The 72089-nt window shown below is 44.3% G+C and overlaps 3 protein-coding genes across 4 annotated transcripts; 2 read left to right on the top strand and 1 right to left on the bottom strand.

Annotated features, from left to right (window-relative positions):
- The first annotated feature begins 1043 nt into the window (after positions 1-1043).
- On the top strand, positions 1044-7587 carry zgc:101566 (Transmembrane protein 263-B-like). 2 transcript variants are annotated; one of them, XM_035643207.2, is made up of 4 exons: positions 1066-1170; positions 2453-2551; positions 3963-4174; positions 5702-7587. In XM_035643207.2, exons 3-4 carry the CDS (start codon positions 4090-4092, stop codon positions 5980-5982), a joined length of 366 nt encoding a protein of 121 aa, XP_035499100.1. In that variant the 5' UTR covers positions 1066-1170; positions 2453-2551; positions 3963-4089; the 3' UTR covers positions 5983-7587. The 2 variants fall into 2 exon arrangements, with proteins under 2 accessions (XP_035499099.1, XP_035499100.1); XM_035643206.2 differs by lacking the exon at positions 2453-2551 and having other exon boundaries at positions 1044-1170; positions 3963-4092.
- Positions 7588-27548: 19961 nt separating this feature from the next.
- LOC118315697 (carbohydrate sulfotransferase 1-like) lies at positions 27549-63691 on the bottom strand. Its single transcript, XM_035643173.2, has 6 exons — positions 63432-63691; positions 49897-50275; positions 48052-48265; positions 47230-47456; positions 42965-43182; positions 27549-30158 (listed from the first exon to the last, which is right to left on the bottom strand). The coding sequence occupies exons 2-6, from the start codon at positions 50224-50226 to the stop codon at positions 29822-29824; spliced, it is 1326 nt and encodes a 441-aa protein (XP_035499066.1). The 5' UTR covers positions 50227-50275; positions 63432-63691; the 3' UTR covers positions 27549-29821.
- On the top strand, positions 37213-39112 carry LOC124850134. The gene is made up of 2 exons (XM_047333425.1): positions 37213-38504; positions 38654-39112. Exons 1-2 carry the CDS (start codon positions 37512-37514, stop codon positions 38798-38800), a joined length of 1140 nt encoding a protein of 379 aa, XP_047189381.1. The 5' UTR covers positions 37213-37511; the 3' UTR covers positions 38801-39112.
- Positions 63692-72089: the final 8398 nt, after the last annotated feature.

Below are 72089 nucleotides of genomic sequence, written 5' to 3'. Positions count from 1 at the left end.
CGGTTTGCTACATGTCGTGTAGACCTTTTAGTTGGATTTTGTTTTTTTGTGTGAAACATCGTAAGTTTGTTTTCTTTTCTATTTAAAGAAAAGAAGACTACGTTAAGTGCACCTCTGCATTTGGTTCCTGCGTTCCTGCTCGTGACACCAGGAAAGGATTTGCCAATATGTCAAAGTTTAAAAAAGACACAGGTGTAAAGGCAGATGTCCAGCTTCGGTCACTGTCTGGTCTGGGCAAGCGACCGCTCTAAAGTAACAATATCATCAATGTCTACATGGTCTAATGCAGCCCAATTCAAGAGCAACAATTTGCTGTAGTGATGTCACAAAAGTTACATTTTATCTTTTATATTCAGGGTCACAGGTTGTAGCTTGTATTGAATGGGAACGTGTTATTAATGGTGTGTCAAACCCCAGCACATCCCAGGGATAAGCCATTTAATGAGGTTTTGTAATTAGTCTCCCATTCAGTCTTAAAATTTTCATTAATCTAGTTAAATCAAGGAGGAGAATAAGTCTGGCAGTGAGGTGAGAAAAACTGTTTCCAATTCAAATCAACCAGTGTCCACCAGACACACTGCATATAAACATCCACTGCCCAAGGGAGAACATTTCAAGCAGAAAAAAGACAAAGCCGAATGGTTTTATGAAAGTACATTTATAAATGAAGGTAGTTATATATTCACAATCATTTCTGAATCATTTGGCCCATCTTAGAGAAGAAATGATTTTTAAAATAAGGAACAAGGGCTTAAGAGGCATAAATCAAAAAGCAAGAAACAAGAAATATATTTGTAGATTTCCTTTCACACTCCTGGCAGACGCCCCCCATTTGTTTCCCTAACAGCACTGTAGAGTCAAAATGTCCTCTCTCTGAATGTGGCAGATATTGCATGTGACTTTACCGGCAGTCTCTTTATACCCCACCCCTGCATTCATCTGCGATTCACGTTGACGTATCAAGTTAGCCAGTCAGACGAAATCCGAAGTGACGAAGTGCTGACGCCGTGCGGCCAAGTACCCTCATTACGGTTGCCAGCACCCTCAGTTAACAACACGACGTCACTTCCCCTCTCAGGTTGACTTGACAGCACAACAACAGAGGAAGGAGCGATAAATGCTTACAGAGGAGAAACCTGTTTAAACAGCAGCTACGGTGACGGAATGAAGGTAGGAGAGGGTGCTTGGTTTCATTTGAGCCTCTTCTGACAACAGCTGGAGCTGGAGAGACACAGCTGCTGATATTGTAACGTTACAGTGTGTCAGGTCAACACACCGTGCTCTCCGTGTGCGCTCACGATATACCTTTGTGTATATTGTAGATTTCGTTTTCTTAGTCGTTTGTTTGTTTATTGTGCTCTCTCTCTCTCTCGCACACACTCTCTCACTTGTGTGTGTGTGTGTGTGTGTGTGTTTGTTTGTGTGTGTGTGTGTGTGTGTGCGTGCGTGCATGTTACACGCTAGAATTTAGCCTCATGCAAAACGAGCGCTCCCCATGTTCCAGACTCCTTGCTCTGATCTCTGGTAATGTGAGCATCGTGAGCTGCCCATTGCTGCTGCGTTGTGCGAAAAACATGAAGGAGTTTAATCGTTAGCACGTGTATGGTTAATTAGTCTGACAAATATTATGGCAGTACTAGAATTTGTAATTTTGTGGCAATAATGTAATCAAAATTACATTAAAAAGGATGAGATGATAAAACAACTTCATGAACATTTAAGACTATGTATTCTATCATCCCATTCAATGTCGTGCTTAAGTGGAAAGAATGATGATGAAACTTGAAATTTGTAACATGACATAATTCCCTATTTCAACAATATGGTAGAAAAACCGTTCAAACACAGTTTTATGCAAAGCACATTTAACATTCATATTTTGAGTCAATACAACACACAGCAGTAACAACTAAACCCTAACTGAACTAGTTTGTGAGGTGCAACTAATGACTGCTCATGAAGATCGTCATCATTAGATGCTGTGCAGGCGTAATATTACCTTTTTTTTGAACATGCCAAAAGATGTTCGATAAAACACAAGCGTTGGCATGCTCTTTAAACAATAAAGCAACACAAAATAATTATTTCTCACATAAATATAGCAATTAAAAAATGGCTTGTCATGCAACGATGCATTCTGAGCAATGATGATAATGTTAAATAATAATACATATAAATAAATAATAAACATATTTTATTACTTTTATGCAAATGTAGGATTCCAAATCATGTTTTTCAGTATGAAATCCCAGCACTTAAATCATGGAACTTTAACTAATGAAGATATTTAAGATTTTTACTGTTACAGAAGAAATCCACCCAACACAGTCGCCAATGCCACCCACAGCAAAGAACGCCGCCACCACTACTATTGAAAGATGTAAAATATTTATTATTATATTAATTCTGTAAAGCATGCTTATCTCATTCGTATTTTCAAACTGCTTCACAGGACAGCAGGCAACAAGTGAACCACCTGACCACTGGCATGTCCTTTGTTTTCCACTCCTGATAAACCTTTTTGCTAAAGTGGCCAATCCAGTAAGCAAAGGTAAAGTAATACTCAACAAAGCCAGAAGCAAGCAGTAACAACAACAGCGGGCTGATGTTAATGCTATGAGCCTGGAGATGTAAAGTCTGGCCTACCCTAAAGGGATAGTTCAGTGATTTTGAAGTGGGGTTTTATGAGGTACTTATGCATAGTTATCATGATGGTGATCAGTGCTGTCATTTTAGAGTTTGGAGAAGTGAAAGTAGCGAAAGTCAGTCCTACTGTTTCAGAGGAGACCACCGAAAAATGTCTTTCTTGCCACATTTTTAAATGCTTACCCAAAGAAAAAATAGCTGTTCAATTGTACACTAAATAATATATTTTTTTCACTGTTTTAGTTTTCAAGCTTACTTGCGAATCACTCTGCAAATCAGCTGTTTGACTCAGAGGTACCGTGGCTCATTCAAGAGACACAAGAAAACAAAAATGAGTGAATATGAAAGTGACAAAGACATGCCATACACTGTGGACATAAGAGGATACCTTTATGAACCATAGTATTCAGTGAGTTGGAGTAGTAATACATGGCCGGAGTACGCATGAAAAAAAAGTGCAAAAATAATCGGCTGTCTGGCGGCAAACTAAAGCGTAAGTTCCTCATTCAACCCTGCTTCAAAATCACTGAAATATCCCTTTAAAGTAGACCATACTCTACATCTCCAGGCTCAGGACTGGATAACAAAGGACATATCAGTGGTCAGGTGGTTCACTTGTTGCCTGCTGTCCTTTGAAGTAGTTTGAAAATTGGAATGATATATATGCATGCTTTACAGAATTAATATAATAATAAATATTTTTTTACTACTGGCGGCAACGTTCTTTGCTGTGGGTACCGTTGGTGACTGTGTTGGGTGGATTTCTAATGTGACAGTAAAAATCTTAAATATCTTCATTGGTTAAAGTTCCCTGATTTAAGTGCTGGGAGTTCATACTGAAAAACATGGTTTGTTATCCCACATTTGCATAAAAATGATAGCAATATGTTTTTAATCACATTATTCAAACATTATCATAATTATTATTAGCTGCAGCTCACAGTGCATCGCTGCATGGCATTACACAATAAGCTTTAAGATCTGAATGGAATTTAAAACTTAAACTGAAAAAAAAAATAATGTTTGAAAGTTTTAACTAATTGCTGAACATTTTAAAGACTTTCAAAGGGTCAAGTGTGTCTATTTAATAATATGCCAAAATAATTGCAAGAAAAAAAATAATAAAAAGAGATATCAACATATTTATAGTTGCTGCTGCCCAGCCATCGCACCAATAAACGCAAAAAAGCTGAGCAATAATTCTGTTTAGAATTATCAGTTACGGACTGTTACTGTAACATTGTACATAATTATTTTCCAGAATTAAGGTGAACTATTTGGGCTCTGTAGTATTAACAGTTCATGGTGTCTTTCAGGTGGTGACTTCACAGCAGGAAGTGGAGGAGGAGAGTTGCTTATCTCCTATTGACTTCAACAACCATCACAGATGTGAGGTCAAAGAACAAGAGGGAATCCCCCCCTACTCCCAAGAGGAACAGTCACATGGTGAGGAACAACATCCTCACAGCTCCTGGGTCCCAGCCGGATCGTTGTTTCAAGTCTTCTTCAATACAGCATGATGTTCACGGTATGCATAGGGGTACCGGTCCAATCAGTGTATGTTTTGCGGGTGTAGATGGACATGCAGCGGGCGAGCTCTCAGTCAGGCACACCCCACGAACTTCCAAATATGGTTACTTCTGTATTCAAAACAACAAGATGGCGCTGGTGAAAAAAATAAATGAGGCTTCAAAATGGTAGTTCACAAGTAGCAGGGGATTGAACCCCCGACTTCCTGGTTGGTGGATACCTCCTGAGCCACAGCTGTGTGTTTGTCAAAATGGCCGATACCAATGAATCCAATGGAGCCACTATCAGCTCTGAACATTATCACAGGGGCCAAACATGTTTTTCTGAGGAAGATGAAGTGTCAACTGCCAAGTACAGGAAAAATTACCTGTATCACTGCTCGTTTTGTTAAGTGGTAGAGTGTCATGCTGCTGACAGTGCTTCTGCTCTCTTATCTCTCTGTTCGGGGCCGTCCAGGTCCACTGGATTCTAGATGAGGTCAAATTAACACTAAACAAGTGAAAACAGTGAAAACAACTAAAAACTGGAATGTTTTACATTGAGGGATGGGGAGTTAATGGTAATTCCTTTAAAATAACTTGATGTTGCTCTGAAATTCTGCTGTTTAAATGGTGGTCTTAAGCCTTGGACACACTACACGATTTTCAGAAGTCATCAGATTGCTGTACCGTTCATACTACACGACGTGCTGTCTTGTAATGGCAGGCTTTCAGTTGTTGTGCTGTTCACACTACGTGTCTCATCTGCGATCGCGCGACGATCTTTCACCGGGAGAAGTCTCCAAAGCATGTTTTTCTAGAAAAGAAGCAAGAAGTGACACTGGAAAATATGCAATACACGCCGAAACAGAAATTGTTTGTCACTTTCACAATAGACGTAAAAAATAAAACTGTTCAATATATTGCAGGATACTCTTATGTTGACAGGTCAGAAACAGGAAGTAGTTTGAGCGGACGCTCTGCGGACAGAGAGATATAACTTGACGGGTTAATATGTGGTTCCGCATCAAAGCCAGCTCGAGGTTACGCTCATCATTTGTTGCAGTGAAAATGCACAACACACGGCAAAGGCAGATAATATGGGAGAAGAGTGCTATTGTACTACAGTACTCAATGCCTCTCACATCACAGCTCACACTGCAAGAGATGGGTTCTCTACGCTGGTTCCTCAACTTGTCCAGATATTGCTAGATATCTGAAAACGTCGGCGAGGCCTCGGTGAATCACTTTGATGGCATCGTTGGTAGTTCACACAGCGATCAAATGCCGATTTGCGTGGCCCAATTTCACGCTGATTTTCCTCCGACTTGCTGTAACTCCAGGATTCGTCGGCAAGTTTAAAATCGGGCTTAAAATCGTGTAGTGTGAACTCGCCATTACTGGGCCAAAAAGGTCAAGGGATGCTAGCTGCAGTGTCTTATGTAATGACAGCTGGATACAATGATTTTTATTTGATCTGCTAGTGGGATTACAGTTTTATAAGGGATCCTCTAGTGTCTTAATGTCTGTCTCTGTCTCTGTCTCAGACACAGATAAGGAACACCCCAGGCCAGAAGGAAGAGTCATGTGGAGAGTGGGTGGCGGCCTGTACAGTATGACACGAAACGTTGTTGGTGCAACACTAGGGGGTGTTGCATGGGTAGGAACTAAAAGTTTTGAGCTCACCAAGACGGCTGTGACCAGTGTGCCAGCAGCCAGTGTAGGACTGGTCAAGGGGAGTGTCTCCGTGGTTACAGGAAGTGTCGGAGCAGTGGGATCTGCGGTGGCAAGTAAAGTCACACCAAGGAAGAAGGACAAAGCTGACTGATGGGGTGTGTGTGTGTGTGTGTGTGTGTGTGTGTGTGTGTGTGTGTGTGTGTGTGTGTGTGTGTGTGTGTGTGTGTGTGTGTGTGTGTGTGTGTGTGTGTGTGTGTGTGTGTGTGTGTGTGTGTGTGTGTGTGTGTGTGTGTGGACAAAATACCTCAAAAATTTCCATCATAGTTCTTCTGATTTCAGAGCAGTGTATGCACTCAACAGCTAGATGATTGACAGCTTTTGTCAATGGTGAAACAAGTATTCAATACTGGAGGGAAGAGAACATTTTAACCTTAAGTAAAAAATGTCCCATAGTGCATGGAACACATGACAGAAAACTATTTTTGAATCAAAGCTGAATAAATAATTGTAAAAATGTGTCCTTCAAAATTGTCCCTCAACGCAACAGGAGCTGAGTGCTGGTTACGCAAAACAAAAGGGATTTTTAGAATACTCTTAGTATAAAACAAAAGAAATTCTGCAAAATGTTGTGTTTTGTGAGTTTGGGATCATATTATTTTTCCTGACAGAGAGACTGTTTAGGTATGGGTACATCCCAATGGGAATAAAGAATGAGTGATACAGGGTTACATGTATATTACTAAGAACTCTGGGTACAGCTCACTTTGTATAAATTTGTTTTGACTTGCTGTTATGTGGTCAGTGTCCAGAACAGATTTATTTACACTGTGAAAAAAAACATCATATTCTTCACATTTCTACAACAGGATTGGAAAGTGCAAAGTTAGTATGACCCTCTGACAGACACAACTAAGGCCCTGTTCACACCTGGTATGAACAACTCCAAGTAGAGGTGTGAATAATCACTCTGACTACATAGGAGGTTGTCTGGGACACGTGGTCAGATCCCTTTAGCAGTGGAAAGGTGAATGTGTACTTGCTTACGATGAAGGACCGCCTACTCAGCTGACGTTCTCTGACCTGCTACAGTGTCTCAATGAACTGAAAATATATTTTCTCTTCTCAGCTTCTCACATCGATTTATTTGTGACGATCACAACAATATTAACACTGACCGACACTTTGTTTTTTAAATCTTTTTCTACCATTTCAAATGAGTAAAATCTCTCTCTCTCTCTCTCCCTCTCCCTCTCCCTCCCTCTCTTTCTCTCTCTCTCTCTCTCTCTCTCTCTCTCACAAACACATTTTGGATGTACAGACGCACCTTCTGTCAAAGTCACCCTGGCTATACGTGTTTATTTGCATATGGACTAGGGAAGTGAGAAATAATCACAGGTGGTCACTGGAGACACATTCCAAGTGTGAACTGACATACTGAGAGCTGTCCACTCAGGATTACCTGAGATGCATGTTACTAACAGGTCTGAACAGGGCCTCTGAGAATTTTACGCAGGTATAGAATTATCATAATTATACCTTAACTTCATATACTTCCAGATTAAGTCAACTTGAGTTTAAGGAGATAAATCCTTCAAGGATTCACTGACATTTTGAATTTCTATCATTGTTTGAACTAGAAACTATTTATTTAATCATTAATTTATTTATTCATTTAAAAAGAAAAGTATTTCGTGAATTTGATGAAACCTGTTTATGCCCCTGTGTCCTAACGAAATAAAGATCTGATGTATTTTGAGTTTTCGGCATTCTGTTAGCATAAGTTGAACGAGTTGACAGAGAAGAAGCAGCTGATATTAAAATACATGTTTGATCAGAGACAGTTGATGGGTAAATGCAGTATATCTTGTGCTCTAATGTAGAAGGGAATGGGAACAGCAGAGTTGTCCCACCATGGAAAATAATAATAATTTTATTTATTTATATAGTACCTTTTAGAAGTCGCTTCACAAAGTGCTTTCACAAAAACATGTAAATCACAGACAATTAAAATCAGCATTCCAAAAATAATAGTTTTCAGGTCACATCTGAATTAAAAAATAAATATATATTATAAAGACAATATAAAAAGATGACATCACATAAAAGCAAGTCTATAGAAATTAAAGTGGGTTTTTAAAAGTGACTTAGAAGAAGGCACAGACTCTGCCAGGCTTATTTCTTCAGGCAGGCTGTTCGAAAGTCAAGGGGCATTGATGGAAAAAGCTTGATCACCCTTACATTTGAGCCTCGCCTTTGGAACAACTAGTAAAGACTTACCTGAGGATCAAAGGCTGCGAGCTGGCTTGTAGGGGATCAGCATTTCATTCATGTAGCTTGGAGCAAGACCAAGCTGTGCTTTAAAAGTAATTTGTAAAATCTTAAAATCAATTCTAAAATGGATGGGGAGCCAATGAAGTGAAGCTAAAACTGGGTTGTGTGATACCTTCTATTTAAACCAGTGAGAAGCCTAGCTGCAGAGTTTTGGACCAGTTGGAGGCGGGCAAGGGATTTTTTTGTTGACACCAGAGAGGAGGGAGTTGCAGTAGTCTAGGCGGGAGAAAATGAGGGTGTGGTTAAGTTTTACTAGGTCGGGGTGTGAGAGCACTGGTTTGATTTTTGAGATGATTTTTAACTGGTGGAAAACATGATTGAACAACTTTTTTAATATGTGTATCAAAGGTTAGGGAAGAGTTGATATATACGCCAAGGTTTCTGGCAACAGGCTTGATAACTTGAGGCTGATTGAGTTAAACGTAGGGGGGTTTGGTGGGTGGAAGACAATGATTTCTGATTTGGAATGATTTAGTTGTAGGTAGTTTTGAGCCATCCCACTGGTCACATCATCTAGACAGGCTAAAACAGCAGCTAGGCTTCGTGAATCTCTGAGTGGAAGGTATATCTTTGTGTCATCTGCATAACAGTGAAAGGAGACATTGTAGCATTCTGACCAAGTGGGAGATGAAGTTTACTAACTAAGTTTGAGAACAAGGGCCACGCCTCAAACTCTGATCATTTCCGTACAGAATCTATTTAAGCTCACATGTTCCGTCTCCTCCCTCTTTGACTCAGTTGTCGCGCGACACTCACAGACTGACGAACTTTGAACCTCCAACAGCATGGACCTAGAACTCCAGCGAAACCCATCCGACAGCGACCCTTTCGAGGACAACCTTGAACCCCCCAAAGTTCCGGAGTCTCCTCCACCCACAGCTCCCCCACCCCCGCCAGATTCCCCTTTTTTACGATCCGAAATACACCTACCCGGTCATCCAGAATGCTCATCCTTCAGGAATTCCAACGTTGTTGGCCCGACAGGGGAAGACCTCACCACCGACATCCCACAGGCGACCCTTCTCCCAGAGAAATCTCCCCGGCTCGCTCCAGGAGCCGGCACGACAGACGAGGCAAACAGGACCCAAGCTCGACTCAGCTACACTGAAGCCATTCTCCACCGCTAAATATAGCAGACTGGACCATTGGTCGGCTGAGAGCCGCACTCTGCAGACAAAAAATACCTTTCCAATGCTCTGACAAAAAAGGCAAACTTTTAAAGACTTACCTAAGGATCAACAGCCTAATTCCCACCTCAAACTTCTCCATGCATACACAACCATCGACCACGCCACCAACCTCATTCCCCTCGCAGGCCAAGGAGCCTGGCTTTCAAAAGTGGACATCACCAGCCCTTTTCAAGGTCCTCCCCATCCACCCCGACTACTGGCACCTCTTCTGTGTCCTTTAGAAGGGCGCTTACTTTTTTAGCAGTGCATCTGATTTTCGGTTGTAAGAGCAGCCCAAAAATTTTCGACTCTTTGTCTGAAGCACTATGCTGGATCTTGACCTACAAACTCCCATTCATCATCCACCTACTGGACGACTTCCTTACCGTCACCCCACCTTCTTCACCCCCAGCACACGGGCTTACCACTATCACCACAGCATTCAGAGAACACGGTGTCCCCCTCGCCATGGAGTAGACAGCAGCACCCAGCACCTCTCTGGAATTCCTCGGAATCAACCAAAACTCAGCCTCCCTCCTTGCATCCCTGCCCCCCAAGAAAATCAATCGGATCTCCCTCTTAATTTCCAACTTCCTCCTGGCCTCCAGCTGCACAAAAAAGCAACTTTTCTCACTGCTGGGTCACCTATAATTGTAATCCGCATCATTCCCCAAGGTCAATCCTTTTTGTCACACCTCCTGACTCACTCTCTCGTTTCTCCTTCCAGAAATTCAGACAATTGGCGCTGGCCTCCGACCCTCTTCCAACTCCGGTCCGACCGTTTTCAGCCACCATCTTCAACTAACCCAACAATTAGAAAATGTGGCCACCATTTCAGCATCGCTCCCTGCACACTTTCATCATATTTGACTGGTTGGAACTGCTTCAAAGCTTTCCACACCTCTCTAAACATCCCGTTCCCGTCACAAGACGTATTGACCATTTCCAACTTCATCACCTATGCCCATTCCTTTCTTTTTGTCAAAACCACCACTATACGAGTCTACATCAGTGGAAAAAACTTCCTATTTAAACTGTCTTCGGGATCACCATGCCAAGCTACGTCTCACCCGCACATCTGCATGCTTCTCAAAGGTTTACGTAAAGCCGAACCACATCCAGAGCCTAAACGCTCACCACTCACCTTAGATCTCCTCTCACGCTGCATCAGAACCCTTCGCTCAGGCTATCTGACCCCTCTGATAGATAAAGCCTTAGAATCCATGTTCCTCCTGGCATTCTTCGGTTTCCTCGCTGCTCAGAGTTCACTACTACTACCCTCGACTTCCACCCGGACGGACACATCACCATCTCCGGCATTTCCATCTGTTCCCGGATGTTTCCCGATATGCTTATCTTTAACCTCAAACACAGCAAGACCAATCAGTACGCTCCGACTCAACCCATCTACTTTTTTCGACTACACTCATACACAAGTCCATACGAACCTATCTGCGACCAAGTCAACATAAGACTAGCCAGCATGGCTTCACCCCATGACCCGCTATTCATCATAGAGTCAGGCCAAGCCGCCACTTGTTTCTGGTTCCATTATCACCTACGCCAGATCCTCCTCAGATCTGGAATTCCCCCCGAGTCATATTCCATATTAGTCTTCTTCCGCCTCCAAGCAGGGAATCCCGGATCACATGATTAAAAATTCATGGGCGCTGGTCATCCACAGCCTACCTCGACCCACACGACATCAGAAACACTCACATGTAACTGTCCATCTGTCATGATCTTGTGTTTTCATTTCCTGTTTCATTTTGAATTAGTTCCTTGTGTTGTTTCACTTCCTGTCCTGTGTCTCCTGCCCCTGTGATTGTCTGCACCTGTTCCTAATGTGTCTCACCTGTGTTCAATTTGCCCTGCCCTCCTTGTGTGTATTTAGTCTCTGTGCTTCCCTTTGTCAGTGTTGGTTCGTCTGTTTTTTTCTTGTTGTCTGGCTCGGTCTTTTCCTGTCTGTTCCTGCTATTTGCCCCGGTCTGTTTTTGCATTTTTTTCCCCCTGGCTCCAGTATTTGGATTATCGTTTGTTTGCTACATTTGGTGGACACCTTTAGTTGTATGCTGGTTTTTGTTTTATTATTAAACATCCTTTTTTTCATCACCTTTGCATTTGGGTCCAGTTCCTGCTCAACCCTGACAGTACGAACCAACCACAAAATGGACCCAGAAGCTGATTTTTTTGATTTCGATCTCCGTGTGTTAATTTACACCCTTACGTGTATTCATGGACAATTTACAAGGGACTTAGGATGGGAATCCAAGGAAGGGTGTCTGCGCAGGGCACTCAGGGAAGTTTCCCAGAGGCCCTGGTTGAGGAGTTCGTTGCCTGGCTGGCTCAAGGACTTTTTGAATACTCCGGACTCCCAGCCAGCCTCCCAGTGTGTCATCCAGCCAGCACCCCACTTGGCTGGCATCAGTCCTGTTAGCTTCCAGCGAGCACCCCAGTTGGCTAGCATCAGGCCTGCTAGCACCCAGCCAGCCTCCCAGTGTGCCATCCAGCCAGCACCCCAGTTGGCTAGCATCAGGCCTGCTAGCATCCAGCAAGCACCCCAGTTGGCTAGCATCAGGCCTGCCAGCATCCGGCCAGCCTCCTGGTGTGCCATCCGGCCAGCACCCCAGTTGGCTGGCATCAGGCCTGCTAGCATCAGGGTTCAGTGTGTACAGCCGGTCTCCACGTCGTCAGTCGGAGGACCAATCGACACGTTCCCCGTCGGTGGTTCAGCCGACGTCTGCTCCTCCTCGTCCTCAGTCGGTAGGGCAAAGAGTGGCGTTTCGGTTGAGGAGATTTATGAAATGATACGAGAATTCCGGGGATTTCTGCTTGCTTACCTCCAGCCGTCCTCCATGTCCCCAGTCGGTGGGCCGATCGACACGTTCCCCGTCGGTGGTCCGGCTGACGTCTGCTCCTCCTCGTCTTCAGTTGATGGACCGATTGACACGTTCCCAGTTGGTGGTCCGGCCGACGTCTGCTCCTCGTCCCCAGTCGATGGACCGATCGACACGTTCTCCGTTGGTGGTCCAGCCGACGTCTGCTCCTCGTCCCCAGTCGACGGACCGATTGACACGTTCTCCGTTGGTGGTCCGCCCGACGTCTGCCCCTCGTCCCCAGTCGGTGGGCCGATCGACACGTTCCCTGTCGGTGGTCCGGCTGACGTCTGCTCCTCCTCATCTTCAGTCGATGGACCGATTGACACGTTCTTCGTCGGTGGTCCAGTCGACATCTGCTGCTCCTCGTCGCCCATTGGAGGACCGATCGACACGTTCCCCAGGTGGTCTGGCCGACGCCTGCTCCTCATCTTCAGTCGATGGACCGATCGACACGTTCTTTCTTCGGTGGTCCAGTCGACATCTGCTCCTCCTCGTCTGCTCCACGTTGCCAGTCGATGGACCGATTGACACGTTCTCCGTTGGTGGTCCTGCCGACGTCTGCTCCTCATCCCCAGTCGGTGGACCGATCGACACGTTCCCCGTCAGTGGTCCGGCAGACGTCTGCTCCTCGTCCCCAGTCGGTGGGCTGATCGACATGTTCCCCGTCGGTGGTCCGGCTGACGTCTGCTCCTCCTCATCTTCAGTCGATGGACCGATCAACACGTTCTTCGTCAGTGGTCGGGTCGACGTCTGCCCCTCCTCCTCTCCAGTCGAAGGACCGATCGACGCGTTCCTTGTCGGTGGTCCGGTCGACGTCTGCCCCTCCTCATCTCCAGTCGAAGGATTGATCGACGCCCCGCTCGTCAGTGGTCCTGTTGACGTCTGCCAATCCACGTTGCCAGTCGGTGGGCTGATCGACGCGCCGCTCGTCAGTGGTCCTGTTGACGTATGCCCCTCCACGTCGCCAGTCGGTGGGCTGATCGACGTGTCCCTCGTCGGTGGTATGACCGTCACCTGCTCCACGTCCCCGGACGGTGGGCCGATTCCGCGTGTTCCTCGTTGGTGGTCCAACCGTCACCTGCTCCACGTCCCCGGATGGTGGGCCGATCGACGTCTGCTCCTCGTCCCCAGTCGGTGGGCCGATCGACACGTTCCCCGTCGGTGGTCCGGCTGACGTCTGCTCCTCCTCATCTTCAGTCGATGGACCAATTGACATGTTCTTCGTCGGTGGTCCAGTCGACATCTGCTCCTCCTCGTCGCCCGTCGGAGGACCGATCGACACGTTCCCCATCGGTGGTCTGGCCGACGTCTGCTCCTCCTCGTCTTCAGTTGATGGACCGATTGACACGTTCCCAGTTGGTGATCCGGCCGACGTCTGCTCCTCGTCCCCAGTCGATGGACCGATCGACACGTTCTCCGTTGGTGGTCCAGCCGACGTCTGCTCCTCGTCCCCAGTCGACGGACCGATTGACACGTTCTCCGTTGGTGGTCCGCCCGACGTCTGCCCCTCGTCCCCAGTCGGTGGACCGATCGACACGTTCTTTCTTCGGTGGTCCAGTCGACATCTGCTCCTCCTCGTCTGCTCCACGTTGCCAGTCGATGGACCGATTGACACGTTCTCCGTTGGTGGTCCTGCCGACGTCTGCTCCTCATCCCCAGTCGGTGGACCGATCGACACGTTCCCCGTCAGTGGTCCGGCCGACATCTGCTCCTCGTCCCCAGTCGGTGGGCTGATCGACATGTTCCCCGTCGGTGGTCCGGCTGACGTCTGCTCCTCCTCATCTTCAGTCGATGGACCGATCAACACGTTCTTCGTCAGTGGTCCGGTCGACGTCTGCCCCTCCTCCTCTCCAGTCGAAGGACCGATCGACACGTTCCCCATCGGTGGTCTGGCCGACGTCTGCTCCTCCTCGTCTTCAGTTGATGGACCGATCGACACGTTCCCTGTCGGTGGTCCGGCTGACGTCTGCTCCTCCTCATCTTCAGTCGATGGACCGATTGACACGTTCTTCGTCGGTGGTCCAGTCGACATCTGCTGCTCCTCGTCGCCCATTGGAGGACCGATCGACACGTTCCCCAGGTGGTCTGGCCGACGCCTGCTCCTCATCTTCAGTCGATGGACCGATCGACATGTTCTTTCTTCGGTGGTCCAGTCGACATCTGCTCCTCCTCGTCTGCTCCACGTTGCCAGTCGATGGACCGATTGACACGTTCTCCGTTGGTGGTCCTCCCGACGTCTGCTCCTCATCCCCAGTCGGTGGACCGATCGACACGTTCCCCGTCAGTGGTCCGGCCGACGTCTGCTCCTCGTCCCCAGTCGGTGGGCTGATCGACATGTTCCCCGTCGGTGGTCCGGCTGACGTCTGCTCCTCCTCATCTTCAGTCGATGGACCGATCAACACGTTCTTCGTCAGTGGTCCGGTCGACGTCTGCCCCTCCTCCTCTCCAGTCGAAGGACCGATCGACGCGTTCCTTGTCGGTGGTCCGGTCGACGTCTGCCCCTCCTCGTCTCCAGTCGAAGGATCGATCGACACGCCGCTCGTCAGTGGTCCTGTAGACGTCTGCCCTTCCACGTTGCCAGTCGGTGGGCTGATCGTCGGTGGTCCGACCGTCGCCTGCTCCATGTCCCTTGTCGGTGGTCCGACCAACACCTGCTCCACGTCTGCAGTCGGAGGGTTGATCGACGCGTCCCTCGTCGGTGGTCCGACCAACGCCTGCTCCACGTCGCCAGTCGGAGGGCCGATCGACGCGTCGCTCGTCGGTGGTCCCCCAGAACTGCCGTGCCTGCCTGCAAGGCCTCTTGGCCGTCCCCCAGAACTGTCGTGCCTGCCTACAAGGCCTCTTGGCCGTCCCCCAGAACTGTCGTGCTTGCCTGCAAGGCCTCTTGGCTGTCCCCCAGAACTGTCGTGCCTGCCTGCAAGGCCACCGGGCCTTCCCCCAGAACTGTCGTGCCTGCCTGCAAGACCACCGGCCCTTCCCCCAGAACTGTCGTGCCTGCCTGCAAGGCCACCGGGCCTTCCCCAGAATTGTCGTGCCTGCCTGCAAGGCCACCGGGCCTTCCCCCAGAACTGCTACGCCTGCATGGCCGGCCTCCGGGCCGTCCCCCAGAGCCCCTACACCTGCTGAAACCCCCCAGCAAAACCCATGTCCAGTTCCCCAGTGACAGTTTTTTCAGTCCGTCCTGGCCCCCTTCCACCCACCCTGCTCTGTGTAGATTTCTTTTTTGGACTGTCTGGAATTTGGTCCTTAAGAGGGGGGTCATGATCTTTTGTTTTCATTTCCTGTTTTATTTTGAATTAGTTCCTTGTGTTGTTTCACTTCATGTCCTGTGTCTAGTTTCTGGTGTCTTGTTTTTCCTGTGTCTCCTGCCCTACATTTCGTGGACACCTTTAGTTGTATGCTGGTTTTTGTTTTATTATTAAACATCCTTTTTTTCATCACCTTTGCATTTGGGTCCAGTTCCTGCTCAACCCTGACACCATCTGAGGCTCTTTAGGGGGTTTTCCAGAACCTCAACAAAGAGACTGCACCCCCATCCAGAGTCTCACACCCCCGGTTCCATCCCGTATCATTACCATCCATCCCACATCCTACCATCCTTCTGACCTCATCCCTCGACCCTTCATCCCTCATCCTTCGACCCCTCGACCCTTCATCCCTCGACCCCTCAACCCTTCATCCCTCATCCCTCAACCCTTCACCCCCCACCCCTTTTTTCCCCCCTCAGCGCAATATTCAAACTGTAATAAAATCATTGTTGTTCCAAAGCTGGAGGCGTGGTCATTGTTAGTGAACATATAAAATGGAGAATAAAATTGGGCCTAGAATTGAACCTTGCGGCAAACCATAGGTAACCTGGGATGTAGATGAGGAGCTGTTGCCAATGGTGACCGATCAATATTCTGTCTAAAACATAGGAATAAAACCAACTTAGTGCAGTGTCCCTGATGCCAACCTAGGTTTTAAGCCGATCAATTGCGTCAAAAGTAGTGGCAAAAGCTGCACTCAAATCTATAAGAATTAAAATGGCACTTTGGCCTTTGTCTGCTGCTAATAAAAGGTCATTGGTGACTTTTAAACGTGCAGTTTCTGTGCTATGTAATGACCTAAAACCTGATAAAAGAATAACCTCTAAAAATATCAAATGTGGACTTAAAATCTAAAATTTGGGTAGACAACACCTTTTCTAAAACTTTGGCTAAAAACGGGAGTTTGGAAATTGGTCAAAAATTTTTAGGAACAGATGGGTTCAGGTTGGATTTCTTTAAAAGTGGTTGGACTACAGCATGTTTACTGGGTCAAACCATAGTAACATTTTCCTTTAAAGATTTTCTGGGGATGACATCAAGGGCGCACAAAGTTGTTTTCATTCTGGCTAAAAGACTGGTTCAAAGCTGCTTAAATAGTGTAGTGTGCAAAGTAAGTCATCTGGTGGAGAGATTTGTTTCCTAATTTCCTGCACTCTGTTATTAAAGAACTGTAGAAAACTTAGATTAGGTGATGCGTCAGTAAAATGGTCACTGATTGGGCTAAAAACAGTGTTTAAGACCTGAAATAAAATTCTGGGGTTGGAGTGTTAGGTTGAAATTAGATTGGAAAAATAAAATCTTCTTGCTTCCTTAACTGCCAGTTGATAATATTTAAGTGTGTCCTTCCAAATCTGCTAAAATGCTTGAAGACCAGTTTTCTTACATTTTTTTTTTTTTTTCATTTCTGCGGCACTTTCTTAAATGTATTAGTGGAATCATTTAGCCAAGTCTGGGGGGGTCTGTTGTGATTTTTATTTTTGTAGGGAGCAACACAGTCAAGAGAAGTTTGACATACATTACTAAAAAGAGAGACCAGTTCTTCTGTATTAAGATTTGGATCAACGGCAGTTAAAAAAGCAGGAGTAAAAAGTTTAGTGAATTTGATGGCTGACTGTGAATTAAGAACGCAGAACCGAGTGGGTGTGCTGTGATTGGTGGGAGGGGGGGGATAAAACTATGTTAAAGAAAATCGCTTTGTGGTCTGACAGATATCCTTGGTTAAAACATTATTGGGGCTAAGACAATTGTGAATGACCAGGTCCAAGGTGTGACCTTTGGAGTGTGTGGGTTATTGAATTAACTGGGTAAGATTAAAAGATTCAAGGGTGTCCATAAAATCACTAACAAGGGATTGACTGGGCCAACAGACATGAATGTTAAAATCACCTAAAATAAGAATTCCATGGACTTAGAATTGGGTCATTAATACAGCGCACAAAAAAATGACTGGCGAGCGATGTATGCGATTTCACATTCGCATACACCATTGCGCGAAGATTTAAATCTCTTGAGGCTCAAGAGGATCTGCTCTCGCAGGAAAAACAGCTCTGCTGCTCAAGGGTTATTTTTGTGCTCGTGGTGCACTTTTCACATTAGCGCGAGAGGCAGATCCGCTGCTCGTGGAGCACTTCCTACGCTCGCGGAGAAAGTTTTTGACACTTTGGGGGCGGGGCCTCTGGACTTTAAGTGACAGCTCTTAGGCAATCTGGAGTTGCCAGGTTGGATTTTCACGTAGGTAGGATACTGTTGGCAAGGCGAGAGACAGTGGCCGCATCGGCAGTGTGATATCTTCGTATATCAATGATCAGCACTCAGGCATTTCCACTTCTAGTGACTTTATTCAGGGAGCTGGCAGAACATCATAACATGCCCAATGTGGGGGTAAAGCCCCTCATGCCTCCAGCCATATACACTCTCTCTGCACCTGGCTATACGCAATTCCCTTGAGTATACTCCTAGAGCCTTCTACTGGCCCGGGACTGTTATAACATATAATTAGTCCCTTCATGACAGGCAGGACGAGAGTCAACGGACGGTAATATTCGCTATTCATACATTTTCAAGTAGGCTGTAGCTGTCAAAAACGGCTTGATAGCTACGTTTTGTTAGCTACCTGTAAAACTTATCAATCTTTTTTGCATGTATAACATCAACCCTGTAATGGACAGTCAAGCTATAAACACAATTTTTCAGAGTCTATTTTGACAGCTACAGCCTACTTGAAAATGTATGAATAGCGAATATTACCGTGATCATTTATATACAAAGATATCACACTGCAGATGCGACCTGCAAGCAACCCCCTGCCCCTCCCAGTCAGTCTATGTTGATGGAGGTAGGTCAAATCTGGGGGGGTTGCTTCAGTGAGGGAACTGCAGTCATCGTGTGCCAGGTTTCAGTGATAATAAAAAAGTCCAAGTTATTAAAAGTGATAAAATCATGACATATAAACGATTAAGTGGTAAGAGAACGGCTATTTAAAAGGCCAATATTTACAGGGATGCTATTAAAACTAATGGTTGTGCAAGATTGTAGGCGGATTGTGATTAAATTATTTGTGTTAGCTGCAGAGGGGTGTGAAGATGTGCATTTTACAGTGGGCCTGAGATAAACAATAGTGGAAATGTGTGATGGTTTGTTGGGGTTGGCTGGTACAGGAGAAGGCAGGGGGGCGTGTCTGTGGGATGTAAACAGTCATGCTGAATGCTGAACAGCGTGCCTGATGTTAGCAGCTAGAATGTAGCTGCCCTGTTTGTTTGGGTGAAGTCCGTCAGTCCTGAATACAGATGGCCGATTCCAGAATAAATTAAAATTGTCAATAAAGTTAAAACCAAAGTCTCTGCAGGCGGACTGGAGCCAGGTGTTCTCTGCAGTCCAGAGTAAGAAGGAGCCCACTGATGAACACCGGCAGATCACAGTCTTGTAGACAGCCGAGCAGTTTTTTAAACTCCTTTTTTACCAACTCTGAACCACGGAGGGAGTCGTTGGTACCTACATGAACCACAACATGCCTAATCGAAGAGGGGAGTGATTTTAGTAGCCCTGGGAGTAAGTGGGGGATCTTCGTGATTGGGGCTCCGGGGATACAGTGTGTGATGGCGTTAAAAAAGCGGATATTCCGTGTGATGGAGTCCCCCACTATGAGGGTTGTTGGGGGGAACAGTGGACGTGGAGGGCTTGGATTCTCCGGGATTGAGGATGGTCGATGATCCACCGGCGCAGCTGCTTCTAATCCAGGATGACGACCACTGGATCGTCGGATCACAGCCTTCCTAAGAAGCTTCCAACGTGAGGCTGAAGTTTTCGCCTGTGATGACAGCTGATGAGCCCAAATGGGGAGGTCCTAGGTGCCGTTTGTCAACAGCGGGGTAGACGCCGATTCCGAGTCGGATTTCATAGTCTTGCTGGTCGCAAGTTGCAACGGTACCGAGCCGTTGCCCCTGGACTCCGGGCTAATGTGCACCGCCAGGGAGCCATGGGTGCTAAGCCCACAAAGGGATGATTATTTTGACTTTCGTCCGGCGGGGTCAGAGCCTCGAAGCAGTTTAAGAGACTGATTGGAGTAGGCGAGGTAGATTTTGGTGTATATAGCAACACCATGTGGCCATCCACAATGCTCTTTCTCCAAAGCAATTCCTCAAACAGCAGTTCACACGTACAACAGGCAAAAATGCCCCCACACAAGACCATGTTTTTTTTTAATATCAGTGTATGAAATAGGATCTGTTATTTAACGTCATCTTTGACATCAGTTACTTGTACAGCCCTGTATCTTAAGGATCACTAAACTAAAATATAAAAAATATAGGCAAAATTAATCACAAGGTGTCCGATTGACGTGATTGTTTGTGAAGATCATGCAACATTTTTGGTTTTCAGATTTTGCACCCGGAGCTGCAATGTCTCATCTTTGATGTCATAGAGTAAGGAGTGGTTGTAAAGATGAGGAGCTGATTTTGGAATGTTTAAAAGTGTTATTTGTACTTTTGGTATTGATGCATAGCCAGCGTAAAAATTAGCAGCTGTTTACTTACCAAACTATAAGAAATGTAGAGCTCAGCATAAAAATGTATTCCTTCCCTCAACAAGTCCTGCCTTCGGTGGAAGAAAGAAACGCCCACAACAAAGGCCTGTTGCATCACGTTCTGATAGCACTATAGCATCCAGTCTGCTCTGAAGAAGTAGTGCTACTCTGAGAATGTATAACAACCTCTTATCCTGTAAAAACAAAGATGCCTATAGCTCATACAAAAAGTAACTTTAAAGATTAGTGGGATAGATTGAAGCATATTTTCTGCAGGAAACGTTTGAATTCTATAGATAATCAATAGACTGAAATACAGCAGAGTAGCACAAAATAGACTATCATATGTACATTTTGCGTCACAGACTAACAAACTAAAAATGTCATAACTTTAAAAAAAAAATACAAATCATTTTTTGGCAGGTTATACTGTATAAGCAATATCAAGCTTTTTGTGTTTGTGTATGTGGGTGTATGTGCATGAGAGAGAGACAACGCAATAAATGTCAATTAAAAAAGTCCCCACCAAAGTTCAAACCAAATCTCCCGCGAGTTACAGCAAAGTTGAACTGTTTGGCTTCCCTCACACAACTTAACCAGTTTGTTTTCACTGTGAAACTACAGGCTTTATTATTGTTGTGTTAGACAGTGAATTATTGAGAGTTCTCTACATTACATTTATAATGTCTAAAAACACACGTTGACTGACGTTGGCTCAGAATTCATAAGATAGAGTTGGCTGCCCACAGAGAATTGAGATCAGTGATTTATTTTATTTTTCGTGTATGTGCCCAATAACACAGCAATATAACACTATTCAAAATGTCAATGCAAAATGTAAATTTAAGATGTAATTTGTTTATGGAGTTTGTAGACCAAATCAGAGCAGTACACTTTATTATAGGTCCATGACTTCATGAAATAATTCCCCTGAAAGAGGTAGTTGATTTGTTTGAGGGAAAATAGAGACAGTGTTCATTTCATACAAGCCCATTCATTCCAATTATTTGTCTGTGTTACCAAATAATATTTAAGCAAATATATACAGTAACAGCTCAGCTGAACATACAAAAATGAAACAAACCAGTGGGCAAGCAAACATTTCTTCATGCAGGAAGAAAACAAACATTTCAGTCGAAATTAATAACTAACATTTGTTGTGGTTTGAAGTGAGCTTTTCTCTCGTGGAAATTAAAATTTTCCTATCATAAGCTTCCAGACATACTCAAAACTATGTATTTGTCCTGTAAAATGAAGTGTTTATTCCAGTGCTGGAAGGCGGATGTTGTTCTGTGTCGTCTAGCTGTTTGTTAATACAAAGTCTAAAACAGTTTGAGCTCAGACCATATCACTGCTGTATTTTGTAAACTTTCTTTTGGAGTCTGTCTGCCAAAACATCTGCAGATGGCCTGAGACATGAGGTCAGAGTTAAAAATAGGTGACCAACCTGAGGCCTGAACTACGAAGCGAGGTTAATCTACTTCGATTCAACGCGGGGTTAACCACAAACCTTGAGGTTGACAAAATCGGGCTGCCCGACTTTGATGTAAACGGTACTACGAAGGTGGTTATGATGTTTGTCTGTCAAGTCGGCGGTAACTGACCCGGAGTAAGTGGGCTTGGAAGAGCGCGTGGTTAAAGGGGGCGTGTTCAGCAGCGCAGGTCCTTGCAGCGTATATCTCAGAGGAAGAGCGCACAGTGATTCTGAGGAGATATTAGAGTTTAAATAAGCTTTAACGGTGAAATGTGACCCGTGGCAGCAGCAGAGTCCGAGAGGCTTGTTAACAACACACATTGTCAACAGAGTAAATTCACGAGAAAAGTGATTTTTAATCATATTTAATCTAGAATCTTAATTAATAGCTAATATGATTGAGATGTCAGGACACGCGGGCTACAATATCTGAAAACAATTAGGGTACTTGAATTATAGTCTCCACTTCTGAAATCAGCCCGTTACTCGCTGATGAATGAAGACACTGAGATACAGTCTCTGATTGACACTGTCTCTCGTTGATGAGTCCCAGCTGCAGCTACTCCAGAGCTATAATCAGCTGTTTATTAAAAATGTATCATGGTCATAACATTCAACACTGCACTTTTTAGCCCGTAAACAATTGTGTGACAGACAGACAGATTTCTTGCAACATTAGTAAAGTGTCTCCAGCAGTGGAGAGTACATGTGTAACGGAGTATAAGAGGACTTGGTTAAATGAATGCAAAAGTAGCGCAACTGCGCCCTCTGCTGGTACAACGGCAGTGCATAATACTGTGGTTTGGCGATAGACCTGCGCAGACTAATGGAGAATGTATGGAGGTAGGTTGCATATTTTGACACGGTCTGGGATATTTTATTTTGTGAGTTGGTAAATGTTATACATTATAAATTTTCATGTGGTGTATTTTTAATAACTCTAATGAACTGTGAGTCCAGCCTATTAGTAGTTTAGTCCTTAAAAGAATATTTTAATATTTTTACTTTGGTGATTCTCTTCATCATTCCATTGTTTTGCCCTGTGTTGCAGGGAATTAATCAATAAATACACCTGTGATCCACCTGGTCGTCTGTGGTGTGTAGAAGGATCAGATCTCAACATCTACAGTAGTGACCCGTCACACATGTACAGTACATTACATCCTGCTGCCCTTATATATAAAATGTACGTCTGAAAATTATCTTCTTTTCTATGAGGATCACAAAACATATGTATGATAGGGGTAGTTATAAGAAAATCATAATACAGACAGAATTATGGTCTTAGAAATTTGAGGGAAAATTATTATGAACCCAGTCATAATTTGCCCTAGGGCACCAAAATGGCTAGAGCCGGCCCTGCGCACACCTACATATCTATCAAACTGTTAACACATATGCATACTTGGGCATGCAACAAAATAACTCTGTTAGCTTGCTTAATCGTTTCACACCTCTTAAAACAGATGGAAACTTTGGCAGTATTAGCCAGGTAGAGGAGGAAAATAAAAGTCATTATTCAGGACGACTCGGCAGGAACGGGGTCCTTCACAGAAGATGCACCGCGGAGCTCAGCAATGAATAATGTATGCGTGAATGAACAAACGCTGGTGTGGTAAATGAACCTCCCGATATGTTTCAGTTACATTGGGGGCATGTTTACCTGTTTACCAAGTCTAGAGAGACATTTTATAGCTGATAAGCTAATGTGCTAGCGGTTAGTAGCGCATGCTAATGCTAATCGATTCTATTGTAGTATGTGCATTGTTTATGTTGGATTTTCAGTGATATTTACTGTTGTTATTATTTTGATTATTTTCCAGATACCATACATACATACAACCATAACTATGTACAAGTGTACCTTAAAATGTCCTCACTTTGAAAATGCCATATTCCTGGTAGGTTTGGTTCATGGCACCAACAGACTTCAGGCTGGAGATATGTTTGCCGTTGATATTTCATTCACGCGGGTGGCTTAATTTTTTTGTTTTCTGAGGGCACTCCAGACCCGTTTTGCTACGGCCGAACTCAAAACTCATATCGGGTCGAACCTGTCCATGTTTGTAATGCCTCTGCCGTGTTTCGTGCCTGTCGAAGCATCCCTGACCCAGTAAAAGACACTTCCCAGTTTGTGGCGAATCACGCTTCGCCACGGCCACGCCTTTGGACGTGGACTATAAAACCCTATGTACCGTTTGATTGGGAAGGTCTCATCTACACGTCGCCCAAGTTTGAGGTGGATTCGATTAACCGCCAAGGATTAAGTGTTAAAAGTACGACACCTTTGATTTTCCATTTTTTTGCCATCAAAAATCAAAATGGTCGACTACTGGTTGGACAGAGCTAATGGCTCCAAGAGGGTTTTTTGTAGTTCAGCAGGAGACACACTAGTCGACCGAATTTCGTTCATCTAAGTCAAATTTAAAGGGCGGGGCCATGATTTTGAAATGTTGTAGGGGGCGCTATGTAGCAATTTTGACCCAATTGGACAAAAGAGCAATTTCAGACATTACATATTGCCACTCTGAACATGTCTCCCAAGTTTGGTGAGACACAGATCATCCCAAGTGCCTCAAACCTGTATTCGTATTTGATGGTGAACACGGTGTCACCATGGCAACAGCGTTTGACACATGGTCAAAACTTTCACAGTACAATATCAGCCACCTCTCACAACTAAGCTGACCAAATTTGAGGTTTCTCCAGTGAACCTGCAAGGCAGAGGGCGTAAAAGTAAAATTTGGCCATTAAGTGGCGCTATGACCTATGTCCAATATTGACGTAGATGTGTTTAGGGCGGGACTGTTATCATGTCTGAGAAGTTTGGGTCAGCTCTGACCATGTACCTTTGATTTGGAGCAACTTCCTGTTCATGGCGAATCACGCTTCTCCACGGCCATGGCTTTCTACGTAGACTAAAATATTTGATATAGTTTGATCAGGAAGGTCTCCTCTACGTGTTGCCCAAGTTTGAGGCAAATCTGATTAACTGCCTAGGAGGAGTTCGTCAAAGTGCGACACCTGCCATTCGCCACTTTCGCCAAGGTAAAATCTAAATGTCTGACTTCCGGTTGGGTGGAGCTAATTGCTCCAAGAGGCTTTTTGGTAGGTTGTCGGGAGGTACATGAGCCGACTGAATTTGATTCTTCTACGTCAAATTTTAAGGCGTTGGAATTTACTTTGAAATGTTGTAGGGGGCGCTATGGAGCCACTTTGACACAATTGGACAAAAGACACATCTGACATATCGACGTGCTACTCTGAACATGTCTGCCTCAAATATGTATTTGTATTTGATGGCGAATGATGCGTCACCATGGCAACAGCGTTTGACACATGGTCAAAATTTTCACAGTGTAATATCAGTCACATCTCACAACTAAGCTGACCAAATTTGAGGTCGCTCCAGTGAACCTGCCAGGCACAGGATGTAAAAGTAACAATTTTAAAGTCCTCTTGCCATTAGGTGGCGCTATGACCTATGTCCAATATTAACATGGGAATCTGTTCAGGGCAGGACGGTTATCATTCCTGAGAAATTTACTAGAGATATGTCCAAATATGGTTGAGTTATGATGTTCATAATTTTGCTAGCCGTTAGCACGTATTGTCCGACACCCCCCGGGGAGGGTGTTTTGGACGAAACGTCACAGAATTTTTTATATGACATCGACCAATTGTTATAACTGTTGTGAGTAAGTTTGAAGTGGATCAGATGAATCTGCGATGCAGGGGAAATAAAAGTAGGATTTGTCACGTTATGTTGCCAGTAGGTGGCACTATGACCTATGGTCAATATTAACATGGTGTTGTGTTGAGTGCGGGACTGGTACGATGTCTGAGAAGTCTCGCACAGATTGGACCATGCACCTTTGATTTAAAGCAGATGCTATATGCCAACTAAAACACAAATTAACGCAAGGTGGCGCTATGGAGCCCTTGGGTCTCAACATTGGCCGGGCCTCTGGGTCTGAGTAGCGGAAGCAATTTCCGATTTCAATTTTCTCGCATTTTTGCATATGGGAACAGCCTGCAAAATGAGCGAACGATGCTGACCAAGAATAATAATAATAATAATAATAATAATCCTTACGGAAACAATAAGGCCTTGCACCTCGGTGCATGCGGCCCCTGGTGCATGCATGCCCCGGGTCCGCGCACCACGTGCTCGGGCCCTAATAATAATCCTTACAAAAACAATAGGGCCTTGCACCTCGGTGCATGCGGAACCCTGGTGCATTCTGCACTGGGGACTGCGCACCTCGGTGCTCGGGCCCTCATTATAATAATCCTTACAGAAACAATAGGGCCCACATTCCCTCAACCAGTTTTCCAGTCATTCACATCTGCACCTTCCTTGCAGCTTGTTCCAGTACCTTCTCTCCCAAAACTCATTAATGACAGCGAGAGAGTTCATGGATCTGAAAATGGCCTTGGATCATTTACTGAAAACACACGTAGAGTTATATCTGAACATTATAAGTATAGATTGCTGATGGAGCAGCTGGTGTTGGAGGAAGCCTGTCTCATCGCACAGTCATGCCGACATCATGCTCAACCATACATCGCCTGCTGCGATGCAAGCCCTGCAGCAGGCATATGGACAGCCAAATCAGCTCGCCCAAGGGGAAATCGCTGCCATATTGAATTCCCCTGATGTTAAAGCAGGGGATCCAAAGGCTTTCCAGAGTTTCGCCATACGTGTTGACTTGCTGGTAGGGATGCTCTCTTCCCTAGAGGGCCCAAACGGAATAGAGCTAATGTCAACAGGCCACATGGATAGGCTTCTCAGTAAGCTTCCAAGACATCTGAGGGACAGCTTCATAGAGCACCTGCAGGTACGTGGTTGACTGAAGACGCAGAGCCTCAACCCATATAATCTTAGATTCCTCACAGAGTGGCTTAAGGTTAAAGCTGAGGCACAATGATTATCAGCCAAAATGTGTCAACGAAAACAGACAGAAAAGCCTTTTATGGCAAGAAAGGACAAGAACACAGCTGTACGAAAGATAAAGACCCTGCCAGTGACCATCTATCATGGTAGCGACACATCAGACACCGAACCTGTGCGGCCAGCAGTCGCACCAGTCACGTGTACGCTAAAGAAGCCATGTAGTGAGTGTCAAGAGCTCCACCTACATGCCATCGCTAAACCAAGCTCAGGTGTCTACCTCATCAATCCACTGGGGGGAGCCTCATTCAGCCCAACCAAGCAGGTTACCAGTGTCTATTTGTAGGTTGTTCCAGTCACTATGAGTAACGGAAATAAGTCATTGCATATGTAACCCACATTAAAATATAAGACAAAAGCAGATAATTTGGCAAAAATTTGGTGGGAATAATTCAAATTATGCCTATGAAAAATGTGATGACGCTTCCCCTTTAAGAGACGCGTTGCCTTTTATTGCCATGCTCCTGTCAGAGCAGAGCAGAGGAGAAGGGAAAATGAGAAGCAAAGAGTGAAAAGTGTTAAAAAGAGTTGGTTTATAACCTGGAAAATAATACCTACCTACTTGGTATTTCCTGGGGACCATGTTTACATGAACCGCCACGGTTTTGGTCAGGTTTTTTTGCTCCTGTTTGAAGTTTGGTCAGAAAGACATTCTTCCGTTATGTGGGAGACAACACATACGCCTGTGAGCACCGGACACAAGATGGCGAGCCAACCCACAGACTTCCTAAAGATTGGATTATTAGTTAATTCACTGCCAGAGTGGTCGGAATGTTGGATCTTTTCTTTTTCTTTTGAACTGAACTGAACTGAATTGGAAACATAAGTTAATACTGTTTTCATAATTGTCAATATTTTGATTTGAGGTATAATATTGTTTCATTTTATTTTCATTTTGAATTTGGAAATGGTGAAAACATTTTCCTACATATGAAACTAGGGAAAAAGATTCAACTCAAGCAAATAATGAAACCAAAATAGGTTCAACCTATTAACATAAAAATAAGACAGTTAGTTAAAGACCTGTCTAACAAAACATAAAGTCTTTAATTTAATTAATTCATCCAACCTGGGTGAACTATCTCAAATAAAACTACTTCTAATTTAGGTGAAAAATCTAAAATAGGGGGAATTGAGTTTTATTTGCAATTTCTTGATACCTGCAGGATATGATCTTTATTTGAATATCTGTTATATGTATTGTCTTTGTTTACCTTCAGTAAAGTGCCAGCTTTATATTTCAAGAACCAGGTCTCTGGTCTATTTTTAAACTCTCACCCCACTCCATAAGAACCTAGAACTGGTCCAGTGGCGTAAATTGTGTGTTATTGGCAGACGCTAGTGCTACACATACATAGCTATATGGGATGATGGCGCTGAACGTACCATGATTCTGTCAGAGGCAGCACACCATCTTGGGCTGGCCAGAGAACATGAGACAATGGCCCTTAGGACAATAAGGCAGGACATTGTTCACATCAAAGGGGCAGCAGTCAGTTTCCACATTGCATCACTGGGTCAACCTGGCAAGGAACAAGTTTCTACAGGGGCATTCTCTGCCAACTGCTTGGCATTGGCTGAACAATCATATCCAATGCATGCCTTGCAGAAGTGCTATTGCCATCTTAGAGGAGTCCCAATTCAGCCCTTCACCAATGTGCAGTCACTTCTCCTTATCCGAGCCAATAACACCCACTTGATCGTCGCGAGGGAACCAGTACGCCTTAGCCCCAAGGGTGGATCAGCAGCAGTGAACACGGAGCTTGGCTTGGCGCTTCAGGGACCTGATGGACTCATGTCACACCAAGTGCCCACCAATTGTTACTTTACATACTGCAAACCGGCTCCAGATGATGTTCACCAGCATGTGGAGCGTTCGTGGCAGCTGGATGTCTTGCCAGTCAGGAGTGAGAAAGTAGCAACACGGTTGCGTCAAGATCAGGAGGCTGTTAATCTATTGGAGGAGCGCACAGTTTGTGTGAAGGATGGTGAAACTCTGCGATATGCAATGCCACTGCTGCGCATCAAAAACACACCACTGCTCAAAGCCCCCATTGATGCCGTTATGCCAAGCTGGTAGGAGAGGAAGCTGGTAGGCAATCAGACCTAAGCTCTCATCTATGAGGAAGAGGTAAGGAAAGCTTGTTGATGCAGGCTATGTCCAAAAACTCAGCCCAGAAGAGGTGAACAAGACAAACGATTCATGGTTTATTCTAAATCATCTGGTTTAGCACAACAGAAAGCACAGACAAGTGTTCAACTGCTCCTACACGTATCAGGTAATCTCCCTCAATGATCAACTCACTCCAGGCCCAGATCTTGGTCCATCACTGCTTGGGGTGCTCTTGAGGTTCAGGCAGCACGCGGTGGAAGTGAGCGGTGATATGTTGACAACAAGTACTGACTATTCACTTTCCCTGACCTTGACGTCCGCTGCTGTTATAAGATAAGTGAAGTTATTTGCCTCATCTGTTCATAATTTTTTGGCTCGTCAGTAAATCTACAAACTGTAGTTAAAACATGATTAACTGTAACATTTATTTAAAATGAAGTGGCTTGATTATGTTGAATAGTACTTAAGGAGAGAAGCGGCAGGATCTGAGGTAGTTGATTGCTCAGGGGGAGTAAATAAATAAATAAAGGTTGGCAGACCTCCCAGGGGCCTGTACCACGAAGCAGGATTTGTGGTTCAGGTTACACAAAAGGTTACACTTTTCAGTCATACAAAGCTGGTTCTCTTGTTAGCGGGGTAAACCATGGTAATTAGACCAGGTTGGTGGTTAGTTTGTGATAATCGATCATTACCTGTCAACAGCCCAACTACTGACCAATCAGATCACTGGAAGACCATAGTCATCATTCTACATAAGCATGACGGGGACAAAAGTATTTACAGGGTTTGTGAGAAATAATAAATAGCAGCAAATATTTTTTTTATAGATGAGTGGAATCGTTTTGCTGTTCTACACTATTCATGCTTCCACTCACTAAATACATACGCTAATAAATGTTAGATTCATTTTAACTGTACAAAATTACTGTCTTATTCTGACACTGCAGCTCAATAACATTAAGAGAAATAAAAAATAAATCCTTTGATGTAATCTAAAACCTAAAAGCCAGAAAATGAAAACAAACCATGGCAGTGTTGAACAGCACAGGCCCCTTGGTCCCCAAGTAACAATTATAACATTGCGAACAACATTTCTTATTTACTCCACCATATGAGGATATATCCAGATCAGCCACACAGCTTTGACTCTACATCTTCTCAGCTCCATAAACTACAGTACTGTCCTGTCTTGTTGTTTTTTTTAGGACACATTAGATGTATTCATATCATCAGCTGTTTAAGAAAATGGGAGGAACATCCTGTCCTCCACCAAAGAATGAGATAAGTTCCTCAGTTCTCTTGGGTGGAAGATGGTCTTGTATCCAAGGAGCTCCAGAAGTGGTTGGCAGGCGGTCTGAGTGTAAACCACCATGTCGAAGGAGAGCTTCACTCTCCAGTTCTCTGCATTTGCAGCAGAGTCCCGAACTGTGGTGAACTTGTGCCGGGATGACAGATCACTGCCTCCCCGAGTGTTGTTGATGATCCAGTCCTCCACTCTCTGGTTCAGAACCAGACCTAGGAAACTGTAGAGCTCTCTGGTCTTCTGTAGAGGAAACCTAGCCATATCTTCATACCTGACCCAGTAAGACAGAAAGGATCAGTGAGTTGTTGTTTGTCCTCTAACCATTACATAAACAAGTTAAACATGGTTCAGGCAACTGTAAATGCAGTGGATCCAAAAGATTGCAGTCATGGTTAAATAACAAAGAATCAACAACATTGTGGCTTGTACACAGGACTCACAGCTGTCTCCAATGTTTCATAATGGTATAACAAAGTCTCCATATAGTCATTTTTGTTACATACAGAGAAAGTAACGAAAAGTTGCATGACAAGAAAATATAAATCAATTTTCAGTATCATTTTGAGTTAAAAGAAGCATGTGATCAAGAAAGCTGGCTCCGTAATAGGCTGCAAGATGGATGCGTTTGAAGCTGTGGTGGAGAGGAGGACTATGAACAAACTTATCCATCATGGATAACCCGGACCATCCTCTCCACCTCACACTGGACAGACAGCGGAGCTCCTTTTCCAATAGGCTGAAGGACCGTTACACGAAATCTTTCCTGCCACAAGCCATAAAACTCTACAACACCTCGCCTCTGGCTGACAGATAGACCTTGTTCCACTGTCATTACTTCATGTAAATTCTGTGAATTTATTATTCTTAATTTCTATATTTTTTTGCAATTCGTATATTTTAAATTTATTGTGTAAATATTGTATATTGCATATGAAACGTGATGCTGCTACACCAGAATTTCCCAGCTTGGGATGAATAAAGTATTTATCTATCTCTCTATCTATCTATCTATGTTTACAACAAATAAAGTGTGAATTTATAAATACAGTACAGAATAATACATATATAAATACCACATCTCACATCCAAGCCCCAATGTGCATGATCTTCCTGGGTTTTAGGCCTTTTTAATTGTTATTTAAGTAACATAAAATTTTGTCAAATGTGGAGAACCATGATAATGCTGAATAATGCATGATAATGCAGCCACCACTACTGACATGATTGTGGAAATTTAGTCTGTTAGAAAAATCCGCTGATTAGTATCATCTTCATAGATTATATTGAGAGTATACTAATTTGGTTGATCTATTGTGTAATTGATTTTTATGATGATTTGAATGTATTTGCTGCAGAATAATTCAGAAATAAAAGGTGAAATCGGGGCAAATCTCTCCTTGTCCTAATTAGGTAATCAAGAGGTGTATAATGTTGGAGGGATGACAGCTTGGCGAGATTTTTGTTGTGTGTTGGAATGAGAGAGGAGGAGAGAAAATGAAAGTAGCTTAATTTAAGTTTAAGGTTCTTTGTCTTTAACATAGAATGTTGTTATTTTACATCTAATATTTTAGTATTTCATGGTTCAATTTATCTTGAATGATTAAACTGAGGAATGATACCCTCCAGCTGACCAATGAGAAATGACGCTAACTCCACAGGGTTGGACTCGTTCTTGCTGATTATCACAGTATCATCCACCATGCTCAATAACAGCAGAATCTCACCATGTCTCAACCCAAACATGAGTTAAAGGTTTTAACAATATACACATTTTTCACTTATGACGTGATAATTTAATCTGTCGTAATAACTTGAAGATATTAATTTATAAAGCATCAAAATACAACATACATTATCTCAAGGCACTTTAAATAGTAAGGTCAAGACCTTACACTATTACAGAGAAACCCAACAGTTCCCACAATGAGCAAGCACTTGGCGACCAAAGAGAAGAAAAAAACTTTTATAATCTGAAAAACATCTTGTTATAACACTAATCTTCTGTTTTTCTTTCTCTTGCTTGGTAGTAATATGCTTCCCCACTAAACAGAAATGAGAGATTGTAAATGCCCCTCAGAGATTCATCAGGTCTTGGAATGAAAATAGAGGTCAGCTAGGAATTCACTGCTTTTTAGCCACTGCTGCTTTGAGCCACTTACACCTTATTATGTCACACATAGTTTCTATCACATGACATGACTTTTCTCGTGCAATCCAACAGCAAGGTGGAATCATTACCAAAATTGGGTCTGGCCAATGCATATTTCTTCTACAAGTTTTCAAGTTAAGTATACAGTAACTACTTAATTCGTGGCTGTTCTGAAACCCCCCTTCAGAAATATGCCGGCTGCATGCCTTCTTCAGACAGCACATAAAAGAAATCTACATTGCCATAGGAAGAGCCTGCTTGAAGGCCTTAAACCCTGTAACAGCTGAGACTGCTAATAGAGCTTCCATTACAAGCAGTGGCCTTATGCATCTGGGGGCCCATTTCAGTGATTAATATGGGGCCCTACCCACATAAAACATAAACATAAAGGAGCAAGGACGGTCGCGAACCCGCGCCCTCAGTATGGGAGTCCGACGCACTAACCACTAGTTCAAAACAGCAGCATTGCATTGCCACCCGCCAGCAAGTCTCTTTACCTGTCGATGAGTGATCTTTACAAACTGCATTCACATTGTTGTGTGGCGCGACCCGAGCACGCACACTTTTTCAGCACGCACACAGAACAGACAGCTAGTGGACCATGAGAAAACACAGTGACAACTCGCCAGTGCGCACAAAAAACAATATACATTAGCCCACTTTCTACAGCCCAAGACTGGTAGCAGAGAGTCGATCTTGGAAAACAACTAAAGTTGGGAGCTGCCCTCTGTGAGCCAGTTGAAGTGGGCTGCCGGGGGTTTGCTGGGCGCTCAATCTGCACAGCTCTGACAAGGCTTGGTGTAACTGGAGCTGCAAAGAGGAGGCCCATATGTACCATCACTGAAGTCGCACAGAAAGCCACTAGGTGGCTTTGGATGAAGAGGGCAAACCCGTGGATTAATGCTGCTGGGATGCAATCCGGGACTTGATCAACCCCGGATGGGTCACCTGGGTGAAGGGGTCTGATGTTGAAAAACCCAAAACCCCTGATGACCCCAGGAACATCACTGAAGATGCATCCCAGCGCATCCTCGAGATGCATCTTCCAACCATAAATCACATACAAATGGCCTGTCACTTGGGGGACCCCTGGAGGGCGGGGCCCATTTCAATTAAAATGGTTGAAAAATAGGTAATGCCGCCTATGATCATGGGGGCAACTAACAACATTTTTTGAATTCACACCTACATCTGAAAACAGGTTACTGGCCCACCAACTGGACTACTGCTCTGGGTTCCAGACAAGAAAGTGTAGAGCACATCGGAATGAAATCAAGTAGACAAAGTCCAATTATTCTCATCCTGCTATTAATGACTGCGTGGAAGTCGTTACAAAAATTATAATCCTTAACATTTTCTGAATGCTATATAACCAACCCTGCCTTAGCATAGTAATTGCCACTTCGCCACATGGTTCATTTCATCACTATTAGGTTTGATTGTTCATTTACTCCACGGTGCATATTTGATTAGTTATCAGTCATTGCGTTTGTTGGTAGATCATAGTTAATAAATAGCCTTCAAGTGGACCCAGTTCTTGCCTGTGTATTCCTGTGAAGTTGACAACTTAAAATCTGTGGGATCGGTTCATTCTCTGTTATGAATTAGTTTCTGATCTATTAAAGGAGACATATAATTCTCATATTCAGGTTCATACTTTTAATTTGAGTTACCATTTGAAAAAGGTTTACATGCCCCAATGATCAGAAAAGTCATCAGTGTTCTCATATTCACCATTCCTCCAGCTACTCTTTTCACCCTCTGCCTGTCACGCTCGGCCTTCTTCTAGCCCCCCCGCACGAAAAATCCCAGTCGCATGTGATTAGCCAGTTGGCCCAGTCTGTTGTGATTGGTCAACCACTTTCACCGCCAGTACGAAATGTCACGCCTCTTCACCAGAGACGTCTAATCTGAACTGGCCAGTTCACGGGGAAGCTAAAAACACAGACGTTGCTAAGCTAAGCAACAATGGTGAATTTTCAATCGTACCAGTTTAATCCCGAGGCCCACAATGACAAATCTGTTGCCAACTACTAAAAACAACAGAAGCACACACCAAACTGTTGTATGAGTGGCGTGTCTCCTGTCGGGAGGGGGGGGAAGCGACAGGCAGAGAAAGAGCGGTGCATGGCTCGACGCACAACTCTTTTTATTGAACCAGACTAACTATGTTGGGAAATATAAATACATTTTTCCTGATGAAAAATATAGCTTGTTTTCTAGTTTTTTTTGATTTATGACTAAATCAATTTTACAACTAACTTGAGCAGATTTATTTTTTATACAGCAACAAATTTATATTTACCCATTTTACGGTGAAACACACTACTTCTTGGATCAATATTTGTCTAATGCATGGCTGCTGCCTCATTAATCATTATTTTCTCTATTAGATCTTGTAAAACTTATCTCATCTCTCATCTCAACCGCTTATCCAGGGCCGGGTCGCGTAGGCAGCATTTTCAGTAGGGGGCCCCAAACTTCCCTTTCCCGGGCCACATTAACCAGCTCTGACTGGGGAATCCCGAGGCTTTCCCAGGCCAGTGTGGAGATATAATCTCTCCACCTAGTCCTGGGTCTACCCCGAGGTCTCTTCCCAGCTGGACGTGCCTGGAACACCTCCCAGGGGAGGCGCCCAGGGGGCATCCTTACCAGATGCCCGAACCACCTCAACTGGCTCCTTTCTAGGCAAAGGAGCAGCGGCTCTACTCCGAGTTCCTCACGGATGACTGAGCTTCTCACCCTATCTCTAAGGGAGACACCAGCCACCTTTCTAAGGAAACCCATTTCCGCCGCTTGTACTTGCGATCTCGTTTTTTCGGTCACAACCCATCCTTCATGACCATAGGTGAGGGTAGGAACGAAGATTGACCGGTAGATCGAGAGCTTTGCCTTCCGGCTCAGCTCCCTTTTTTTGTCACAACGGTGCGGCAAAGCGAGTGCAATACCGCCCCGCTGCTCCGATTGTCCGGCCAATCTCACGCTCCATTGTCCCCTCACTCGCAAACAAGACCCAGAGGTACTTAAACTCCTTCACTTGAAGTAAGGGCTCATTCCCTACCTGGAGTAGACAATCCACCGGTTTCCTGCTGAGAACCATGGCGTCAGAATTTTGAGGTGCTGATTCTCATCCCAACCGTTCCACACTCGGCTGCGAACTGATCCAGTGAGTGCTGAAGGTCACAGACAGATGGTGCCATCAGGACCACATCATCTGCAAAAAGCAGTGATGAGATCCCCAGCCAGTCGAGCTGCAACCCCACCCCACCACGACTATGCCTCGATATCCTGCCTCGATATCCTGTCCAGGATTGGTGACAAAGCGCAACCCTGGCTGAGACCAACCCCCACCGGGAACGAATCCGACTTACTGACGAAAACCCGGACACAGCTCTTGCTTTGAGTATACAGGGATTGGATGGCCCCAAGAAGTTACCCCCTCACCCCATACTCCCTCAGCACCTCCCACAGTATCTCCCGGGGGAACCGGTCATACACCTTCTCCAAATCCACAAAACACATGTAGACTGGATGGGCATACTCCCAGGCCCCCGTCCAGGATCCTTGCAAGGGTAAAGAGTTGGTCCGTTGTTCAACGTCCAGGACGGAATCCACATTGTTCCTCTTCAATCTGAGGTTCGACTATTGGCCGAACCCTCCTTTCCAGCACCTTGGAGTAGACTTTACCCGGGAGGCTGAGAAGTGTGATACCCCTGTAATTGGCACACACTCTCTGGTCCCCCTTTTTGAACAGGGGAACCACCACCCCGGTCTGCCACTCGTTTGGTACTGTACCCAACCTCCACCCAATGTTGCAGAGACGTGTCAACCAAGACAGCCCCTCCACACTCAAAGCTTTCAACATTTCTGGGCGTTCTCATCAACCCCCGGGGCTTTGCCACTGTGAAGTTGTTTGACTACCACAGTGACCTCCGCCAGGGAAATTGATGATGATACTCCATCAGCCTCCAGCTCTGCCTCTACCATAGAGGGTGTGTAAGTCGGATTTAGGAGTTCCTCAAAATGCTCCTTACACCGCCCGATTACCTCCTCAGTTGAGGTCAATAGTGTCCCATCCTTACTGTACACAGTGTGGATGGTTCCCTGTTTCCCCCTCCTGAGATGTCGAATGGTTTTCCAGAAGCATCTTGGTGCCGACCTAAAGTCCTTCTCTATGACTTCTCCGAACTTCTCCCACATCCGCTGTTTTGCCTCTGACACGGCAGAGGCTGCAGCCCTTCGGGCCCGTCGGTACCTTGCAACCGCTTCCGGAGTCCTCTGGGATAACATATCCCTAAAGGATAGCTTCCCTGACAACCGGTGTCCACCACGGTGTTCAAGGGTTACCGCCCCTTGAGGCACCTAAGACCTTGAGACTGCAGCTCACCGCCGCAGCTTACGTTTGGGCTTACCAGGTCTATCCAGAGTCTCCCCCCCCCCCCCGGATCCAACTCACCACCAGATGGTGATCAGTTGATAGCTTCGCCCCTCTCTTCACCCGAGTGTCCAAAACATGCGGCCCCAGATCAGATGAAGCGATCACAAAATCGATCATCGACCTTTGGCCTAGGGTGCTCTGGTACCATGTACACTTATGAGCATCCTTATGTTCGAACATGATGTTCATTATAGACAAACCATGGCTAGCTCAGAAGTCTAATAACAAACAACCACTTGGGTTTTGATCAGGGAGGCCGTTCTTCCCAATCACGCCTCTCCAGGTGTCTCCATCATTGCCCACGTGGGCGTTGAAGTCTCCCAGCAGTCCCCTACTGGGGTCCTATGCAGGACTCCATTCAGGGTCTCCAAGAAGGCCGAATACTCTGAACTGCTTTTTGGTGCATATGCACAAACAACAGTCAGAGTTTTCCCCCCCACCACCCGAAGGCGTAGGGAGGCGACCCTTTTGTCCACCGGGGTAAACTCCAACACAGTGGCGCTCAGCCAGGGGTTTGTGAGTATCCCCACACCCACCCGTCGCCTCTCCCCCTGGGCAACTCCAGAGAAGAAAAGAGTCCAACCCCTATCCAGGAGTACAGTTCCAGAACCGAGGCTGTGCGTAGAGGTAAGCCCCACCAGATCCGTTGTAATCTTTCCAAGATGGCGGCGCGAGCACATCGCGAGGCCCAGCGTCTCTCTCAGTTTTGCAATTTTGCAGTAATTTTCCTGTTCATCTCGGGTCTGTTCGCACGGAACAGCTTCGCCTTAACATCCTACACCCGACAGGAACTTTTGGATCTTAGATTACACCTCCCTGACGATTTTATCACCAATCTTCGACTCATTCCTGAGATCGCCAGAACACCCGAGGCTACGCACTCTACCCGGCCGGGCGGAAGTGCTCGCAGGCGGCGTCGAGACCGTAAACAAAGGCGGGGGAAGCGCGGAGGGATAAAAGCTAAGCTAAAGCTAACACCGCATCGACTCCCGTTACCCAGCATTTTCCTCGCAAATGTGCGGTCTTTGGTGAACAAAATGGACGAGCTACGACTTCGCATCATCCACAGCAAAAGACTTATGGACTGTAATGTCATTTTCTTCACGGAAACTTGGCTAAACAACAGAGTACCGGACGATGCTATCAAGCTAGCCGGTCGGCACACACTCCGGGCAGACAGGACAGCAGCTGACTCCGGTAAGACCAGGGGAGGAGGGCTGTGCATTTATATCAATAAAGCTTGGTGCACAGACTCTGTCATTGTAGGGAGACACTGCTCAGCTAACCTTGAGTTTCTCATGGTTAAATGCAGACCTTTCTATCAGCCAAGGGAGCTTAGCTCCACTATTGTAACTGCAGTCTACATCCCCCCGGATGCCGATGCAAAAGCTGCTATGAACGAACTTTACACAGCTATCAGCAAACAACAGACTGCTCACCCGGAGGCAGCATTTATAGTTGCAGGTGATTTTAATCACTCAAACCTAAAGACAGTGCTCCCTAAATTTCACCAGCATGTTTCCTACAATACAAGAGGAAACAAAACTTTAGATCATGTTTACACAAACATCGCAGGAGCCTACACCACGACCCCCCTCCCCCACCTGGGACAGTCAGACCACCTTTCTTTGTTCCTCATCCCCAAGTACTCCCCACTCATCCAACGTGTGAAGCCATCAGTGACAACCATTAAAGTGTGGCCAGCGGGGACAGACTCTTTACTTCAGGACAAGTTCCATCATACAGACTGGAGTATGTTTGCTTCTCAGGCTACCTGTGGCTCTCACACAGATATTGACACCTACACCTCTTCTGTGCTGGACTATATCAACACCACCGTCGGCAGTGTTACAACATGGAAACAGATCACCACGTACCCAAATCAGAAACCGTGGATGAACAAGGAGGTGCGGCTCCTGCTGAAGGCCCGTAACATCGCCTTCAGATCAGGCGATGCACTGGCCTACAGCATATCCAGGGCAAACCTGAGGAGGGGCATCATCAAGGCCAAGCACTGCTACAAGCTTAAGGTAGAGGAACACTTCTCCAACTCCGACCCCAGACGCATGTGGCAGGGCATCCAGGCCATCAGTGATTATAAACCCAGCAACTCCACCCCGATAACCACAGATGTCTCCTTCCTGAATGAGCTAAATCAATTCTATGCTCGTTTCGATAGAGACAACAGGGAGACGCAGACCACGACCAGACCCCCTTCAGACGACCAGCCCCTCTCACTCACCTCCTCAGACGTTCATGCTGCACTGAGCCAGATCAACGTTCGAAAGGCTGCTGGTCCAGACGGTACCCCCGGGCGCGTGCTTAGAGGATGTGCAGAGCAGCTCACTGGGGTCTTTACAGACATTTTCAACCTGTCCCTCGCCCAGGCAGCTGTGCCAGCATGCTTCAAAGCCACCTCCATTGTCCCAGTGCCGAAACACTCCAGCCCGACGGGCCTAAACAACTACCGCCCTGTAGCTCTCACACCCATCATTATGAAGTGCTTTGAGCGACTGGTCCTAGCACACCTGAAAAACTGCCTCCCACCCACACTGGACTCATACCAGTTTGCCTACCGCAGCAATAGGAGTACAGAGGATGCAGTCTCCACTGTGCTGCATTCTGTGCTCACACATCTGGACAATAACAACACATACGCACGAATGCTGTTTGTTGATTTTAGCTCAGCATTCAACACTGTCATCCCCTCCAAGTTAAACACTAAACTCGGAGACTTGGGCTTCAACAACCCCCTCCGTCACTGGCTAATGGACTTTCTGACCAACAGACCCCAGTATGTTAAGTCAGGACACACCTGCTCCACCACCATCACACTCAATACAGGCGTACCACAAGGCTGTGTGCTGAGCCCATTCCTCTACTCCCTCTTCACCCACGACTGCAGACCTGTACATGGATCCAACACCATCATCAAGTTTGCGGACGATACGACGGTGATTGGCCTCATCAGCAACAACGACGAGACAGCCTACAGGGAGGAGGTACAGCATCTGGCCGCTTGGTTTGCTGACAATAACCTGCTCCTCAACACCAGCAAGACGAAGGAGCTCATCGTGGACTTCAGGAGAAAAAGAGGAAGCACGCACAATCCCATTCACATCAACGGGATGGCTGTTGAACGTGTCTCCAGCTTCAAGTTCCTGGGGACCCACATCACAGAGGACCTCTCCTGGTCCACTAACACCTCCAGTCTGGTTAAGAAGGCCCACCAACGCCTATTTTTCCTGAGGACACTGAAGAGACACCACCTGTCTTCAGCTGTACTGACTAACTTCTACCGCTGTGTGATCGAGAGCATCCTGACCAGCTGTGTCACAGTCTGGTACGGAAACTGCTCTGTCGCAGACCGTAAGGCGATACAGCGGGTGGTAAAAACTGCCCAGCGCATCACAAGGTGTCCACTTCCCGCCATTGAGGACGTCCAGAGGAAACGCTGTCTGCGTCGAGCCCGCAGCATCCTTAAAGACCCCTCCCACCCTGCCCACGAACTGTTTGTCCTCTTGCCCTCTGGTAGGCGCTACAGAAGCCTTCGGACCAGAACCAGCAGACTGAAGAACAGCTTTTTCCCCAGAGCTGTTTCTCTATTGAACTCTGCCCCCCGAACTCTGAACTCTGTCTCCCTTCCGAACTCTGCCCCCCGCTGACCCCCCTGCCCCTACATATCTCCTCACACCCATCATCCCCCCACCACTCCTCCTGGTCACACACACACACATCTCTCATCCACCTGTATTATTGTCCACTGCAACTAAATCTGTATAGTATGTTCATATCACCTCAATAAGTTATCGACCTGTACATTTGTCCATATTCTGTATATTCTGTATATTATCTGTTACCTAGCATAGCATGTTCACTGCACCTTAATCTGTATATTATAGTCTGTAGAATACACTTATACTTATATTTATAGTATTTATTTATATTTATAGCATCCCATTAATCCTATCTGTAAATTCTGTAATTACTTTTGTACATAGCACAGACTCTTGCACTATCTGCTTATTGCACTTCTGGTGAGATGCCAAACCTCATTTCATTACTCTATACTTGTATATGTGTAATGACAATAAAGTTGAATCTCATCTCATCTCATCCAACTGGTAGCGCTCCACCTCCCGCACAAGCTCCGGCTCCTTACCCCACATAGATGTGACGTTCCACCCGACCCCAGCCGTTCTTCTATGCGAGTGGTGGGCCCACAGGATGGGCCCAAGTTATGTGCCACATAACTTCTTCGGGCTGTGCCAAGCCCGGCTCCGTGGCAAACTCGGCCACTAGGCACTCGCCGACGAGCCCGCCGCCTGGGCCTAGCTCCAGACGGGGGCCCCGGGCTAAATCCTGGCTGGGTCCCTTTCCCTCTTCCTCTATCTTCCATGGGGTCTTTGTTGAACCATACTTAGTCTGGCCCCTCGCCTGAGACCACTCTGCCATGGGAAACCCTACCAGGAGCACTAGGCTCCAGACAACACAGCCCTCAGGTTCATAGGGACACACAAACTCCTCCACCATACTTCAAGCATGAGCCCCGATTGTCTAGCTCGGGACCAAATATACTGAGGGATAAGAGTAAATGAATTCATATAATAATGTACACACACACCCATGCTAGCGAGAGCGCTGTTTATAACAAAGACCGGCTGGAACCAGTGTCCCTTGCTCCACTCCTTATTCTAATTTGCCATCATCTACAACAGGTCAAAGTCAACCGAGTCAGTTAATCCAAAAACGATGTTTGGAAATCAACCGACCGTCAAAACAGCCGCATCAAACGGATCTCACGTTACACAGAGCAGTAGGAATAACGGAGCAAAGCTAGTAACAAAGTTACTGCAGCCACAACATTTCAGAAATCATAAGTCCACCTCCACACCTGAGGTAAATTAGCCGCATGCTAACTGGACCTCGGTCGTAACATTACAGGCTATAAAATCACAAATCCACCTCCACAAGCGAGAGACGTTGAGATGGAAGTGGCAAACGGTCTGCCACTTGTGGTTTTGCTGCATCAATTTTCGATCTCGGCGCTACTGCCCATGCGAGCAATGTTAAATATGATGAGAATTGCTAAACAACCGTACATTTCTAAACAATGTTGCCACATGATAATGTCACACAGTCTGACCCTCAGTAGTGCTCCTGTACCGGAGCCCACAATAGAAACTAACCAGGGTGGTGCAGGCTACCCAGAAACACAAAGTTACTGAAGAGTGCTCATGAAAGATACATGCTTAGACTAGAGTTAATCTTACATTCATTTAAACAATACTCATTGCTTCAAAGTTATTGTGGCTGCTTCTGCGATGGCAAGTAACTACAGCCTGTAACATCAATGACACACGTTATGTTTACATCATAGGACAGGGCTAGCTTATGCTAACGCAGTAAAACAACCAATGCAGACACAGGAGGCAAACGGTCTTAAATCTTACATTTCAAACATTGGATTAAAGGACGTCAGCGTCACACCCGCTAATGCCTACTAAAGCTGGTAATATTAATGACACATGTATAGTTTACCTGAGCGTTAGCTCATGCTACCGCGGCGAAAAAAACAAGGCAAAAACACTACAAAGACACACACAGGGTAGAGCGCACACACGGTCTTAAAAACTTACATTTCTCTCCTCTGTTGCCTCATGAACTGTCAGTTACATGGATGGATCTGCGTAGCCCAATCTCACATTGAAGAGTGACAAAAGTACAACATATAAGGTATCATGGCGATCAACAGACCCTGGTCTGCTTGCAGTGTGAAAGTGGCCAATTGCCCAATTGCAGATTTTTAGCGGGTCGACCCGCGTTTAAAAAACCTGGGTCTACACAGTAATTTTGGTGTGAAAAGGGTATGAGATAGGCCAGGTGCAAGTCAATCAGAGAGCTTGTTCCCATGCTAATTTGCATTGTTTTACCCAACCAACACAAGGCTCCCAAGTGTCAAGGAATGCTAAATGGAGAGGAGAAATTACTTTCCAAATCGAATTCCGAATTTCCCTTTTAGATGCCTTATTAAAAGCTGTAATGTTAATTCTGTTTGTGAATTCAATTATTTATGCGTTTTAAAACTGCATTTTCAAATTGATTTTGAAATGCTCTTATTTATTTAGGAATTCATTAATGTATTTTTAAATTATGTATTTAAATAGGCTTCCTCTATTTAATAATGACCAAATATATGAATTCCTGTTTTTAATGAATTATTAAATATTACATGAAGAAATACTCTATTTCAATTTCCATGTCCCTTGAAGTCCTCCTGCAGCCACAAGCACTTTAATAAAAAAAAGGTTTTAAGGCTAATCCAAATAAATAACGTATCAACTTTTATTATATACATGGAGATGACTGGATGATATTTGTAGAAGGGACAATTCAGGAAATAAAAAGGGGCAAAAGATCTGTTTTTAAGAATAAACAAGTGGGTCCATTCAAGAAAAAAAAGCATCAGTGTTATCCCTGTCCTTCTCACCTGAGCAGCATGTACCTCCCTCTAAGCCAGGTGGGTCTGGCCAGGCTCGTGGACATAGACCTGAGAATGTCTTCACACACTGTGTTAATCTGTCCCAGGTCAAGGTTGTGGGGTCGACGTCCAGTCGCTCTCCACAGACGCCACAGCCGATAAGTGTCTCGAAATGTCTCAATACGGGATGCCAGGATGCCACGTGGATCTCGAACAAGCTGGACCACCTGATGATGATGGTTAATGATTATACAATATTGCAGCAGTAATACCTGCTGAAGTGCCACAGTGAAGGAAGTAATACGAAGAAGTCCAGTTTATTACACCTTGGGTCATTATGTTCACGTTCATGCTTATTTACTGTATAAGAAGGGACAATGCACATTTATAAACATGCCAATTTAAAGAGGCAGTAAGCGATTGTAATCCAATACACTTTTAGTAAAAAATCTGCGAATATCTACTCACAGTCCACTAGCTGATGGTTCTATGTGTGTACCGAAACAACACAACGTGTGTAGTTTGTAAACATCACTCCCTGACACCTGCTAGCTAGAAGGGATACGAATCAGGGGTTTTGGTTAGGGCGTCAGTCGCACATACCCTTTTTTGAATTGGAGAAGGAGTTTATAGTTGAGATGTGCCATAGTTTTTTGGGCAAGGTGTTCCATGTAGTGCTGCTGTTACGGCTCGGCTGTGACATCGCTGTTGTCTTTTACCTGTAAGTGTGTTTGTCTGTGTCGTCTGTGTGTATGAATGTGGGTGTGTACGTTTTCAGAGTGGATCATTGCTGGCACCAGGTTAAGCAGGCCTGGCTGTGCTTAATCACAAATCTCTGCTGGCCGTATTAGTTATTGGCTCTCCGGATCGTACTGGTAGTAGACTTATGGCCACTACGTGCTTCTTTAATGCTAGATAGCTAGTGTTTCTTGTGACTTTTGCGCTGATGTTGTTTTTGTTTTCTTCATGCCTGCAGAATCTGGATCACAGCCAGGCTGTCCTGTGCCTCCTGTGTTTCTGCACATCCGCACCAGCTAGAACTCGCCAGATCCTCCATTGAGTTTTAGATTGATTCCTTAATAAATCTGTTCCTTCCTTCTCGCTATCAACGCAAAACTTTAGATTCTTCTTTGGCATGGCGCTCTGAGGTTCGACAACAAATATGGCAAAGATTGGCCTCTAGGGGCGCAACAAATACGACAAGTTTATATTTCATGAAGGGCTCATTTGATTTTTACAAAATTTGGAGGGTATGATCTAGGGACACCCCTGAGGCCATGCCTACAATGGTGTACTGATTGGTGGAAATGGGCATGGCCTATTGCACCCCAAAATAGTTTTTTGGGTTTCACCTCTTACACTAACTTGAATGACTTCAAATGTCCAGGGTACATTTACAATGAGCCTTACACCTCACATACCAAAAAAACTTGCCGGTTATCCTTGAAATGTATTAAGGAGTCTCTAAGATGCCTTCGGTTGCATTAAATAAGTTGCATTACATAAGGTCGAACAAGCTAAATCTCAAATCATAATCAAAAATATGGCTCTCATAGACTCCATTTTCATCAATATGTCCAAACATGGCAGTAGTGGTGGCTGCATTATCATAATTCATGTTTTGACAAAATGTGGAGGAATTTATATTTTATTTTTGCACGACTCATTACTTGGCGTCTGCCATTATGTGAGCATAGGCTTATGTTATATGATAGTATTTATCGAGTAACAATCTACACAGCTTCATCCTTTTAAATGGGTGGGCTGGAGCCAATTGCAAATGTCCCCCCCGTGAACGTTGTATGTCTATGTATGTTGGCCCATCACAGGGCCAACATACATAAACATACAACCATTCACACTCTCATTCACATCTATGGTCAATTTAGAGTCTTGAATTAAAGGTGCAGTAAGTGATTCTGGAGAAAGTTTGTTTCTCTCCTAGTTGTTGTTGTGAATTTACTGCTCTGGCAAGGCCGGGAACCTGGGTTCTCAGTTATGGGAGTCTGATGCACTAACCGCTAGGTCAAAACCATGGATTTGCAGCGCCACCCGCCAGCACGTCTGTTAAGGTGGTGACGTGTGATGTTTACAAACTCAGTCGCAGTGTTGTGTGGTCAGCACCAGTTTTTGTTTTTTGATTTACTGGGCTGTGCCGAAAACCTGGATATTTTTTCAAGGAGAGAACATCTCCTTCTCCTACCTCCCTCGGGGGCGTATATAACTCTTTTCTCCATTCAGGCCTGCCTGAAGCTGACTGCTAAAACTTCCAAAAGGCATCACGCAACAGCGTCGGGTGTTACATCAGTGGATTACAACACACACACAACCGACAGCTAACAAGATGTGTATTGCTCTAGAATCGCTTACTGCTCCTAATGACAGGAATTTAACATCGGTAACATAGGTTAATTTGATGTTAGTACCCTGTGACTTACCCTCTTTTAACATCTTTGTCCTGCACCTAATGAAGCACAACATGTGGTCAAGCCGACACCTCTGAATCAGTCAGTTGGCTTTCATTTGCCTTACTTTGAAGGGTGGTGCCCCGAGGTAGTTTTGATATTAATTAAAGTTATTATTTAATATTAATACTTTGCATATTCATATTTCATTAATTAATAACCACTGAACCAACTTGCCAAACCCTAGAGACAATTGAAAAATAGTTATTCATAATTTGGTCCATTGTTTATTTTTAAGCACTACAGCAATATGTTTAGTTGATGCTTTGCGTTCTCCAAACTGAGGCAGGTAAGCAACAGAAAGGTAACACCAACAAACATTGAGTAGAGTGAACATGACATAGAATGTGGAAATTCCAAACAGGATGTCTCTGACCAGTTGAGACAGGAGCTCAAATGTTGCCTGTATTCAATTCAGTTCAATTAAATTTTATTTGTGCAGTGCAAAATCACAACATACATTATCTCAATGCAGTTTACATGTAATATTACAGAGAAACCCAACAGTTCCCACAATGAGCACTTGGCGGCCATTACGAAAAGTCTGAAACGATCAGAAAACTACTACTTTGCAAATCTCTTTCACCACCTTCTCTGTAATATTGTGAGGTCTCAACCTCAATATGTAAACCGCCTTGAGATAATGTGCCTTGAGATAATGCACCAAATCATGTTATGCTTTGGCGCGATACAAATTAAATATTTTTCACAAATTTACCAAAATATAATGCAAGAATCTTAATAAGAGAAATCTGGGATATTTAGGGCACTGACACTAATTGTGTGTGCAATTTGGTGTGGCTTAATTCAATTTGAAGGGAACTGTTGGCTTGGGCTGCCACAATTATTACAATACCGCAGTCACGTCATGCAAAACCCAGATTCCAACTAACTGCTGCATCACCACAAAAAAATACATTAGAGGGGCAATGCATACCCAGCTAGAGTTGAATACACTATAGCCTATATACATTATATATTAACTATATTGACCTTATATATTTTACACAACATAAGAGAGCTCTAATTTAGTGATTTGGGCTGTTGCTTTATTGTAGAGCTGTGTGATGCGTTCTTTTCCCCGCTGTCGCTCTCTTGCTCGCTCTCTCAAACACATTGACCTGCATGTTACAGTCAGACTGACCATCAGCAGCACTGCGAAAACCTCAGAAGGCAGGCAGAATTCATCATAAACTAGGCAGATACCACAGGCAACCAGCAAGCCGACCTCTGCTTAACACCAGCCCTTCTCTGAGCATACCATATATATATAATTTCCCCAATCAGCCCTTTCAAGCTCCTCAACCACAGGCCTCCTGGGGTACTGCACAGTATCTTAGCTCCTAGGACTGCGCTCTTCTAGACCGAGATCATGGATGTTGTTCCTGGAATAATTTGTCCAGATATGATAAAAAATAGGGTAAAGCTGTCAATTAATATTCAGATCTTAAAACCTACCTGAAAAATGTAAACTAATGACAGGAATGTCTGAGTCTCATGGTTTGTGTCTGAACTTTATGGTCCTGAAATTCTTCTGGTTCAAGTCACTAGACACAACTACCTGAAAGCACACATTGTGCAGCATTCAACTGAACTAACAGGGCTCATCCTCAGTATAATAGTTTGACTATGCTTTGAGAAGACATGGAAGTACAGTGTCTGGTTGTGTTTTTACAAGACATGAATAACAGGGTGGTCAAGTCACCTCAAGTCCATGTCTTAAGTCTACAGCTGTGACAAGAATGGATGAAAACTGTAATATTGGAATAAAGTTTGTATTACAAAATAATGATAATTCGATTTCACTACCTTCAGGTTGAGTCTTGGGTCCTCAATCAGCACCCTTAGATCACTGATTTGGGGAATGCGAACCGTCTTGATGGCTGCATGGTGCCTTGCTCTGCAGGCATCAGCAGCCAGTGACACATTGAGTGGTCCACACCTCTTCACACACTCCCCCTCGTCAGTCAGCACCAGGCTCTGCTCATCTGGGCCCAGAGGAGCCTCACATACTGGAGGGGAGCACAGAGACCGGCCTAAAGACAGTACACATGAAACAGCAACATGGATTAAATATTACTGAAACACAGATATCAGCATGTATACTCCATTTACACCTGCATCAAAAAATCTCCACTTCCTTCCGTTGCAAAATGCAAATGCAAAAATGGAGCTAAAATATCCTGGATTCGGGAACCATCATCTTGCATTTTTGACGTTGTTTGGAGCCAGTCTGCGTAGTAGTGATCAGAGTGGAGACATGGTGTTGAGATCCTGCCAATACACTTTTTTTCTAAACATAAGAAACATGAACACATGGACACAGAACAGTGTGATAATAACTACCAAAAATAATAGAAACCATCTTTGAGAAAAAATAATTTAACGTGTACTTTGACTTTTTCATTTGGTCCTATCTTTTTTTGTTGTTTGTTGATTTTGTGAACCTGCGAAAACAAGGAAGATGGTAACATGAGCTGGACAGAGCAATCACATCAAAATCAGATCTGGAGACCAGGTGTAAATGTAATCAGAAAAAAATTGCATCTAATGTAGATACAATCTGTATACAGGAAACAGTTTAATGCAGGTGTGAATGGAGTTATATTGGCAAAGACGCATGTCCCTTACTAGCTCCTCGTCTGAACAGCTTGTCAGTGGAGTGGTTGACAGGGTGGGGTCGTATGTAATTCTCCAGGCTACTGAAGTGACAGTGGTACAGAGACCTCAGCAGGTCTCGGGCTGCCCCCATCATTACCCTCCTCTCAGCCAGGTTCCGACTCTGCGCTAGTCGAGGAAGCAGTACCGACTGTACGTGGTACAGGGGCTCAAACAGGTAGAAGACCTGGGATATGAAAAAAAAACAACAACCTTCAAATATATGTATGTAGAAAATATGCAGAAAATAATATTCTTAGTGCAATCAATAAATCTTAGTACCTCCTTGGACACTACTATCATATTCCAGTGCATACCGCTGCCACACATCTTACTGATCAATGCCAGTAACTCAGTGCCTCAATGGATGCTGAGCCAACTAAACAGGCAGTGCCATCCTACTCAGTGTATTAGCTGGAAATGTTTCATTTTCCAAAGCTTTCTCAAGGCTGCAGTTTAGTTTTTACAAAACACAACATAATTAGGGATGTCCTGATCCAATCTCAACGATCAGTATCAGGGCTGATCAAGGCATTTTTTAACTTATCGGGATCCGCTTTGTTGAGCAGGAACCTAGGCCTGATACTTTGTTTCACGTCAGGTGCAACCAGGTCTGGCTGCAGAGTGCTGCAGCTGTGGAGCTTCACTATAGACATGTTACTATGGCATTTATTTAGTTTCAAAACTCATAACATGCACATGCAAAGAACAGTAGCCACGAGCATAAAACCATCTCCACCAACTCGCGACCGATCATTTCTGTTCTGTGCACGCAAGGCTGAAACTTGTGCTCAACACTGTCCATGCTCGCCTGACAAGTTGAGTTTTGAGACTTTGGAGGTGGGAATAGTGACCGATGCGAAATAAGTTTACAATTACTACAGGAAAATGTAGACTCAATGCATAGGCTAGTTATTGTCTTTTAAAAACAGAAACAAATTGAAACCAATGCTGCACTAAGTTGAATTGTGATGAGAGCCCTAAAAATATATATAAAAATAAATGAAAACATTAAGGAACAGCTTGGATGCAAACATATTTTTTCTTAATGCATTGGAGAGCTATATAATTGTCAATCATATACATTGGATTGATTTAAAAAAAACTTGTGTTTTTAAAGTGTGCACATTGCAACTGTATTATCTTGGAAAATATAAGTATCTGATTGGTACTCAGTTTTGGCAGATCGCTCAGCCAGCCAGGTTGGGTAATACTAGGCAAGGCTGGCAAATACAATGTGTGCCCAGCCCCAATATTCATTGTGTGATTTCTGGTCAATTGAATCACTATTGGTCCAAGAACCACATGTGATGGAACCTTCTTGGATTACTTCAAATTACAATTGGCAGATGAAAAAACTCACCCACTTCTCAAATTACATCAACTGACCTCATGGTGGTGCTATGAAACCAACTTGCCTATTTTTGCCAATAACTTCTGAACCACAAAAATCATTTTGCATTTTGTGGATCTTTACGTGATTTTACACCATTTCACCAAATTTCACACTTTTAAAGTCTGGGCCAAGCTGCCTAAAAGTTATATTATTTAGATATTTAATTTTGCTTGGGCAGATCTTGCATTATTATCTGTCTTGTGATGGGGTTCAAATAAAGTTCCTAAATACATTAATATACTTTTGTTTAACCACCTTCCACAATCAAGTTTTAGACTTCTTTAAAGATGACCCAAAGAAACATGATATGTTGGTTTAAAAAGTCAAAGTGATGGTTCACATGGTGAAACATTTCTTATGTTTTTTTCAAATTGTATAATTGATATGAAAAAAACTAATATGCATCCATATTAGATCCTAACCTCTGGATGCTGATTGAACAGCTGACCCACAAAGGAGGATCCGCTTCGTGTTGTCGCCAGAATGAGGATGTGGGTTCTCTTGTTGGCATCATAGGTGGGCAGAGAGAAGGTGGGGGAAGATGGGGTGTGGGAGAGGTTCTCATCACAGCCACAGTCCAAGCCCTCAAGTGTCAGATCCTTGAGGCTGCAGTTGACAGCTTGGCCTGTGGGTTCTATGCCGACAGAGCACAGCAGGTATGGCAGCTTGGTGGAGAAGGTGCGGATGGCCGTGTACTGGATAGCCAAGGAGGCTAATGCTAGCAGCACAATGTATTTCCACGAACACTGCATGATGGCTAAACAGAGCGATCAGGAAACCACAGAACCTCCTGTCAGACAACTGGACAAAGACATAAAGAGGACAGGAAACAATTAATATCTTACACTGCTGTTTTATTTTTATTGTTATAAAAACCAAAAAAGACTATCTCAAGGAGTAGGGTAATTTTCTCCTACACTTTTTTTTCAATAAACTGACTTATTTTTGCAACCAGTGGAGTTGCCCTCTGTTATCGAAGCCCATTCCCGCCGGTGTGATCACTTTTTATCTCAAAATAATGAGAAAGTATCTCAAAATATCGAGGAAGTATCTCAAAATATTGAGAAAGTATCTCAAAAATATTGACTGAGTATCTCAAAAATAATGACTTCGTATCTCAAAATAATGAGAAAGTATCTAAAAATAAAGACTTAATATCTCTAAATAATAACTTAGTATCTAAAATTAATGACTGAATATCTCTAAATAATAACTTAGTATCTCAAAATAATGACCTAGTTTCTCAAAACAATGACTTAGTATCTCAAAATAATGACTTACTATCTCAATATTATAACTATATATATGATATATGGAGAGCAGTGAGTGTGTGTGTGTGTTTGTGTCTGTGTGTGTGTGTGTGTGTGTGTGTATGCTTGTGAGGGTGTGCAGGACCTGGCTAAGCAGGCACGGCTGTGCGTGGATATGAACTTCCCTGGCAGTAAACAGATGTTGGCTCTCCAGACAGACTGCGCCGGATTATTGTTCTAGTCCAACTAGTAAAAGTTTGCCCCTCTTTTGTACAGACCCTGGATCGGTTCCAGATCACTCGCGTGTTAACCAGGCGCTCATGCGTATGTGTTGCCAGTTTTGTATGAGTGGCATAACTCCTGTTGTGAATGGGCAGTGCGTGGGGTATGTGCATAGAGTGTGTGTATGTGCGTGGAGCAAGAGAGTGACACGAGAGAGAGAGAGCAAAGGAGAAGAGCAACTAGAAGTGCAGTGTGCATGCTTTTAGGAGATGTCTATGGAGTAAGAATTGGTTCATTATCGAGCACACAAAAAATTGACCAATGTATGTTTTTTCACACATGCAGATATTAACCATGTTGGCAAGACGAGATACAGTCTCCGTGGCAATGTGTCTCGTCTTCCCAGCAGTATCCTATCTACGTAAAACTCCAACTAGGCAACTCCAGACTCCCTAAGAGCTGTCAATCAAAGTCCAGTGGCCCCCAAAGTGTCAAAAACGTTCCCCGCGAGCGTAGAAAGCACTCCACGAGCAAGTGGAAGCTGCCTCTTGTCCGACTGCATAATGTGTACCGTGAGCACAGAAATAACCATCGAGCAGCGAAGCTGTTTCTTTCGCGAGCAAGAGCAAATCCTATTGAGCCTCAAGGAATTTAAATCTGCGCGGTTAATATCTGAGTGTGTGAAATCACATACATCATCGTGAGTCATTTTTTGGTGCGCTGGGTTAATGAAGCAATTCTAACTCCATAAACTTGTTTCTTCTTATCTACCTACATCTGTGTCTGCACTGCTTGGTCCAAACTAAACACCCAGGCGTAACAGCTAATCCATAATCATAGGATTTTGCTTTTGATTGTTTGACAAAAAAAAGCATGAACAGTGATGACATGTATAGCCGTACATCATCACTAAACCGCTGGTTGTCGAAGTGGTGTCCAGATAACAATGTGGGCTTCACAGATAACTGGCGCACCTTTTGGAGAATTCCTGGTCTGATGCGGAGAGACGGCATTCATCCAACTTTGGATGGTGCAGCTCTCATTTGTAGAAACCTGACTCGGTTACCTAGACGGTCAACCCCGTGACTTTTCAGAGTTGGGACCAGGAAGCAGAGTTGCAGTCTTACACGCTTCTCTGCGCTTCTATTACAGCAGTCGCCCCCACAAAACCCCATAGAAACTGTTTCTGCCCCACGACCACTTCAACTATCTAATCGAAAGGGAAATAAAAGAATCTCATAAAGATCAACACAAACCCTATGAATGAACCTAACAATAGAACAATAAAATGTGGATTATTTAATATTTGTCACAGTCAGCCACCGTCATGCCCAGTAGGTTCCCACGTCACCTCCCCTCTGTCCCGCACGAGCAATCAGCTACACCCACCTCATCACCTCACCTGGCCCCGCAGCTGCAGCTCATCACCAATCAGGTCTGTATTTAACCTCCTCTCACTCAGTTACTCACCGCCAGATTGTTCTTTGTACTCCATGTCAGACTTTCAAGCATTTACCCACGGACGGATCTCCCGGTTTCGACTCTGGTTCTGCCCCCGACTTCCCCGTATCGTCTCAGCCCTGGTTACGACCCTGCCTTTGTCCCTGGTTTCCCCGTTTCGTCTGAATCCCGGTAAAGACCTCTGCCTGCTGTCCCCAACCTTCCCATCTCGCCACGATCCCGGAAAAGACGTCTACCTTCTGCCCCTGCCTCTGAGCCTTGCTTGTGTTCTCCACAATAAAGTTGATTACCGACTGAGCTACGTGTGTCTCGCGTTTGCGTCTAAACTGGTTCATTACAGTACAATCTGGCCAGACATGGACCCAGCGGATGCACCGACACCTGCCAATCGGTTCGAGCGGATTGAAGGCGTTCTTCAGCAACACGAGGAGGCAGCCTGCCACCAGGCACAGGCGCTGGACAGGTTAGCTACGCAGATGCAGCAGGTAGAAGCGGTGCTAATGCAGCTGACTTTGCCGACACCAGCGGCGGCCCCAGCTCCGGTTCAAGCTCCGGTTCCAGCTCCGGTTCCAGCTCCGGCCAGAGAGCTTCCGGAGGTTCGTGTCGGCACTCCGGAGCGCTACGACGGCGATCCCAACACATGTGGGGCGTTTCTAACGAACTGTACGCTTCTGTTCCACCTACAACCCCATACCTTCGCTTCAGAGGATGCTAAGGTGGCGTTCGCAATTACCCACCTGACGGGAAGAGCTCGGCTCTGGGGGACCGCCGAGTGGGACCGCCAGACCCCTGCATGCTCTTCGTTCCGGGCATTCTCCGAGGAGCTCCGTAAGGTGTTCGGCGTGGGAGATGCCAGCTCGGAGGCGGCACAGGGTTTGATGAGCCTGCGTCAAGGAGACCGGTCTGTGGCGGACTTCTCCATTGATTTTCACACCATGGCTCGCCAGAGCGACTGGAACTCCCCGGCCCTCCGCGACGTTTTTCTGCACGGTCTCGCGGATTATATCAAGGACGGCCTGGTGTCACACGAGATTCCACCGACACTGGATGAACTGATCGGGTTGGCGAACCGGGTGGATTCCCGGGTGCAGGCAAGACGACGGGAGAGGAAGCTGAGCATGGCAACGCGTCCTCCTCAGAGTCGGGCTTTTACTCCCGCCAGCGGCTCTTCTTCACCGGCAGGAGCGCGGGTCGAGGAGGCGGAGCCGATGCAGCTCGGCCGATCCAGCCTCACCCCGCAGGAACGGGAGCATCGCATGCAGTCCAAGTTGTGCATGTACTGTGGTCGGCCTGGACATTTTGTGTCCCGTTGTCCGGTAAAAGCCAGGGCTCATCAGTAAGTAGGAAGGTGCTGGTGAGCCATACCTCCATTAAAACCTTCCAGCAGAAGAGACCCCTGTTTCACATCAAGCTGTTCCTCCCGGAGGGCTCTCATGCACTGTCAACCTTCATTGACTCTGGGGCTGATGCCAGCATTATGGACGAGGGGCTCGTACAGCAATTGGGGATCGATCGGGTCCCGCTTCCTCGACCAGTGGCAGCGCTGGATGGTCACCTGCTGGGGACAGTTACTCACCAGACTGCTCCTATCCATATGCTCCTGTCCGGCAACCACCACGAAACGGTGCAGTTTAATATTTTGCCGTCTCCACGCATCGCGGTGATTTTGGGGTATCCATGGTTACGCCGACACAACCCGCATCTGGACTGGGCCACGGGTGCCATTTTGGGATGGAACCCTTCCTGCCATCAGGTGTGTCTCCAGGGAGCGGACGTTTCTCGGCGCACCACTGCTACCAAATCGACTCCAGAGGTGGTGGGGGTCCCGTCGGTGTATCACGACTTCCGGGAGGTGTTCAGCAAGGCGAGGGCTCTCGCCTTACCTCCCCATCGGCCGTATGACTGCGCTATCAACCTGCTACCCGGCACGTCTCCACCCAGGGGATGCCTGTTTTCCTTGTCGGCTCCAGAGAGGGGGGCCATGGACACATACATAAATGACTCTCTGGCTGCAGGCATCATTCGTCCCTCCTCTTCACCAGCAGGGGCAGGATTTTTCTTCGTGGGGAAGAAGGACAAGACACTGCGGCCATGCATTGATTACCGGGGACTCAACGATATAACCATAAAGAACCGCTATCCCCTTCCCCTCATCTCTTCCGCCTTCGAGTTGCTGCAAGGAGCCACCATTTTCACCAAACTCGACCTCCGCAACGCCTATCACCAGGTACGGATCAGGGAAGGGGATGAGTGGAAGACGGCCTTCAATACCCTGTCAGGACACTACGAATATCTCGTTATGCCTTTCGGACTTACTAACGCTCCAGGAGTTTTCCAGGCCCTGGTGAATGACGTTCTCCGGGACATGCTCAACCGCTATGTTTTTGTTTATCTGGACGATATCCTAATTTACTCTGACTCACAAGAAGAGCATGTCCACCATGTCCAAGCAGTTCTCAAGAGACTCCTGGAGAAATGCGTGTTCCACGCCCCAACCGTCTCCTTCCTAGGATACATCGTGGCTCAGGGGACGGTAGAGATGGACCCAGAAAAGGTCTCTGCGGTCTCCTCCTGGGCGGTTCCGGACTCAAGGAAGCAGCTACAGAGGTTCTTGGGATTCGCGAACTTTACCGCCGCTTCATCCGGAATTACAGCACCATTGCCGCTCCCCTCACAGCCCTTACCTCCCCCAAGGTCTCCTTTACCTGGACCCCAGCCGCCGGGGAGGCTTTCCAAACTCTCAAGAAATAATTCACCTCTGCTCCTATCCTCCAAGTTCCGGATCCGGACCTACAGTTTGTGGTGGAGGTGGATGCCTCGGACGTAGGAGTAGGGGGATTCTCTCTCAGAGGTCGCCGAACGACCAGAAGCTGCATCCGTGCACCTTCTTCTCCAGACGTCTATCCCCGGCAGAGAGGAATTATGATATCGGCAACCGGGAGCTGCTTGCCGTCAAACTGGCGCTGGAGGAGTGGCGTCACTGGCTGGAGGGAACGAGGGATCCTTTCCTGGTATGGACTGACCATAAGAACCTGGAATACATCCGAACCGCCAATAGACTCAATTCACGCCAGGCTCGGTGGTCCCTGTTCTTTACACGATTCAACTTCACCCTCTCCTACCGGCCGGGGTCCCGGAATACGAAGCCTGATGCCTTATCCCGGCAGTTCCAAGAGGAGGAGAGTACACCCACCGAGCCTGAATCCATCCTTCCGGTCTCCTGCCGGTTGGCGGTCCTTACATGGGGGATAGAGGAGCAGGTGCAATTGGCCACCGAGGGCCAGCCCGGGCCCAGTGCTTGTCCTCCTAACCGGCTATATGTTCCTCCTAGCCTAAGGTCCGACGTCATCCAGTGGGCCCATGCGTCCAAACTCAACTGCCACCCAGGTATCCAAAGGACTCGTGATGTCATCCTTCAGCGGTTTTGGTGGTCAACTCTGCAGGAGGACACCAAGGAGTTTGTTAATGCCTGTCCAATATGCAACCAACACAAGCCTTCTCATCAGGTGCCAGCGGGGCTCCTCCGAACTCTGCCGGTTCCACATCGTCCCTGGTCCCACATCTCCCTGGACTTCGTCACTGGTCTACCCCCATCGGAAGGCTACACGGCCATCCTCACCGTGGTGGATCAATTCAGCAAGATGGCTCATTTCGTTCCCCTGGTCAAGCTTCCTTCGGCCAAAGAGACCGCTCAGCTGATCGTCCACCACGTCTTCCGGCTCCATGGTCTTCCGGTCGACGTGGTGTCTGACCGAGGACCACAGTTTACATCGGTATTTTGGAGGGAATTCTGTGAGCAGCTGGGGGCCTCGGTCAGCCTCTCCTCTGGGTTCCAACCTCAGTCCAACGGCCAGACGGAGAGGAAGAATCAGGAGATGGAGACGGCTCTCCGGTGCATGACATCCAGAAACCCCTCATCCTGGTCCCAGTTGCTACCGTGGGTTGAGTATACGCACAACACACTAACCAGCTCTGCCACGGGGCTTTCCCCCTTTCAGAGTGCATACGGCTACCAACCTCCTCTTTTCCCAGCCCTAGAGAAGGAGGTTTTCTGCCCGTCCGTGGAGGCGTTCATCCGCCGCTGCCACCACACCTGGTCTCAAGCCCGAACGTCGCTCCTCCGTTCCGCCGAACGGTACGCCACGGCTGCTAACCGTCGTCGCTCCCAGGCACCCACTTACCAGGTTGGACAGAAAGTGTGGTTGTCCACTAGAGATCTTCCCCTACGAGTGGAGTCTCAGAAATTGGCACCTCGATTCATCGGGCCATTCCCCATACAGAGTATCATCAACCCGGCAGCAGTAAGACTACAGCTTCCCCAGACTATGCGATGTCACCCCACCTTTCACGTGTCCAAAATTAAACCTGTCCGAGAAAGTCCTCTGGTCCCAGCTGCCCCTCCTCCTCCTCTCCCTCGACTCATCGGTGGAGGCCTCACGTATTCGGTCCGTCGCCTCATCAGGTCCCGAAAGCGAGGGAGGGGAATTCAATACCTGGTTGACTGGGAGGGGTATGGCCCGGAGGACAGATCCTGGGTTCCTGCTCGCCACATCCTAGACCCTCAGCTCATCCTGGAGTTCCACCAGCAGCATCCCCAGCAACCATCTCGGTCCTCAGGGGATCCGAGGGATCCTGGGGATAAGTTGTCCTCGGCTCCTCCCCTTGATCTTCCTGACGAGGGGGAATCATCGTCAGACGGGGAGGAGACAGCTAGGCAGGACCAAGGATCCCTCCACCGAACCCCCTCCACCCGCCCAGCTGAAAGAATGGATTGGTCAGCTTCTGACGAATATTAGGCCCACTTTTTTCCAACCCTCCCCCTTCCACCCATCTGTCTGTTTCCGCCTATTTGTTTTTGAGGACGTCAGGAGACGTTCCTTGAGGGGGGGGTTCTGTCACAGTCAGCCACCGTCATGCCCAGTAGGTTCCCACGTCACCTCCCCTCTGTCCCGCACGAGCAATCAGCTACACCCACCTCATCACCTCACCTGGCCCCGCAGCTGCAGCTCATCACCAATCAGGTCTGTATTTAACCTCCTCTCACTCAGTTACTCACCGCCAGATTGTTCTATGTACTCCATGTCAGACTTTTCAGCATTTACCCACCGACGGATCTCCCGGTTTCGACTCTGGTTCTGCCCCCGACTTCCCCGTATCGTCTCAGCCCTGGTTACGACCCTGCCTTTGTCCCTGGTTTCCCCGTTTCGTCTGAATCCCAGTAAAGACCTCTGCCTGCTGTCCGACCTTCCCATCTCGCCACCACCCCGGAAAAGACGTATACCTTCTGCCCCTGACTCTGAGCCTTGCTTGTGTTCTCCACAATAAAGTTGATTACCAACTGAGCTATGTGTGTCTTGCGTTTGGGTCTAAACTGGTTCGTTACAATATTAGGTCACTCCCATCTAAATCTTTGTTAGTGAATGATCTGATAACTAATCAGCACGTTGATTTATTCTGTATGACTGAAACCTGGCTACAGCCAGAAGAATATGTTAGTTTAAATGAATCAACACCTCCCTCTTATAATAATACTCATATTCCTCGGACCACAGGCCGAGGAGGAGGAGTAGCAGCAATCTACCAAGCAGACTTATTGCTTAACCCTTGACTTAAACATAGTTTTAACTAATTTGAAAGCCTAACTCTTAGCCTAATACACCCAAGCAGGAAATGTCAAAAAACAGTTATTGTAGTCGTTGTTTATCGACCACCAGGCCCTTACTCTGAGTTTTTATCTGAATTTTCAGACTTTTTATCTGAGTTATTGCTTAGCACAGATATGTTCCCAACGACAGTCTTAGTTCTGCCTTTAATTCGCTCATAGACTCAATTGGTTTTACTCAACATGTAAACAAACCCACTCACTGTTTCAATCACACCCTCGACCTCGTTCTGACCTATGGCATAGACATTGACAATCTAATAGTATTTCCTCAAAACCCTCTGTCCGATCACTACTTAGTTACATTTGAATTCTCCATTATTAACTTTACGTGACGTCTGCTTTAAAACAGACGTCACGTAGGTTAGAAAGGAAGTGGCGTTCCCATAGTCTAGATGATTCTCACCTAGACTGGAAAAATAGTTTAATTACATATAAGAAAGCCCTCCGAAATGCCAGAACCAATTATTTTTCTTCACTAATAGAGGAAAATAAAAACAACCCCAGGTTCCTCTTCAGCACTGTAGCCAGGCTGACAGAGAGTAAAAGCTCTACGGAACAGTCTATTCCTCCAACTCTAAGTAGCAATGATTTCATGAGTTTCTTTACTAATAAGATTATTAGCATCAGAGAAAAAAGTTTACCAGCTTCTTCCCACTAATAACACAGACACACTGTCCAGTATAGTAGCTTCTGAACCAATAGTATCGCCTAATTTATATTTAGAATGCTTCTCCCCTATAGATCTGGCTGAGCTGACTTCACTTGTCACTTCATCCAAGTCATCAACCTGTCTTTTAGATCCTATTCCATCAAGGCTATTTAAGGATGTATTACCTTTAATTAATAATTCCATATTAGATCAGATCAATTTATCTATATTGAAAGGCTATGTACCAAAGGCCTTTAAGGTGGCAGTAGTTAAACCCCTGCTCAAAAAACCGACTCTGGACCCAGATATCTTAGCTAACTATAGACCCATATCAAACCTCCCCTTTATCTCTAAAATCCTTGAAAAAACTGTTGCTAACCAGTTATGTGACTATTTACACAGGAATAGTCTACTTGAAGACTTTCAGTCAGGTTTTAGAAAACATCATAGTACAGAAACAACACTACTGAAGGTTACCAACGACCTTCTCATGGCCTCAGACAGTGGATATGTTTCTATTCTCGTCCTTTTAGATCTTAATGCTGCATTTGATACCATCGATCACAAAATTCTGTTACAGAGACTAGAACACATTGGGATTAAAGGAACAGCACTAGAATGGTTTAAGTCCTACTTATCTGATAGATTTCAGTTTGTTAACGTTAATAACAAATCTTCCATTCATACAAAAGTGAGACATGGAGTACCACAAGGTTCTGTACTGGGACCGATACTTTTCACTTTATATATGCTTCCTTTAGGCAATATTATAAGAAAACGCCACATCAATTTCCATTGCTACGCTGATGATACCCAGTTGTATTTATCTATAAAGAAACTAATCAGGTAGACAAACTTCAGGATTGTCTTAAAGACATAAAGGCCTGGATGACTTATAATTTTTTACTTCTAAATTCAGAAAAAACTGAGGTCATTATACTCGGCCCTAAACACCTCAGAGAAACATTATCTGATCATATAGTTACTTTGGATGGCATTACCTTGGCCTCCAGCTCTACTGTGAGAAACCTTGGAGTTGCCCTTGACCAGGACATGTCCTTTGACTCACACATAAAACAAGTCTCTAGGACAGCCTTCTTTCACCTGCGCAATATCAAGAACATTAGAAACATCCTATCTCAAAAGGATGCTGAAAAACTAGTCCATGCATTTGTTACTTCTAGACTGGACTACTGTAATTCATTACTGCTAGGATGCGCCAATAAATCTGTGAAAAGCCTCCAGCTATTCCAAAATGCCGCAGCACGAGTTCTGACAGGAACTAGAAAAAGAGATCATATTTCTCCAGTGTTAGAATCTCTGCATTGGCTTCCTGTAAAATTCAGAATAGATTTCAAAATACTGCTCCTAACCTACAAAGCCCTTAATAATCAAGCTCCATCATATATTACAGAGCTCCTAGTTTCATATTATCCCAATAGATCACTTCGCTCTGTAAATGCAGGATTACTTGTGGTTCCCAGAGTCTGTAAAAGTAGAATGGGAGGCAGAGCCTTCAGCCACCAGGCTCCTCTCCTCTGGAACCAGCTCCCAGTTTGTGTCAGGGATGCAGATACCCTGTCTACATTTAAAGTTAAACTTAAAATCTTCCTTTTTGATAAAGCTTATAGTTAGAACTGCTCAGGTGTTTAATAAACCATTTCTTTATTATGCTGTTATAGGCCTAGACTGCTGGGGGAACTTATATCATGAGCATCTTTCTCCCTCTCCCGTTCTCTCCTTCTCCCTCTTTCTCAATCTTTATATCTCTCTCCTTCTCCCACTTTTTTCAATCTCTCTCTCTCTCTCTCTCTGCTGCCATGTATCTACATTACATGTCACTAACTCTGTTTTTCTCTCTCCCCTAGTAGATCTGACCCCAGAGCTGCAGGATCCAAACCCGTCATTATTATTATTACTATTATTATTAATAACATCATTGTATTTATAAGTATCAGTTTTCACTAATTATAAGTATCAGTCTGGTAGAAATTAAAGCAACTGTTATACTACCCCCCCATCCCCAGATATGTTTACAGTACATGTCACTAACCCTGTTTTTGTTTTCTATCTCTCCTAGTGTATCTCTGACCCCAAAGCTGCAGGACCCAAACCCGTCATTATTATTGTTATTATTAATATTAACATTAATATCATCACTAATAATAAGACAACATAATTGTATTTTTTTAATTATAAGTATCAGTCTGGTAGAGATTACAGCGGCGGTTGTACAACTGTCCTCTCTCTCTTCTCTCCTACTGTCTCGCCTCCCACCCTCCCTCTGCTCACCTCTCCTCTCTTCCTCATTTCTCTCCTCACCCCAACCGGTCGAGACAGATGACCGCCCACAACTGAGTCTGGTTCTGTCAGAGATTTCTTCCTGTTAAAAGGGATTTTTTTTCTCTCCACCGTCGCCAAGTGCTTTGCTCATTGTGGGATTTGTTGGGTTTTCCCTGTAATATTGTAATATTGACCTCACTATGTAAAGTGCCTTGAGACAATGTATGTTGTGATATGGCGCTATACAAATAAAATTGAATTGAATTGAATTGAAATCATGTTCTGTAATTAATTCATTAACTGAATTTGTGAACTTGAAAAATACAATGTGAGAACTTATATTCACACCTGTGTTCAGAATTTGAAGTCACAAAAAAATTCACAAATGTGTAGATTAATATTTACATGAATACAATTGACACATTAATTATGTCATCATCCAGGTAATGTTCTGATCTGGGTTCACCTAAATCGGTAACCCTCAGCTCACCTCAGGAAATAACCGAATTAATCAAGATTGTTTTCTCATGATGACAAAAATACTTTTAAACTGTAACAATCTAAGACAATACTGTCAAAACACACATAATGATTGCTAACACTGATGCACAGGAAGAAATCAAATGTAAGTGGTAATGACTGAAGTGCTATTAATAAACTTAATTTTTTTCTAATTTTCTTTTTCTTTAAATTAATGCTTGACTGTTGATTTTTAGTGGCATTGTTTGGTAACGAATTGATTTAGGTGAACCCAGATCAAAACGTTACCTGGATGATGACATAATGTATCAATATGTGATCAACACTGGCACATTAAATGGCTGTGGCTCACTGTGATAAGCAGAGATTTTCAGTTTTAGGAATGTGCTGTGGAGAGATCGAATCCAACTCCATGCGATCTTAAAAGAATTATATTTTCTTAAATGTATTAGTTCCTAGGTGGCTGTGAATGAGTACTTACTTTTAAAACCATATGCAGCGGTAGATATGATATGCGACATGGAAATTGAATTGCCAGTAATTTGTTTGTGAATGAGTGACCGATTTCGCCCAAAAAATGTTATAAAAGTCCAGGCGCAAATTCGTCACTTGTGAAGTTGCAGTGGCAGATTCAAGAGGTTGTAATGAGTGAGTTGTGGCTGTAAAAAAAAATAATATGATACGTTACAAGTTTGTGGCTGCCATTGTATTCATGTAAATATCAATCTACGCGTATGAATATTTTTTTGTGACTTCAAATTCAAAACACAGGTGTGAATATTTTCTGAGTGAAAATTTCAACATACAGGTAAAAAAATTCTTCAAGTTCACAAATCCAGTCTACAGGCGCTTGCATTTTGCAACATATTTACCTTCATTGGTCCAATATAAATTCATAAACGGCTTCACCAAATCAATCTCTTTATATATATTTATATCGTTATTAAAGTAGGCTATCTACCTGTTGAAAAATCATACTTGTAAATTAATACACAATAACTTTAGCTCACATTTACGTTTAGATTGGTGTGTAGAGCATAATCTAATCTAGTTTGCTAAAGTAGCTTGCTCTATCAGTGCTCCAAAACAATGGTTGCCAACCTCTTTTCGATAGCAATGGCAGCTAGCTAGTGTACAGGACTTCCAGGCCTAAGTCAAAAAATTTCTCATTATTTTGAAATACTTTCTCATTATTTTGAGATAGTAAGTGATTATTTTGAGATACTGAGTTATAATATTGAGATACAAAGTCATTAATTTGAGATAGTAAGTGATTATTTTGAGATACTAAGTGATTATTTTGGGATATTAAGTCATTATTTTAAGATAGTAAGTCATTATTTTGAGATACTTTCTCATTGTTTTGAGATACTAAGTCATTATATTAAGATAGTAAGTCATTATACTGAAATAGTAAGTCATAATATTGAGATACGTTCTCATTATTTTGAGATACTAACTCATTATAATGACTAACAGGATCTTCTTTTTATTCATTGCACTGGCGGAAATGGGTTTTCAATACTCTGCTGCTCATTCCAGAGAATACAGTTTTTGGGCCCATCCACATTTTCTTCACTTTGTGTACCTGATGACTTCTTCCAATTGTATATACAGTCAGGTTACAGGTAGTAACAACTTTTGAAGCATCATCATTTTCCATCATTGATAAAAGTAATGTCTTAAACCCTCACAACAGCACTGAATGCATTTTTTTTGCACAAAACAGCAACTTTTTTGTTTCATTGTGGGAAACTGCACTAATATTGTATTTTCTTTAAGCCATCTGTTGTTGTTTTGAAGAATAACAAACACACACATACCACCACCGCCACGATTTATCTCTGGCTATGCCACTGGGCCTATGGCATTTTCAATCAAATCTGCAGGACCTACCCAGTCTGTCGTTATATAACTGAATCATATTGTGCTCTCTTATTCACTCACTGTCGCTAAATATTAGTGCGCTGCCTCTCCTCGAGGCTGCTGTCGGCGTGCCGTCATTGCCACCACATGCCCGGACCTGCTCCATCACCGAACAACGCAGACACCGGTGCTTCTCCCGACCTAGTGGCGTTTTCTTTTCCCCTCAGTTACCTCTCATCTGTGTTCTTGCCGTCAGCGGGAGGTGGCGTGCTGGCTGCGACAGATGCATGCTGCTGCTGCTGCTGCTGCTGCTGCTGCAAGCGTGTGTCTCCGCCTCTGGGTTGAACACCAGCCTAAGTCTGTTAATGCGCCGCTCAGGGAGGGTGACGACATGACGCCGCGGAAGGAGACAGTCATAATTTAAATGTAACCCAGACGAATGTTTCAGGAGACAGCAATCACATTCATATCATAATGCTGCTAATAACATGGAATAGCCTACACGAATGGTACAGATATGTTTAACACACTATCGATCACTACATTATCTTTCTGTCTCTCTCTCCTTCCCTCTGACATGCTCTCTACCAGTACATCCCCCCCTCCACACACACACACACACACACACACACACACACACACGCACACTTAAATTACCCCCTCTTTATTATGAATATTTTTTTTCTATCCCAAAATAGGACTCACAGTATACATTAAATGAGTAGTTGCTATAATATCCCTCCTCTCCATCCGTTTCTGTCTCCTGTGCACGAAATACACTGTCCTGTTTAAGTAACTCTAATAATTAGGCCATCTTAATCAAATAATAGCCATTATATTGGGATGAATATTAGACCCCAATAAAAATAATATTAGAAACATCCAAACTGTCTGAATTTTTCAAGAAAACATTAGCTGAAGCAAGTTAGACCAGACGTCCCTCTCTCCAGCAATAGCGTCCAGTCACTTCAGGGAAACCCAGAGGCACTCCTGGGCCAGACATGATACTGTATATAATCTTGTCAACAGGCTCCGGGTCCACCACGGGTCTCCTACCCCTGGGACATGACCCGAAAAACCTTAACTGGAAGGTACCCAGGAAGAATCCTGATCTGATCGTTTCAACGAGATGGAGCAATGGCTCACTCCCTCTGGATGTCTAAGTTCCTCAAACTATTTATTTAAGAATGATCTCAGCCACTATACAGAAGAACCTTATTATGGCTGCTTGTGCTTCGTGAGATTTGAGCGTTGATTTATAGATCAATTTATAAATTGAAATTCAATTCTTGAATTGAAATTCAATTCACAAATTGAAAGCTTTGGATTGTGGCTCAGATCCCTCTTCTCCAACTTTTCTGTACGACGCATACATTACTGCAGACCCTGCAACAATCTGTTTGTTGACCTCACCCTCCATTAAACCCTCACTCCTAAACAATACCCCCTGATACTTGAATTCCTGCACTTGAGGCCGCAACTCAATCCCAACCAAAAGGGAGCAATCCACCATTTACAGCAGAGTGCCATGGCCTCAGACTTGGAGGTGCTGACTCTCACCCAAGCTGCTTCACACTCAGCTGCAACACTCCTAATACATGTTTGAGGACAGGGTCCGATGAAGCTAGAACCACATCATCTACAAAAGCACCAAGGTAATTCTGAGGTCCCAAAAAAGGAACACACACCTCCCCACGTCTGCAGCATGAGATGAATCCTGAGAAACTCCGGATTGGTGACAACGGTCAACCTGCCGAGAACGTGGACACAACTCTCACTTCTGTTATAATCATGGTTCCTTGTACATTCTTCGTAACATGATGAGGGAAGAATAGTTGCAGCACAGCTATGCATATTCTGTAAATAGCATAATAGATCCAACCACAATTGTTTGAGTAGCATCCATCTTTGCAGCACAGCCAGGCTGAGCAGCTGGTGCTGTGCTCACAGCAGGTGTCTGTATACTGTTGAAGCTTTTTGCAGGACATCTTTCAATTACTCATGTCCACTAGTAGTTTTTACACATACTGAAAACTGACTGACTGAAAACAAAGAAAAATGTCATAGTTAAACTAGAAAACCCCAGCTCCAGATAATCTGTTCACTGAGAATGATGGTGTGTGACATGACAACACTGAGAGGTGTGCCTGTTTTCCACACCTGAATTATTGCAACTAAGATGAGATGGATTCCAATCAGCTCATCGCAAATTGAATTCAAGAGGATACAGGAGTTGGACTTCTCAAAGTAATCCTGGAATACAGCATTGCATGACAGGAATGCACATTTCAATCTCTACTAGTATAAACATCTGTGATGCATCCCATCTTCCAGAGATGTTCAGGCAGTTTTTCCTCATTGATGAATATGATATCTTCAGGCTTTAAATCCTTAGGCCACTTTGCAGGAGAAGAACAGTGTTCCAATATAACTTCTCTCTTTAGAATCTCATTAGAATCAGTTTTTTCCAATACATACAGACTGAGTTCACAATCCGCTCCAAGTATTTACAACTTTTACTCTGCTGACTTTAGGTAGTGTTAGCTACAGCTGATGTTGTGCTGTCTGGTGTTGGTAGTACAGTGAGATGCTGACCAATCAGAAAAAGTAAGGTAGTTAGTGGAAGAGGTTCCTCACTGCTCTGAGCAAGTGAAAGTGAGGGGGCGAGAATTGACAACTGCTTCGCTTCTAACAGAATTGTGTCAAGTTCCTTATACCTCAGAACAGCTTTTCCAATCACTTTGCACAGGCAGGTTTTCACTGACCTCAGCAGTCTCTCACAAGGATAGAGAATCCCACAAGATGTTACTTCTTTTTGAGCTCTTTTTTTCAAATTGCGTTGTCTGAATAGACAAAAAAATAAGTCCTCTGTGTTATACAAAATGTCTACACGCCAAGAAGAAATTCATCACTAGCTATAATGAATGCACAGGTGAAAAGAGCCACACAGTGGCAATTATATTCTATAACAATCTTGTATGTTGACATTCCTGGGTGTGTACACATCCCTGTGGTATTACCAATTTTGTTATTACTGACTACAAAACTTTAACCGAAAAGATTATCTCATCTTTCCAACTGTACCGCAGTACACACACACAGTAGTCCCATGCATGTTAAAATCCTTCTTATTATAAATTTATCACTACATCACCCATCATGCGCAATAACAGAGAATAGAATATCACCCAAGCATGAAGTAGAACTTTATCAAATCATGTAAAAGAGCCATATCCTATTCCTGAATTTAGAACTATCCCTTCTCCATCAACACTCAGTTATAAATAAGGTGTTTCATGTGATAATATAAAATTAACATGTTATAAAATGAAAGTTATTTTGTTATAACTACAATATTTTCATACGATATTGTGAAACTGGTCCATTTGACTTTTTCTGCCATTGCAGCAATATGCTGCCAAAACTTCGACATCTCTCAGACAACTCTTATTTACACCATTTGACAGATTTGAACATGCATACTTTGTCAAAACTGACGATTTTTGCTGAAAAAAACACAGTTTTGTTACAAAATAAGTGAAATACAATGAATCTGTGTCAAAACTGACGTATTTGGCTGAGAAATTTATATTTTTTTGACAAATTAAGTAAAATGCATTGAAACAGTGTAGACACTGACAAATTTTGGTGAGAAAACGCTACTTTGTCACAAATTAAGTGAAATTCAATGATACCGTGTCAAAGCCAACGTATTTGGCTGGGAAAACGCTAGTTTGACCCACATAAGTAAAAAAAACAATGATATTGTGTCAAAACTGACGGATGTGGCTGAGAAAACACTAGTTTGAGAAAAATGAAGTTACAAACAATGATACTGTATCAAAACCAAGGTATTTGGCTGAGAAAAAGCTAATTTGTTACAAATTAAGTGAAATACAATGATACTGTATCAAAAACCAACGTGTTTGGCCGAGAAAACATTAGTTTGACACAAATTAAGTGAAATGCAATGATATTATGTCAAAACAGACGTATTTAGCTGAGAAAACGCTAGTTTGAGAAAAAATAAATAAATAATAAATAAATAAATACATTTTATTTACAGTGCCCTTTTCATCAAAAGATCTCAAAGGGCTACATGTTAAAAACTGTTTTGTTAAAACCCTCCCGCTTGCCATGCGTGTAATTTTCAGAGGCCCTCTGGGTCTCTCGGACCCCCGGACACCCCCCGGGTGACCCCAACCCCCGGGTCGGACAAATCGCCCCGGAGCCTCGGGGTCTGGGCTTCTCTGACCCCACGAGTCGGACAAACCGCCCCGGAGCCTCGGGGTCGGGGCTTCTCTGACCCCAACCCACGAGTCGGACAAACCTCCCCGGAGCCTCGGGGTCGGGGCTTCTCTGACCCCCAGAGAGAGAGAGAGAGAGAGAGAGAGAGAGAGAGAGAGAGAGAGACAACACACACAGACCGAGAAAGAAAGAAAGACAGAAACAGCGGCGACCCCTGGACAGGGGTGATAGAGGGTGCCCCAACTCCAAAAAATTCACAAAATGAACACAGGCGGGCGCTCTCACGATCAAGGCCTTTGCCGATCTCTGCCGTGGGCCTATGCGCGCAGCCCGGTGGCGATTTAAAAACGCCCCCCCTGGTGGACCGAGTATGCAAAAGTGTAGCACAAGGGTTAAAATATAATAGTTTCGACACAGTTTCACCGTTTTGAACCTATTGTGTCAAAACCAGCGTTTTCTCATTGAGTTACGTCCGTTTTGTCCCAGTATCATAGTTTTGAACCTATTGTGTCAAAACCAGTGATTTCTCATTGAAATACGTCAGTGTTGACACAGTACCATGCTTTTGTGTCAAAACCAGCGTTTTCTCATTGAGTTACGTCCGTATCATAGTTTTGAACCTATTGTGTCAAAACCAGTGATTTCTCATTGAAATACGTCAGTGTTGACACAGTACCATGCTTTTGTGTCAAAACCAGCGTTTTCTCATTGAGTTACGTCCGTATCATAGTTTTGAACCTATTGTGTCAAAACCAGCGTTTTCTCATTGAAATACGACAGTTTTGACACAGTATCACTGGTTTGACACCTATTGTGTCAAAACCAGAGTTTTCTCATTGAAATACGTCAGTTTTGAACCTATTGTCTCAAAACCAGCGTTTTCTCATTGAAATACGAAAGTTTTGACACAGTATCACCGGTTTGACACCTATCTTGTCAAAACCAGCGTTTTCTCATTCAAATACGTCAGTTTTGACACAGTACCATGCTTTTGTGTCAAAACCAGCGTTTTCCCATTGAGTTACGTCCGTTTTGTCACAGTATCATAGTTTTGAACCTATTGTGTCAAAACCAGCGTTTTCTCATTGAAATACGTCAGTTTTGACACAGTACCATGCTTTTGTGTCAAAAGCAGCGTTTTCTCATTGAAATACGTCAGTTTTGACACAGTACCATGCTTTTGTGTCAAAACAAGCGTTTTCCCATTGAAATACATACGTTTTGTCACAGTATCATAGTTTTGAACCTATTGTGTCAAAACCAGCGTTTTCTCATTAAAATACGTCAGTTTTGAACGTGTTGTATAAAAAACAGCGTTTTCTCATTGGAATATGTCAGTTTGGACACAGTATCATAGTTTTGAACTCATTGTGTCAAAACCAGCGTTTTCTCATTGGAATATGTCAGTTTTGTCACAGTATCATAGTTTTGAACGTGTTGTGTCAAAACCAGCGTTTTCTCATTGATATACGTCAGTTTGGACACAGTATCATAGTTTTGAACTCATTGTGTCAAAACCAGCGTTTTCTCATTGGAATATGTCAGTTTTGTCACAGTATCATAGTTTTGAACGTGTTGTGTCAAAACCAGCGTTTTCTCATTGATATACGTCAGTTTTGACACAGTACCATGCTTTTGTGTCAAAACCAGCGTTTTCTCATTGAAATACGATAGTTTTGACACAGTATACCTGGTTTGTAACCTATTGTGTCAAAACCAGCGTTTTCCCATTGAGTTACGTCCGTTTTGTCACAGTATCATAGTTTTGAACCTATTGTGTCAAAACCAGCGTTTTCTCATTGAAATACGTCAGTTTTGACACAGTACCATGCTTTTGTGTCAAAACAAGCGTTTTCCCATTGAAATACATACGTTTTGTCACAGTATCATAGTTTTGAACCTATTGTGTCAAAACCAGCGTTTTCTCATTAAAATACGTCAGTTTTGAACGTGTTGTATAAAAAACAGCGTTTTCTCATTGGAATATGTCAGTTTGGACACAGTATCATAGTTTTGAACTCATTGTGTCAAAACCAGCGTTTTCTCATTGGAATATGTCAGTTTTGTCAAAGTATCATAGTTTTGAACGTGTTGTGTCAAAACCAGCGTTTTCTCATTGATATACGTCAGTTTGGACACAGTATCATAGTTTTGAACTCATTGTGTCAAAACCAGCGTTTTCTCATTGGAATATGTCAGTTTTGTCACAGTATCATAGTTTTGAACGTGTTGTGTCAAAACCAGCGTTTTCTCATTGATATACGTCAGTTTTGACACAGTACCATGCTTTTGTGTCAAAACCAGCGTTTTCTCATTGAAATACGATAGTTTTGACACAGTATACCTGGTTTGTAACCTATTGTGTCAAAACCAGCGTTTTTTCATTGAAATACGTCAGTTTTGACACAGTACCATACTTTTGTGTCAAAACCAGCGTTTTCCCATTGAAATACATACGTTTTGTCACAGTATCACTGGTTTGTAACCTATTGTGTCAAAACCAGCGTTTTCTCATTGAAGTACGTCAGTTTTGACACAGTACCATGCTTTTGTGTCAAAACCAGCGTTTTCCCATTGAAATACATACGTTTTGTCACAGTATCATAGTTTTGAACCTATTGTGTCAAAACCAGCGTTTTCTCATTGAAATACGATAGTTTTGACACAGTTTCACTGGTTTGTAACCTATTGTGTCAAAACCAGCGTTTTCTCATTAAAATACGTCAGTTTTGAACGTGTTGTGTAAAACCAGCGTTTTCTCATTGGAATATGTCAGTTTTGTCACAGTATTATGGTGTTGAACGTGTTGTGTCAAAACCAGCGTTTTCTCATTGGAATACGTCAGTTTTGTCACAGTATTATGTGATGAACCTATTATGTCAAAACCAGCTTTTTCTCATTAAGTTACGTCCGTTTTGTCACAGTATAATAGTTCTGAACCCATTGTGTCAAAAACAGCGTTTTCTCATTGAAATACGAAAGTTTTGACACAGTACCACTGGTTTGACACCTATTGTGTCAAAATAAGCGTTTTCTCATTGAAATACGTCAATTTTGACACAGTACCATGCTTTTGTGTCAAAACCAGCGTTTTCCCATTGAGTTACGTCCGTTTTGTCAAAGTATCATAGTTTTGAACCTATTGTGTCAAAACCAGCGTTTTCTCATTGAAATACGATAGTTTTGACACAGTATCACTGGTTTGTAACCTATTGTGTCAAAACCAGCGTTTTATCATTGGAATATGTCAGTTTTGTCACAGTATCATAGTTCTGAACCTATTGTGTCAAAACCAGCGTTTTCTCATTGAAATACGTCAGTTTTGACACAGTACCATGCTTTTGTGTCAAAACCAGTGTTTTCCCATTGAGTTACGTCCGTTTTGTCACAGTATCATAGTTTTGAACCTATTGTGTCAAAACCAGCGTTTTCTCATTGAAATACAATAGTTTTGACACAGTATCACTGGTTTGTAACCTATTGTGTCAAAACCAGCGTTTTCGCATTAAAATACGTCAGTTTTGAACCTGTTGTGTAAAAACCAGCGTTTTCTCATTTGAATATTTCAGTTTGGACACAGTATCATAGTTTTGAACTCATTGTGTCAAAACCAGTGTTTTCTCACTGAAATACGTCAGTTTTGACACAGTACCATGGTTTTGTGTCAAAACCAGCGTTTTCACATTGAAATACGTCAGTTTTGACACAGTCTTATGGTGTTGAACGTGTTGTGTCAAAACCAGCGTTTTCTCATTGAGTTACGTCCGTTTTGTCACAGTATCATAGTTTTGAACCTATTGTGTCAAAACCAGCGTTTTCTCATTAAAATACGTCAGTTTTGAACGTGTTGTGTCAAAACCAGCGTTTTCTCATTGGAATATGTCAGTTTTGTCACAGTACCATAGTTTTGAACCTATTGTGTCAAAGCCAGCGTTTTCTCATTGAAATACGTCAGTTTTGACACAGTACCATCCTTTTGTGTCAAAACCAGCTTTTTCTCATTGAGTTACGTCGGTTTTGTCAAAGTATTATAGTTTTGAACCTATTGTGTCAAAACCAGCGTTTTCTCATTGGAATATGTCAGTTTTGTCACAGTATCATTGAACGTGTTGTGTCAAAACCAGTGTTTTCTCATTGAAATACGACAGTTTTGACACAGTATCACTGGTTTGACACCTATTATGTCAAAACCAGCGTTTTCTCATTGAAATACGTCAGTTTTAACACAGTACAATGCTTTTGTGTCAAAACCAGCCTTTTCTCTTTGAGTTACGTCCGTTTTGTCACAGTATTATAGTTTTGAACCTATTGTGTCAAAACCAGCGTTTTCTCATTGAAATACGACAGTTTTGACAAAGTGTTATAGTTTTGAACCTATTGTGTCAAAACCAGCGTTTTCTCATTGAAATACTACAGTTTTGACACAGTACCATGCTTTTGTGTCAAAACCAGCGTTTTCCCATTGAGTTACGTCCGTTTTGTCAAAGTATC

The sequence above is a fragment of the Scophthalmus maximus genome, chromosome 7 (assembly GCF_022379125.1).
Source record: "Scophthalmus maximus strain ysfricsl-2021 chromosome 7, ASM2237912v1, whole genome shotgun sequence".
In the NCBI taxonomy this organism is placed as follows: domain Eukaryota; kingdom Metazoa; phylum Chordata; class Actinopteri; order Pleuronectiformes; family Scophthalmidae; genus Scophthalmus; species Scophthalmus maximus.
This window is presented reverse-complemented; position numbering and strand designations above follow the sequence as displayed.

Bases quoted from the DNA above. Each gene is read 5' to 3' on its own strand.
- zgc:101566 (XM_035643206.2), top strand. The intron at 4,093-5,701 runs GTGAGGAACAAC...TCTCTGTCTCAG, and splicing joins CCAAGAGGAACAGTCACATG to ACACAGATAAGGAACACCCC.
- LOC124850134 (XM_047333425.1), top strand. From the start codon at position 37,512: ATGGACGAGCTACGACTTCGCATCATCCACAGCAAAAGACTTATGGAC. The intron at 38,505-38,653 runs GTAGAGGAACAC...TCGTTTCGATAG, and splicing joins AGCACTGCTACAAGCTTAAG to AGACAACAGGGAGACGCAGA.
- LOC118315697 (XM_035643173.2), bottom strand. From the start codon at position 50,226: ATGCAGTGTTCGTGGAAATACATTGTGCTGCTAGCATTAGCCTCCTTG. The intron at 47,457-48,051 runs GTAAGGGACATG...TACTGTCTTTAG, and splicing joins GCTGTTCAGACGAGGAGCTA to GCCGGTCTCTGTGCTCCCCT. The intron at 43,183-47,229 runs GTAGTGAAATCG...CATCATCATCAG, and splicing joins ACCCAAGACTCAACCTGAAG to GTGGTCCAGCTTGTTCGAGA.